The sequence below is a fragment of the Monodelphis domestica genome, chromosome 2 (genome assembly GCF_027887165.1).
Source record: "Monodelphis domestica isolate mMonDom1 chromosome 2, mMonDom1.pri, whole genome shotgun sequence".
Lineage (NCBI taxonomy): Eukaryota > Metazoa > Chordata > Mammalia > Didelphimorphia > Didelphidae > Monodelphis > Monodelphis domestica.
Genome location: NC_077228.1, coordinates 499480202 through 499552290, shown reverse-complemented (window position 1 = coordinate 499552290; position 72089 = coordinate 499480202). Strand labels below are relative to the sequence as shown.

Genomic DNA, 72089 nt, shown 5'->3' with positions numbered 1-72089 from the left:
AACCCTCCTGTCAAGGCATTCACACTTGTGTGGCTACTGTTTGTGCACCATAGCAGGCACCGTGGAGTGCTTAGAGCTTGGTTAGACATCAGAGTGGCCAAGGTTGTACACTGTATCCCGAACCATCACCAGACGTCTTGACTTTTGCCTTTCCACTACCCTTTGATGACTTGGGAGGAAAGAGTGAGGCCAACAAGTGTGCAGCTCTGCCTCACTTACATCCAATTTATGCATGAGTCAAAAGATATCCCCAGTGATATAATTTTGGTCCTTTTCAAGTATAACCAATGAGCTGCCAAAATGATATTCCGAAAGAACAAATTTAAATACGTAACTTTCTTTCTCAAGAAACATCGGTGGCTCCCTATTGCCTTTATAATATAGACTTTTCCAGACTGGTTCCAACCTCTCTCTTTTGAGACTGATGGCACATTGCTCCCTCTCTTATATTCTACTGTGCACCAAACTGACCTCTTTGTCATTTCTCAGACGCTTTCTTAATGGTTTTGTACAGGCTGTGATCCACATCCCACTGTGCCTTGACTGTTCTTCCTCCTTACAAACAATTTTTGTAATTTTCAGTCCGTTTCACAGCTTGATTCAAGTACCGTTTCTTCTGAGATGTCTTTCTCCCCTTCCCTACCTCAGTTGTTAGTGCAGAGGAGGACCGGGCAGATAGGTAGGAGGAGAAAGCAAAGAGGGGGATCATCAGTGTTAAAGGCTATAAAGAGGGTAGAGAGGTCAATAGAGAAAATGCCGATGGATCTGGCAACTAAGAGATCACTGGTAACACTGGAGTCTGGAGTTTGGGTGGAATGATTTGGACAAAAGGTCTGTCCCTGGTAGGAAATACATTGGTGAGGAATCAATACAAAATTCAATATTTATTAAGCAGCTACCGCATGTTAGGCACTATGCTAGCTGTGCTTGGAGATAAAAACATAAGGAGCACATATTCTGTCATAGGAAATAGAGCATATACTCACAGTCATATATAAAACAAAATAAATGAAAGGGAGACAGTAGCAGATTGAGGGGATCAGGGTGCTAGGGTGGAGCTTTAAAAGAAACTAGGTATTCTATGGGGTAGTGATGAGGAGAGGATTGTGATCCTGGCATAGGGCACAGCCTTTGCAAAGGTTCAGAGATGGGAGATGGCTATCACATATAAGGAATAAATGGTAAAGAGACTAGCAGGGCTGTAGCATAAGAGTGAGAAGGGGAATAACAGTATATAATAAGGTTGAAAGTGTAGGGGAGAACCAGGTTATGAAGGGCTTTAAATACTAGAGGAGTTTGTATTTGATCTTAGAAGTAATAGAGACTAATAAAGTGGTATTTTATTAAGTGAGGGGATGATGTGGTCAGACTTGTGCTTTAAGAGTATCACTTTAGGGGCAACTAAGTGGATAGAGAACCAGGACTGGAGATGGGAGGTGCTGGGTTCAAATTTGGCTTCAGACACTTCCTAGATGTGTGATCCTGGCCAAGTCACTTAACCCCCATTGCCTAGCCCTTACCTCTCTTCTGCCATGGGACCAATGCACAGTATTGATTTTAATACAGATAGTAAAGGTTTAAAAAAGAGTTGTCTCTTTAGAAGCTGTGGGCAGGGTGGATTGGAGAGAAGGAAACTCGAAGCAGGAAAACAACCAGCATCCCCCTGCAATAGTCCAGGTGAGAGATGGGGAAGTAGACAGACAAAAAGTTCTCGGTCGGGGATGGCAGGAAGCAATCAATGAACAAATGAATGAAAATGCTTCTTCTAATAAAGTGCTTATCATGTGCCCTTTGTTGTTACTGGTCAGTTGTTTTAGTCGTGTTCACCCCTTTGTGACTCCATTTGGGGTTTTCTCAGCAAAGATACTTGAGATTTACCATTTCCTCCTCCAGCTAGCTCATTTTACAGATGAGGAAATGGAAGCAAATGGGGTTAAGTGACTTGCCCAGGGTCACGCAGCTAGTAAATGTCTGAGGCTGGATTTGAACTCAGGTCACGTGACACCACACCTGGCACTCTGTCCATTGCACTTGCCCTACTATGTGCCAGGCACTGTGTGAAGTGCTGAGGAAACAAAGACAAAGGTGAGATTCTAATAGGGAAAGATAACACAGATAGGTGAATGGTGTTCAAGGAGGTGAGTTTTGGTTTTGGAAATCACAGGGCTAGTGGGTAAAGTCTTGGGGAAGTTGATTGACATGTTTTGTCCCGTGGCGATGGCAGCTGGAAACTGGAGAGAGGAGGACAGCAGGGTAAAGGGCAGAGCCTTCAATGGCGAGCAGAGCCACAATATATACATACAAATATGTATATACCTGCGTGCACACACATATACATGTATATGTAGGTAGACATACATATGCATACACATACATGTCCAATTTTGCATCCTGAGTCCACCTGTCAGGATTCCACTTCCATCAGTTCTACTGGATCATGGTTAGTTATTGATTAGAGTTTTAAAAAATTTAATTAAAAAAGAAAAACCCCTTTACCTTCCGCCTTTGTATCAATTCTAAGACAGAAGAATGGCAAGGGCTAGGCAATTGGAGTTAAGTGACTTGCCCAAGGTCTCACAGCTAGGAAGTGTCTGAGGTCAGATTTGAACCCAGTTCTTCCTGACTCCAGACCTGTTACCCTCGCCATTGTACTACTTAGCTGTCCCATTGATCAGAGTTCTTAAGTCTTTCAAAGTTGTTTGAGCGAGAGAGAAAACAAATATTATTGTCCCCATTTTACAGATGAGAAAACTGAGTTTCAGAGAGGGAAAGTGACTTATTCAATATTACCTAGCCTTGGAGGATCCATGTGAACACAGGTCATCTGATCCCCAAACCTCTGCTCTTTCTCACTATGCCATAATGCTTTTATTGAGATAATGGTTCCTGGGGAGTTATTGAAGTTTCTTAAGCAGTGGGTAGAGTGACATGATGAGAATGCTAAATGAGGAGGCGACTCTAGATGTCATGAGAATCCTGTCTCTTCCTTCTTCTCACTGTCCATCCCTAGCTGGCCTGTTTCTATTCCTTATGCCAGTTGGCTGCTCTCCCCAGAGATTCTCCTTAAAGAGATGCGTTAAGAGTGAGAAGGCAGACTTGTGGCCAACTTCCTAGCTTCTGGTTGCTGAGGATTACATCAGAGACAGGGCACAATGCCTGACTGATGGAGAGGCCAGCAGTTGCCGAAGGTCTTCCAGAAGGCAATAAACCCGCTAGAGCTATGAATGGATCGGAATAAAATTGCAGAGGGGCTGTGAATTTTTCTTCCTAGTTCTCCCATCTGAAAGCATTCAGAAACTTGAATAAGACCATCTCTGGGATTCATTTTCTCTCTGCCAAAAATATTATGAATTAGTTCTGTTCCTTCTTTCCCTTCTTTCTCCCCTCGGAGTATGGGGAAGGCAATGGTGGAATGACTAATCACTCAATTGTCATAATAAAATACAGAGAAATGAAAAAGCCCATTTTCCTCTAGGCTCCCTGTAATTTTAGTTCTTCACACCGGCAGGATTCCATAACATTCCATGTCAGATACCATGACGACAACACTAGGAGCAAGCCCACGTTCAAAAGATGGATGTTCAAAAGATGGAAGCTTAGGGCCATTGAAAGTACCGTGCTTCCCAGATGCCATGCACCTGCTCTCACCTTTGAGTTCAATTCTGTTGTCAACCAGTTTGTTGGCCATCATCATTGTCATTCCAAGAGCCAAGAGCCCATCCAGGTAAGGCAAATATGGGGAAGCTGCGACATATCATTGATGAAGAACTGTCCTGGCGAAACAGTGCCAAGAATGTCACGAGGAGGACATAGCACTGGAAAAGGAAGTGGGCCCCTCATTTATTGAGGGATAACCAATGGACAGCCCATGTGTTCCATCAGCACTTGCACCAGAGCAAGCTTGAGAAAGTCTGGCACCTTGCATGGAAGCTCCATGAGGTTTCCATGAGCAACAGAGGGAAGATAGAATAATTGATATCTTTGCCATCTGCTCTTACCTATTCACTATTCCTTGTATATGATATTCCCTCTCCCATGTCTGTGTCTTTGCATAGCTGTATGAAATGCCCTCCTTTCCTTTAAGGCCATGTCTAGTGATTCCTCCTAGATTGAATAGGGGAAGGGATAACTAATTATTTTTAAATTATTTTTGAATTTCTGGATCATACATGTATTATCATGCAAAACATACTTCCATATTATAAGAACACACTCATATAAAACCCAAACACTAAAATAAAACTGTAAACACATTAATGTGAAAGATGGTATGCTTTGATCTTCAAGGGATAGTTATTAAACCAAATACTAGACAAAACAAAACAATTTACCAATATTATCTCGGCAGCACTATGTACGGTATGAGGTATGTGATATCATTACCCCCATTTTCCAGTTGAGGAAATGGAGGCAGAAAGAAGTTAAATGACTTGCCTTGGGGTCAATCAATCAAAAACCATCTCTTAAATGCTTTCTCTGTGCCAGGCACTGTGTGCTAAGCATTGTGGCTACAAAAAAAAAATGGTAAAAGAACATCCCTGCCCTCAAAGAGCTCACAGTCTAATGGAGGAGACAACAGGCTATATACAGGATAAATATGAACTGATTAACAGAGGGAAGGCACAGGAATAAAGAGGGGTTGGAGAAGGCTTTCTGAAGGTGGACCTTAAAGGAAGCCAGGGAGATCAGTAATTAGAGTGGAGGAAGGAGAGCATTCTGGGACAGCCAGAGAGAAAGCCCACAGCCAAGAGATGGAGTATTGTGTTCATTGAGCCCAAGGTGGCTGAACTGAAGAGTACTTGGGGAGGAAGGTGTAGAAGACTCTAAAGAGAGGCAGGGGCTAAGCTAGGGAGGCCTTTGAATACCAAAAAGAGCATTTTAAATTTGTTCCTGGAGGAAATAGGGAGCCAAGGGTGTTTATTGAGTAGGGGGTTGGCATGGTCAGACTTGCTTCTTAGGAAAATCACTTTAGTCCATAAATGAAAGATAGATTGAAGGATGGAGAGAGGCTCGAGGTAGGCAGACCCACCAGTAGACTATTGTAATTGTCCAGGCATGAGTCAATGAGGGCTTTCACTATAGTGGTGGCAGTGTCAGAGGAGAAAAGGGGCATATTTGAGTGATGCTGCAAAGGTGAAATTAGCAGGCCTGGCAAAACTTTGGATTGTGAGGAGTATAGTATGACTCCTAGTTTTCAAGCCTGAGGGACTAGAAGGCTGGTGTTGCCCTCTTTGTAATAGAGAAGGTGAGTATGGATAATTTAGAGCAAAAGAGAATGAGTTCAGTTTTGTACATATTGAGTTTAAGATGACTACTGGACACCCAATTTGAGATGTTTGAAAGACAGTTGGAACTGAGGCAGGAAGGATAAATTTGAGAATCATCAACATAGAGATGATAATTAAATCCATGGGAGCTGATGAGATCACCAAGTGAATTGGTATAGAGGGAGAAGATTGACTAAGATAGGGCCCTGTGGAACACCTATGGTTATGGTGACCAGGAAGAGGATCCAAGAAAGGAGACCAAGAATTAGTCAAATAGGCAAAGGAAAACCAGGACAGAAGGATGCCTGGAAAATTGAGAGAAAATAGAGTATCAAAAAGGAGAGAGTGTCCAACAGTGTCCAAGGATGCAGAGAGATCAAGGAGAATGTGGACTTAGAAAAGGCCATTGGATATGGCAACTAAGAGAGCATTATGGAGACAGATAGGTGGCTCAGAGGATAGAAAGCCAGGTCTCTTGAGAACCAGGCCCAGAGATGGGAGGTCCTGGGTTCAAATCTGGCCTCAGACACTTCCTAGCTGTGTGACCCTGGGCAAGTCACTTGACCCCCACTGCCTAGCCCTTACCACTCTTCTGCCTTGGAGCCAATACACAGTATTGACTCCAAGATGGAAGGTAAGGGTTAAAAAAAAAAAGAAAAGAAAGCCAGGTCTCGAGAGGGGGAGATCCTGGGTTCAAATTTGACTTCAGATACCCCCCCCAGCTGTGTGACCCTAGGTGAGTCACTTGAAATCATTGCCTAGCCCTTATGGCTCTTCTGCCTTGGAACCAATGCAAAGTGCTGATTCTAAGATGGAAGGTAATGTCTTTAAAAAAGAGATAATTAATAACTGTTAACTTTTGTCTTGCCATTGGACTCTGATAATTGGACAAAGAGTGAAGCTGATGATTTTGAGGAACTCTGCCTCGCTTAAATTCATTTCATGCTTGAGTATAAAGACATTACCCATATCATTTTACCTTTTTAAATTTTACTACTTCATTATTGTATTCCTACTTTGAAGTCCTGTGGCACTGAGCAAGTGATGAAGCAGCAGGGAAAGATAGTAGTAGTAGTCACAACTCTACACACAGGTGGCCCAGAGTAGAGGGTCATCTTTTCCCTGGATTGAAGCAGCAGTGGGTCTTGGCAGTCCCCTGGGTGTCTGAGCAACTTTTTTAAGGACCACACTGCTCACCTCCTGGAGTGGAAAAGAGACTAGAAAAGGTGCCCTAAAATTGTCTGCTTCCCCTAACCTAACCCTGACCTGCTTACCAAAGCAGGTGCTAATCCTACCGTTAGGTCAAAACAACCAAAAAATGCATACTAACTCTCAGGAAGATGATTCCATTCACCATTGGTACATGGGATGTGTGCACCCTTGTGGACAATATGAAATCCAGTAAACCTGAAAGAGGTCTCTTGTTTTGAGAGAAGTCAGCAGATATTGCTGAGTGAAACAAAGCTGGCATATACAAGCTAGCCCATAGAAATCAGAGCTAGATATATGTTCCTCTGGAGTGCTGGCCATGATAAGGATAATAATGAAGAATGCCATGAAGGTGGCATAGGTTTCAAATCTAATCTAATTTAATCAAATCTAATCTAGCCCAAGCCTAAAGATGGGAGGTCCTAGATTCAAATGTGACCTCAGACACTTTCCAGCTGTGTGACCCTGGGCAAGTCACTTAACCCTCATTGCCTAGTCCTTACCACTCTTCTGCCTTGGAACCAATATACAGTATTGATTTCAAGATGGAAGTTAAGGGTTTTAAAAAAAATCTAATCTAGTCAGTAAGCTTGTATGCCTACCAAAAGGAGAGAACGACAGGCTCATGACAATGCAATTATTATTTATAGGAAAGTGCCATGCCATCATCATTAGCATGTACACTCCCACCATGATGAAGTCAAAAGAAAAAAATTTATGAAGACCTGGAGAACATCATCATCAGAGGACAAGCTTATAATTCTGGGTGACGTTAATGCCAAAGTAGGCTTTATGGGGCATCTCAGATGTGGCAGAGAGTCCTTGGGAGGAATGGAGTTGGAAACATCACTAGCAGCGGTTACTTATTACTGAAAGCTTGTGCATCTCATGACTTTCTCATCACCAACACTATCTTCCATTTGCCTAAATGGATTAAAATTTCGTGGATGTAAAATTGATATTTAATAGACTATGTCATTGTAAGGAGAAGAGATAGGATGTGAGAGTGAGGAAGGCATGTGTGGTGTAGAGTACTGGACTGATCACAGACTTATCCTCTCCAAGTTAAACATTCTCATTTAACAAAAGTGGTGGCTCCAAGGCAAGAACAACATATTATAGCTCTTATCCATGCTCAGTTTGTTGCTGACTTGGAGGGAAAGCTGAGCCAACATACACTTGGCAGCAGTGGAGCAGAAAAGGTGGGGGGGGGGTTCAGAGACTTAATGTACAACACCACATTTACTCATCAGGGCCAGAATACTTGCAAACATCAGGATTGATTTCAATGAAAATTATGGGAAAATTCAGAAGCTATTAAATGAAAAGAGAGATCTTTACAGGGTTTATTAGCAAGATAGTTTGTCTGTTTCTAAGAAGGCAACATTTAATGCCATCAAAAGTAAAAGGCAAACAAATCTTAGAGAGAGATGCAGGATTCTTGGCTCAATAAGAAGGCAGATGAAATCAGTTTAACACTGATAGTGACAACACAACATATTTTTATGATGCCCTGGAGGCTATTTATGAGCCCAAAACTGATAGGACATCTCAGTTACTTAGCACTGGTGGAACCGCATTGATCAGTGATAATGACATAATCCTGGAGAATGGGCTGAACACTTTCATAATGTTCTCAACAGACTGTTATTAATCAATAATGAAGTCACTGACCATACAACTCATGATTGTAGTCAATCTTTCTTTAGCCACAATTTCAACTGAAGAACAGTTTTTCACTGACATTAGACACCTCTCATGTGGCAAAGTGCCTGGAGCTGATTCCATTCAAGCAGGGATTTAGAAGGCAAGAGGCCCACTTCTCATACAAAAGCTGACAGGAATCTTTCAGGTTATATGGCAAGAGATTATCCACTACAAGTTCAAGAATGTCATTGATGTGCCAGATCCATGAAACTACCAAGAAACTTTTTTTTTTTACCAAGAAACTTTTTTACTGAATTATAAAAAAGTTCATTTGGAAGAACAAAAGATCAAGAATATCAAGGGAACTAATGGAAAAAATGTGATGGATGGGGGCCTACTAGCAACAGATCTTAAACTGTACTATAAAACAGTGGTCATCAAAACAGTATGGTATTGGCTAAGAGACAGAAGGGAGGATAATTGGAATAGACTTGGTGTAAATGACTTTAGCAAGATAGTGAATGATGAACCTAAAGATCCCAGATTTTGGGACAAAAACAAAAACCCACTATTTGACAAAAACTGCTTGGAAAATTGGAAAACAATATGAGAGAGATTAGGTTTAGATCAACATCTCACATGACTTAAATATAAAGAAGGAAACTATAAGTAAATTAGATGAATGTAGAATAGTATACCTGTCAGATCTATGGGAAAGAAAAGCATTTAAAACCAAGTAAGAGAGAGAATATTAGGGGCAGCTGGGTAGCTCAGTGGATTGAGAGCTAGGCCTAGAGATGGGAGGTCCTAGATTCAAATCTGGCCTCAGCCACTTCCCAGCTGTGTGACCCTGGGCAAGTCACTTGATCCCCATTGCCTAGCCCTTACCACTCTTCTGCCTTGGAGCCAATACACAGTATTGACTCCAAGACGGAAGGTAAGGGTTTAAAAAAAAAAGAGAGAGAATATTACAAAATGTAAAATGAATAATTTTGATTACATTAAATTAAAAAGGTTTTCTACAAACAAAACCAATGCACCCAGAATTAGAAGGGAAGAAACAAAATGGGAAAAAATCTTTATAGCAAAAATCTCTGACAAAGGTCTAATTTCTCAAATCTATAGGGAGCTAAATCAATTGTACAAAAACCAAACCATTCCCCAATTGATAAGTGAGCAAGGGACATGAATAGGCAGTTTTCAGATAAAGAAGTCAAAACTATCAATAAGCACATGAAAAAGTGTTCTAAATCTCTCATAATTAGAGAAATGCAAATCAAAACAACTCTGAGGTACCACCTCACACCTAACAGATTGGCCAATATGACAGCAAAGGAAAGTAATAAATATTGGAGGGGATGTGGCAAAATTGGGACACTAATGCATTGCAGGTGGAGTTGTGAGTTAATCCAACCATTCTGGAAGAAATTTTATAACTATGCCCAAAGGGCTTTAAAAAATGCCTGCCCTTTGATCCAGCCATACCACTGTTGGGTTTGTATCCCAAAGAGAAAATAAGGAAAAAGACTTGTTCAAAAATATTTATAGCTGCATTCTTTGTGGTGGCAAAAAATTGGAAAATGAGGGGGGGTGTCCATTGATTGGGGAATGACTGAACAAATTGTGGTATCTGTTGGTGATGGAATACTATTGTGCTCAAAGGAATAATTAACGGGAGTAATTCCATGTGAACTGGAAAAACCTCCAGGAAGTGATGCAGAGTGAAAGGAGTAGAACCAGGAGAACCTTGTCCACAGAGACTGATACATTATGGTACAGAGAAAGAACTGTGGGAGTAGAAAGCAGAAGATAAATGTATGATTGATCACATGGTTTGATGGGGATATGATTGGGGATTTGGACTTTAAATGATCACTCTATTACAAATAGTAATAATATGGAAATGGGTTTTGAACAGTGAAACATGTAAAACCCAGTGGAATTACTCCTTGGCTCTGGGAGGGGGTTGGGAGGAGGGGAGGGAAAGAGCATGAATCATGTGACCATGGAAAGATATTCTAAATAAATTAATTAAATAAATAAATTTATTCTGAAAGATGTATAATACTATGAAGTGACAATATTACTCTATGTGACAATATTACTCTCTAACATCGATCTTGATGTTCCCACCAATGACAAATATCACAACTCATTCACATGAATTAATTCTATAGGAATTTTGCCTGTGTCTTATAAAAACTTTGCCACTGAGGATTAATCTAAAAAAAAAAAACAATGTCATTGATCATTTATATAGATGAAAAGGAAATAGGTTGTCCTGTGACAAACATCGAGGGTGGAGGGGTCCTCTCTCTTGGTTATTGCTGACAAAATTTTTTGCCAGAGTCCTCTTTAATAGGTTGATCCATCACCTGAAAGATAGTAATCTACCTGAAAGCCAATATGGCTTTAGAACAGGCCAAGGAAAGGTTGATCTGGTGTTTGCTGCCCTGGGACTCTGGGAGAAATGCCAGGAGCAGAACAGAGATCTGCACACAATATTCGTTGATCTGATCAAAGCTTTTGATGCTGTCAGTTGTGAGGGCTTCTGGAAGATCAAAGCAAAATCTGGTTGCTTGGAGAAGTTTATTAGTATCATATATGAGCCCCATGGCAGTATACTTGACATGGATTCTCAATAATGGATGATGCTCTTATGTTTTCCCAGTCACCAGTGGAGTGAAGCAGGGCTGTGCGCATGCTCCTATGCTGTTAATTAACTAATTAGTTTAAAAAAGAAACCCTTATCTTCCGTCTTAGAATCAATACTGTATATTGGTTCCAAAGCAGACGGATTGGTAAGGGATAGGCAACAAAGGGTCTTGCTCAGGTTTACACAGCTTGGAAGTGTCTGAAGTCAAATTTGAACCCAGAACATCCTGTCTCTAGGTCTGGCTCTCAATTCACTGAGCTGTCTAGTTTCCCTCTCTTCCATGCTTGTAAGCAGGTTGTTTCTAGGGATGCTGTTGGATATCTTCAACAAGGATGGAAATACCATCAAGGTCAGCTATTGCATTGACAATAAATTATTTAACTTGAAAAGGCTTTAAGCCAAGACTAATGTGAAGGGCCAGTTGGTGCTTGACTTTTTGTTCACAGATAATTGTGCACTCAATGCAGCCTTTGGGGCTTAGATGCAACAGAATATCGATGGATTCTCTGCCACGTGTGCTAATTTTGGGCTGTCAATGAACACCAAGAAAACAGAGGTTCTCCACTAGCCAGCAGCATCCACACCAGCCATAGCACCACCCATATGTGGAACCATTGGTTATAGCAAATGGAGAATCTTTGAATGCTGTGGGTAAGTTCACTTACCATGGCAGCATATTTTCCAGGGAAGTATGCATAGATGCTGAGGCTGACCCATACATTGCCAGAGCTAACTCAGTGTTTGGGAGGTTCTGAAGGAAAGTGTGGGAGAGAAGAGGTATCAGGTTGCTTACAAAACTGAAGGTCTACAGCCATTGTGCTGACCTCATTGTTTGTATGTCCGTGAAACCTGGACAAGCCTGGAGGGACATGCCAGGAAATTGAATCACTTCCATTTGAACTATGGGTGGCCGCCTTGTGTGAATGCCAAAGGTACATTTACCCAAGAGACTATTTTATGGAGAATTTACACAAGGCAAATGCTCACCCAGAGGTCAGAAGAAGAGATACAAAGACACTCTCAAGGTCTCTCTGAAGAGCTTGAATATTGATTATGAGATATAGGAGACATTGACCCAAGACCATCCAGTATGGGACCCTCACATAAAAGAAGGCGCTGTGCTCTATGACCAAAGTAGAATTTCAGAATAGAATAGAGACACAAGATGCTCACATTTAGAGACATCTCCATCCCAAATGTTCATATAGTCTATTTGTGTCCAACATGTAGTAGAGCTTTCTAAGCTTGTATTGGTCTGATAAACCACAGTCACACAGATATGCTGTACCTTGACCTTGACATAATGATGTCATTTTGGTTCTCTTCAAGTATGAAGGACTCCAACCAGGAACTTTGTCTAGTCATTTCAGTTATGTCTGACTCTTTGTCACCCCATTTTGGTGGGTTTTCTTGACAGAAACACTAGAGTAGTTTGCCATTTCCCTCTACAGCTCTTTTGACAGATGAGGAAATTGAGGTAAACAGGATTGAATTCAGAGTCCCAGACCTAAAATCTGAGGCTGGATTTGATCTCAGAGCTTCCAGACTCCGGGCTTGAAGCTTTATCCACTGTGCTACCCAGCTGCCTTGGTAACTTTTGAGAGAGCAATTTTGGTGGATGTTTAAGATTTTTAAAAATAATAAATTTCCACATACGTTTTCTGAAGTTATATGATCCATATTGTCTCCCTCCTTTCTTCCCTCCCCCCTCCTGGAGTTGACAAGCAATTTAATCTAGGTTATCCATGTATTATCATACAAAAGACATTTCCATATTATTCAGTTTTATATATGAATAATTTTATAAAACCCAAATGCCAAACATAAAACCCAAACAAAACCTAAATAAACAAGTGATAAAAATATATAATTTCATCTGGATTTCTACTCCCACAGTTCTTTCTCTGAAGGTGGATAGCATTCTTTGTCATAAACCCCTCCGAATTATCCTGGATCGTTGTATTGCTGTTAGTAACTAAGTCCATCACATTTGATTGTTCCACAGTATTGCTGTTACTGTGTATAATGTGCCCTTGGTTCTGCTTATTTCATGCTGCATCTGTTCACATAGAGTTTTTCCAGCTCTTTCTGAAATCATCCCGTTTGTCATTCCTTATAGCACAATAGTATTCCCTCATCAGCATATACCACAATTTGTTTAGCCATTCCCCAATTGAGAGCCATGGATGGATAAGATTGAAAGCCAAAATGCAAGGGGTTAAGAAGACAGTGACAGGAGAGAAAGTAGAGGCATCTAATGTAGAAGTCCTTTTTGAAGAGTTGAACTACAAATTGAAGAAGAGATATAGGACTATAATTAGCAGTCATGGAAGGCATAAGTCACAGACAGGGGAAGCATGGACATGTTGTAGGCAGTAGGGAATGAGTCTGTAGACAGGGAGAAATTGAAAATAAGGGAAAGGGTACTCTGCTGGAAGAAACGAGCTGAAATGGGATTACCAGGACAAGTACAGGGGCTGGCTTTGATAAGGAGTAAGGCTACTTTATCACATGAGACAGAAGCAAAGGAGGAGAATGAGGCATGCTAGGAAATATCTTAGGCTGGATTTGAACTGAAGTCTTAACTCTAAGCACAATGTTCTATCAATTGTGCCACTTCTCTGCCCCTAGGAGGACTTTCTTGACCCTGGAGCTTGCCCCTCTTCCTCATTTATGTTTATATTCTATCTATGTTTATATTTTCTTCACTGTAAACACATTGTTATAATCCCCATAAGAATAGGTGCTCTCTAAGGGCAGGAGAGCAGTCGTTTGCCTTGGTTTTTGTAACCTCCAGGCCACTAGCAGTGCCTGGTACATAGCAGTCACATAATAAATGCTTGCTGAATGAATGGATGGAGCACATTCATCCATCAAGGTGTCAACAGCCCAATCACATTAACTTTGCTCTGGGTCGAGGAGGGAAGGAAGAAATACCCAACCCACCCACCTGGGACCCAAGAACTTTTCCACTAATTTATCTTCAGGACTAAGCGTGCCTCTTGTGTATTTTTATTCATTAAGAACATTTGCTTTATCACTACTAAATTCCTGGAGCTCTGATGACCACTTTGTTGCCCTTTTCCAGAGGTCAAACTTCTTGTTTATAGAAGAAAAGAAGGCTGTTTCCGTCATCCAGAGGGAGGATGTGTGCATGTGGAGGGACACGCATGCACTCACACAAACACATAAACATGCACACATTCAAACATAAACACGCATGCATACACACTTACAGATATACTAGATAGACTCATGTTGACCAATTTAGATTCAAATACATGTATGAGCTACACAGCACGTGACCACTCATTTGATCATTCACTAAATATTTATGAAGCACTTCCTATGTGCCTGGCACTGTGCTGAGCCCCGAGGACACAAAAAGAGGCAAAAAAGAAAGTTCTGAGCCTCAGGGAAATTTTATAATCTCATGGAGGAGACAAACAACTATGTATAAATGACCACATACAGGATAAATAGGAAATAACTAACAGAGAGAAGACAATAGGATTAAAGGGGGTTGGGACATAAGTTCATGCTGATACATACTTATGGATTTATTTATTTATTTTAGAACCTTCAGTTTCTGTCTTAGAATCAATGCTTTGTATTGGTTCTAAGGCAGAGGGGGCCAAGGGCTAGGCAAAGGGGGTTAAGTGACTTGCCCAGGGTCACACAGCTAGGAAGTATCTGAAGCCCCAGGACCTCCCATCTCTAGGATTGGTTCTCAATCCACTGAACCATCTAGTTGCCTCTCATGTATTTATTACATATGAATTAAGAGCTCACATTGAAACTACCAGCATAACCTTGGGCAAGTCACCCCCTGGACCTTGGTTTCTTCATCTGTAAAATTAGACTCAGTGAAAGGGTTCCTTTCAGCTCTAGGTCGGCAATATATGATCTATAATCCTATATATTAAACACATATACAATTGAAATATACATTCATACAAGTTTGCATTCAAATGCACACTTATATTTATTATACATGATCAAATGTTCACACTGATGATACCTGCGTGACTTTGGACAAGTCACTGCCCCCTTGGCCTCAGGCTGCACATCTATAAAAGGAAGGGGTTGGACTGGGTAGCCTCTGGGATAATTTCTAGCTTTAGAGTTATAGGTCTATGAACTAAATATAAACCTATACTCTACATATTTCCACAAGCTCACATTTGAATATTATTATTGCTGTTGATTAGTTATGTCTGACTAGGACCCCATTTAGGATTTTCTTGGCAAAGATTCTGGAATCATTTGCTATTTCCTTCTCCAACTCATTTGCCAGATGAGGAAACTGAGGCAACAGTTAAGCGACTTGCCCTGGGTTACACAGCTGATAAGTGCCTGAGGTCAAATTTGAACTCAAGATGATCTTCTGGGCTCCAGGCCCTATACTCTCTCCACTGTGCCACTTAGGTGCTCCTGACATTTGAATATGCACTTATCTTTATTACACATGGGACACCCAGATGGTACAGTGAATAAAGTCCCTGGCCTGGAGTCAGGGAGATTCATTTTGTGTTTAGATCTGATCTCAGAACACTTATTAGCTGTGTGAGCCGAGGCAAGTCACTTAACGCTGTTTGCCTCAGTTTCCTCATCTGTCAAATGAGCTGGAGAAGGAAATGGCAAACCACTCTTTGTTAATCTTTGCCAAGAAAACCCCAAATGGGGTCAAGAAGAGTCGGATACAACTGAAATGACTGAATGAATTATTCTATGTGTACTTAAACTCATGCTCTGATATATACAAATTACCCATACAGTCAATATGCAGTCTCACACTTATTAGACACATATGTCACACTTGAAATGTGTACTCTATGCAGTCAAACATCCAGCAGGCTGTACACACACGGCAACCCCGACACTCACTCATCCAACTATTTATACAAGACATGCTCACAATGACCCAAGCTGATACCCCTGCATGCATTCCCGGGTACACACATGGAGGCTGGAATGAGACTCACACCCGGTGGGCCCCATGACCATTGCCTTTTCCCTCTTTTGTTTTGCAGGCAATTGGCCTGCCCAGGTTTGTTTTTGAAGCTTACCAGGTCCTGGGGGACTATACGGAGCACAATAAAGCCAAGACAACGCCAGTTAGCATGTGGCCCCACTTCCTTTCCACATCAAGATAGTCTGGTATGGCTTGGATCTGGGGAAAATCTGTTCCTTTGCTTAAGAGGGTTCCTGCTTACAGGAAAATGTCTGGTTCCCTTCCAGTCCAAACAGGAAGCTCCAACCATTATAGGGAGGCCGGGGTATCCCAGCAATTTAGAAGGCATGTCATTTCTGCAGCTCGAAAAGCTGGCTCAAAATAAGCCAAGTTTCTGAGCTCTCTAGGAAGGTTTGAACAGCAAAATCCCATGCAAAGGCAGCAATGTAATAGAAACTCTTTGAAGGTTAGAGAAATTATTGACACAAAACCTCTTAATGTAAAGGTGGAAACAAACACCCAAGAAGGACAACTGACTTGACTGGGGCCACACAAAATATTCTTCATCTCTATCATCACTTTCTATCACCCACTCCCTTCCCTACTGCCTTTCTCCTCCTCTTTCTCCCTTCTCTCATGTCATTAACTCAGACTTGGAGATTTCCTAATCCTGTTTGTGAACCATAACCTCCTACTAATTTCAGGAAGGATGAGGTGATAAGTGGAAACTGCTCTGTTTCCCTCCCTCCACCACCACTTCCAGGGGGTGCCAGTTGCAGCCCTGGTCTGAGGATATATTCTCCAATTGCTTATGAATTTTGTATTCCGAGGGATAGTATATTCTTTCTTTCTTTTTTTTTCCTGCTTTGGTCTCAACCATTCTTGTGGCCCACCATGTCTGTTTCGGCTGGTGAGTGGACAAGGACATTTCCTCTAAGTGATCAGTTTGACATCTCAAGAGGCTCAGTGTTTATATCTTCTTTATTTAAATTGTAGGCTTCAAAGAACACGTCAAATACATCTCACTTTATCTGTTTGTATTCAATAATAATAGATGAAATTTATATCTCATTTGACCCTCCCAATCATGCTGTGAGGTAGTTGTGTATAGCTGTGAGGTTATTATGAGACCCATTTTACATTTGAGGAAACAGGCTGAGAGATATTAAGTGACTTGTGCAAAGTCACAGAGTGTTTTCAAAATTAAATCATAGATTTAGAGCTGGAAGGGTCTTTTGAAATCATCTAATCCAATCCATTTATTTTATAGATAGGAACTTGGGTCTAAATAGGTAAAGCAATTTGTCCAAGGTCATAACAGGTAGCAAGTTGCAGAGCAAGGATTTTCTTTCCTTCCTCCCCTCCTCCCTCCCTCCCTTCCTTCCTCCCTCCCTCCCTCCCTCCCTTCCTTCCTTCCTTCCTTCCTTCCTTCCTTCCTTCCTTCCTTCCTTCCTTCCTTCCTTCCTTCCTTCCTTCCTTCCTTCCTTCCTTCCTTCCTTCCTTCCTTCCTTCCTTCCTTCCTTCCTTCCTTTCCCTTCATCTTTCTCTCTCTTTCTCCCTTTCTCCTTTCTCTTTCTTTCCCTCTTTCTGTCTTCCTTCTTTCCTTCTTCCTTTCTCTCTCTCTGCTCCTTCCTTCTTTTCTTCCCTTACCTTCTGTCTGAGAACTAATCTGAAGTATCATTTCTAGGGCAGAAGAGCAGTAAGGCTTAGATAATTGGGGTTAAGTGATTTTTCCAGGGTCACACAGCTAGGAAGTGTCTGAGGCAGATTTGAATTCCAGAAGATGAATCTTTCTGTCTCCACTTATGGAACTCTATCCTCTACACTACTTATCTACTGTGGAATCAATACCTGGGTTCACATCTAGTTTCAGACACTTTCTAGCTGTGTGACCCTGGCTAAATCATCTAACCTTTGCTTGCCTCAGTTTCCTCATCTGTCATCTCACTGCCTTCTAATTCTTTCAATTTCTTTTCCTGCTTTTATTGCTATAGCTAGTGTTTCTGTTATAATATTAAAAAGTAGTAGTGATAATGGACATCCTTGCTTCATCCGGATTTTCTTTTTCCTCATCTGTCAAATGGCACCCACCTCACAGGGTTGTTGTGAGGTTCAAATAACATCTTTGTAAAGCATTTAGCATAGTACTTGGCATGAAGTGGCACAATAAATACTTACGTATTTCCTTTAATAGAGTTTTTTTTTTTGATCCAGAAACAAATGGAATAGATTTATGATGGACAGACAGGATCCTGGATTGAATAGAAGAAAGAAAGAGAGTGGGACAGACTGCTTTTGGGAAATTGTTCAGTGCTTTCAATGATCCCAAAGTTTTCCTTGAAACACACACACATAACTGTATATTTAAAAAATTAATATGGTTCTCAAGATACTTCATGGCTGTTTATGTCAGAATGTTATAATCCCTAAGGAGTCTAAATTTCCCATCCCACAAAGGGCAATGTAGAGACATCTGGTGAGCATAAATAAATAGGCTTGGCCATATCATAGACAAATTGGGTACAAAAAACATAGCATAAAATAGACCATCAAAGAATTATGTACCCCAAAAAGGAGAAAAAAGAAAGGAGTAACAGATGACTAGCACAGCCTGTTTCCATTGACATCCAAATATCATCAAAACACCCCAATATATCTCATTATTTCCCAGCTGTATGTATTTTGTTTGTTTCTTTGGCTTCTTCATCATGTTCCTGGTAAACTCATCTTGCAAGATCCAAACAGTCTTGGTTACTTGGTTATTCTCATCAGTACCCTCTGCCCCTCTGCTTGAGGGCTGGAACTATGAACTTTTCAACTTTCCTTTTTAAGGTGGAAGGAAGAGTGACACCTTAGATTTCTCATTTCCTACCCAGCTTCACTATTTTGGATTTTGGCTTGTACTATAGAATAGAGGGCACTTTCTGATGTCAGGATCCCTTTGCACACAACAGTTCATGAGGAATCTTCCAAAGAGCTTTCTGTGGGTATTTCTATGATGTTTATTGTATTGGAAATTAAATCGTCTTAAAATTTTTAAAAATCATTTTGGCATAGTGGCCTCCCAAGAATTTCCAACTACATTTGGAAAATTATTGGACTAAAAGAGTTCTGGACAGCCATTTAGAAGACCCCAATACTCTCCCCATTACTAGCTGTGTGACCTTGGGTAATCTCTATAAGCCTTGGTTTCCTTATCTGTAAAATGGCATTATTGCTACTTGCTTCAAGGATACAATGTACTAGAAAGTCCTTTGTAACCAGTGAAAGTACACAGATGCCTTCTATTGCCACTATTTAATCTTTTAATTTCTTTCCTCCTCTCTCAGGAAGCCTAATCCAAGATAGTATTAAGGCATTCATTTTCGTGGTCGGAATCCAACTGAGTCAGGGCATCAGTCTAAAAAGGGCTTGGAAAGGATCAGTTTCAGTTTCATTGTAATCGATTTTGCTTTCTTTTTTCCTGAAAGTGTAAACTACACACTCCCTAATTCTATAGAATCCTTACTGCAGAACTCTATAGGCAATTTCCTTTTTAGAGATTATTTCTAATTTAAAATATGGCGTTATTTAACTCGATTGTAGCTTATTGACTTTTTGGTGAAAATTAAGATCTACTCTCAAGGCTCGGGGTGCATTGTGAGTGTGCTGGGGCTGAGATGAGAGGCAATCATTTTGTCCATTCCTCCCTTTGTAGTGTTTTTTTTTTTCCTGGGGGCAGGTCCACGGGCTGGACCCACCCGGAGTGGTCATGGAACCCGGGATGTTACAAATACCTCCTTTTTTCCATGTGAGAACGCCCCCATGTGGCTCAACCTCTGTTATCTTCTTACTGCACACAGCGCGAGGGAGGGAAGGGAGGTCGTACCATTTCGGTATTAGGTGGAGAAATATTTTCTAATTATTGGTTGGGCAGGGCTACACTTTATCTCTCCACATTTTGTGACCCTTCGAGGGCTTAGATCAGAGAGAAAGAAGTGATGGTTATAAAGGAGGGAGCTGGTTCGTTCTGCTCTTCCCTCCCCTCGGAGAAGGCAATGTTGGTATGTCCCACCTCTCAGTTCCCTCTTCATTGTGGTACGGTCCGAGGCGGGGAGGGCCGCGCGGGCTGCTTCCGTGCTCCTGCTCCGGGAGGCTGGGTTCGGTCAGCGCGTGCCCCCTCTGACCGGGCCGGAGTGGTACGTGCCGCCGCGCCCTGATTGGCCGCTGGAGCCCCGCAGTCGGGCTCGGCCCGCCGCGCCGCCCTCAGTCTGGCTCTGGCCGCCGCGCCGCCTGGCTCTCTTCCTCTTCCTCGTTGTCCTCGGCGGGCTGTGGGGGCTCCGCGCCGCGGCCGTTAGTCATGTCGGGTAGGTGCGCCCTTGTGGCGAGCGGCGGCCGCGGCGGCGGCAGCGGCGGCGGCGGCGTGTGGGGGGCCGGCCCGGCCGGTGCTCGCCCCGCGCGGGCCTTCCGACAGGTCGGCTGAGACGGAGGCGGAGGCTGAGGCGGAGGGGGGGAGGGACCGGCCGCCGCCATGTTGAGCTGAGGGGGACGGACGGTCCCTAACGCTCTGGGCCCGAGGCAGGCCAGGCCTCCGGCCTTGGGCCAGGAATTGCTGGGGACTAGGCCCCAGCCGAGGAGGGGGGCGGCGATGGCCCCCAGCTACGCCATCGGGGGATGGGGGGGGCGCATCCGCGATCGGAGCGTCGGGGTCCTCCCTCCCGCTCCCCCTCCCCCAGCCATGGCCCAGCAAGGCCTCGAGCCGAAGCTTCGGGCCTCAGTTTCCCTCTCTCGATTCCCGCCTCTCTTTTGTGTGCTCGGCTCCCTGCGGAGAAAGTTGGTTTGTAAAAGCTCCTTGCCCCACCTATCTCAGAAATATCCTCTCCTGTTTTGGGGAGTTTTGGCGTTCCTGTCCCCCCACCCTCTACTATTTACCTGCTGCTGAAAGCGACACTTTTCTATTATTGATGGGTCTCGGAGGGGTGTGTGTGAGTGGCCTGGTGCTTAAAGCCCTTGGCCACGAAGGCGAAAGAAAGGCAGAGAAGGAATGCTAATGAAAGAAACCGACTAGTAAACCTTAGGAAAGCACCTACTGTGTGCTAGGCACAGTGCTAAGTTCCAGGAATACCAAAGAAAGGACAAAAAAAGAGAAAAAAGATCCATTAATCAGTGAACATTTAGGAAATGCCTATATGTACCAGGCACTATATTAAGCGATGGAAATATAAAAAGGGTAAAAAACAATTTTCCCCATCCTTAAGGAATGTAGAGAAAGAAGGGGGTGGGGAGCCAATCACTAAACATTTAGGAAATTTCTACAATATGCTAGGCAATTTACTAAGTTCTGGGCATATAATAAGGGCAAAAGGCAGCCCCTCTCTTCAGAGAGCTTAGAGAAAGAAAGAAATCCATCAGCATATATTAATGAGGCACCTACTGCGTGCCAACACAGTGCTAAATGCAGGAGATACAAAAAAGAAGACAAAAGGCAGTTCCTGACCTCAAGGAACTTAAAGAGAAAGAAAGGGGGCCAGTGGTCCAAGGCCAATCTTTCCAATTCCAAACGTTAAGGAGCAGAAGAACCCTCCCTCCCCCCAATCTGAAGCGCAGGGTTACCAAGAAACAGATTGGACAGATCTGACTGAGGGACCCCACATCCCTGTCCTATGTCTTGAAAAAAAAAGGGATAGCTTCCTTGTGCATCACACACACACACCCTCCTCTCCCTACCTAGGCTCACTGAGTTGAGCAGGTACAACATTTCAGTGAAATGAAACCATGTGGTTGGAAATCTTGCTTGGCGGCCAAAGTCTGCTAATTTTTTTTCCTGAAAGGGCGGTACCTGTTAGTAATTAAATGGTTGGAAAAAAAGGCAGTGTGACCTATTCTGTTGAGAGCGTAGGCAGAAATGAATGAATGAGCGCAGAAGGACAAAATCGGGGAAAGACACACATAATCATCCAATTTTTGTTAAGAATCCAGCTTGACTTTTTGCTACTGTTTTCTCTGTATTCTGAAGTCAGTGCCCAGTTTCTTTTCTGGCCCTACCTTTAAGAAGGCAATGGCATGATAGTTTTGATTGGGTATAACATTTAGTGGAGTTTGGGAATGCTGATAATCAAATTGCAGATAGATTTTTTGAGAAAGTGATCAGCCCAACAGTTTTGTGGTGAAGTTGCAGATACAAACTCTGTGATTTTGGGCAATTTACTTAATCTGCCTGCCTCAGTTTCCTCATCTGTGAAATGGGGATAACAATACTAGCACCTACCTCCCAGGATTGTTGTGAGGATCAAATGAGATATTTGTAGATAGATTAGGAAACCTTAAAGTGCTACATAAATCTTAGCTATTTGACTAGAAGTGAGATTTCCCTACCTGAGTTTAATCTGTCATGTTTCAAGGGAGGGAGATCTGTTATTATAATTTATTGGTGGGCACAGTTTCAATTTAAATGGGTTATTGAACATACAATAATTTTTAGACTAAACACTTGTGAGATTCATGGTTTCTTTGTAGAGATAGTAATAAGATTGTTTGGTTTATCCTGTGGTACTAGCTTTTACATTTCTAAGTCACAAGGGTCAGTTAGGTGGATTGGTGGATTGAGAGCCAGATCTAGAGGTGGGAAGTCCTGGGCTTAAATCCTAGCTGGGTGACCCTGGGCAAGTCACTTAACCCCATTGCCTAGTCCTTACTTGCTCTTCTGCCTTGCAACTAGTACACAGTATTGATTCTAAGATGGAAGGTGAGAGTTAAAAAAGTCCAAGTCACTCAATGTTTGGCAGTTAATTGTGAGATAATGCTTTGTGGCTTTTTTTTTTCACATTTAAAACTTTTTGAGTAATGGGGCTGCATGCAGTCAGTGGAAAGAGCACCTGACTTGGGAATCTGGATTTGCCAATAAAATAGCTGGTGACATTGGAAAAATTCACTTTCACTTAACCTCTTGGAACTACCTTAATTATCTGTAAAATGAGACTGTTATTACCCCACCCTCTCAGAGTTGTGAAAAAAAATCACCGTGTAAATTTTAAGGCCCATACAAGTAATAATACTAGCTAATGTTTGTATAGCTCTTTAAAGTTTACAACAGTACTGAGATAGGTGCTATTATCCCAATGTTACAGGGGAAACTGAGTCAGAGGCAGACTATATATCTATGGGTTTGGTTTTTAGGCCTTCCTGACTGGCACTATGCTAGGCCAGCTACCTTCCTCAAATGGAAGGTGCTATTGTTCTCTGTTGGCATTTCTATATGAAGTACCTATAATAACTTATTAAAAATGGTTATAATGTATATTAAAAGTAACAGTGAATATTCATTGTGCTAAACTATGTTTATAATATGTGGAAGTGACTGTTCTGGTCAACAAATTAATTCTAAACTAGTAGTAATTCTTATTGTTTAACCCACTTTCCTCCATTTTTAATAGGGGAACTGGCATGTATCTGCTTGTCATTTAGGATTCCCCCTCCCCCCACTCCTCATGTAATGAATTAAGTAACTATCTTGCCCTGAATGTGATGATATTATGTAAATGATATCTTCTACATATATACACCTGCCATATTCTGGAAAATAGCAGGTATTCTGACACATACATAGCTTAATGTCATTTTCGCATTTTGTAGTTTTTTCCCTTATTGAAGTTGTTTTGAAATGAATTGGAGTGAAGAAAAAGTATCATTGAGTTAACTTGATTTTTGGTGATTAATGGCAATAATCTGACCAAAACTAGTTTTTTAATTCAGCTAATTGGTTAATCTGCTATATGGAATTTAAACATAATGAGTTATATCATTACAGAAGTATGTCACACATGACAAATGAACTTTGAGAGTTTGTGGTATTTTGTATGGCCTTGGGCTATGGAAACAGTAAGGATTCAAGAGGTTGTGAATTGAAAATTCACTTATTTGAAGTCAGGTAAAGCATTTAGTTCAGATTTAGAGGTGTTTGTACATGATGCTTTGCTTCCTTTTATGCTATATTTACTCATACTTTACCTCTCCCGGTGGTAAATCATTCCTTTACTCACAAGGTAAACCCAGAATAGGACACGTGTACCCTTAAATGTTCTTCAGGGACACCTGAAGAATTGTCTGCAATGCTTTATTTTCCCTCAACTCTTATTGCAATTAATCCCTTAAAGAGGCTTCTGCTATTGCTGGCAATCACAGTGACCCACAGGAGGAAAATAAGATGTCTGTTCTTCAGGATTGCTTGGGAGTGGGAGGTGGGCAACATACCAGGGAGATGTGAGTTAAATACACAGATAAATTCAGAGTTCTCAATTGTAATTGGACATTGCATGTTGGTTAAAGGAAAATAGTATCTTGCTTTATATCTTGTCATAGTAGGTTACTGCCTTCCTTTTTTATGGATATACTTTTATCAGGAAAACATTTTTAGTGTTGATATTTTTCTGCAGATGTACCTATATTTTCACCTAACCCACCTTGTGCTCATTTGCACATGTGGAATAAAAAAGGGTTTATAGTTGAAATTAATAGAAAAACCCCCAAAAGTCATTTATATAGATTTCTGTGTTGATTTCTTTAAACTTTTGGCTTGTAACTTCTGCCAGCTATAGCCTAGAGTTTGTCTTCTAATAAGTCATACCTTCTCTATAAGATTTTAACATTATTTCTTTGTGTTTTAGATTCTGGAAGTTACGGTCAGTCTGGGGGCGATCAGCAAAGGTAAAGTATACATTTAATATATTGAGCGGAATTGAAACAGATGAATTCAGGTGGGATTTACTACTTGAGAGATGATTTCTGAATGTCTTAGGGGAGTTAAAAATTAGCTGTAAATATTCACAAGGGGAAGAAGGTTTGTTTTTGTAAACAAGAGATGTAGCAGAATCAGAAAATGGATTAAAATTAATAGGAATACATAGAATTCTTTACATGGAAATAGAAGAAAAATTTTCAAGTGGTACATTTTAACCATTGGCTTAAAAATTACCTAAAATCAAGCAACTTAAGCTTGTATTTTGGGGTATTTAAATAATGGATTTACTCTAGGATTTTGGCCAAGTGTTTCCTACCTGATGTCCAAGCATTCCTGTGAGATGCTCAGATCTCACAGGAATAAGTGGTGGAGTAATACACCCAGGCTCTTCCTAACACCATAGCATTTACAACTTTGGCCACTTTGGGAGAGTTCTTATAATGCCAGAGTAGGAAGATCACTATGTCCAGCACATGAGAACCTTATTGAAATTGATTAACATATTGTTGTTCTGTAAATGAGCATGTAGAATCTGCTTTTCTTGTCTACCAATCAGTTCTATGTCATTCATTCTAATCTAGTAATGGAAAATGGGTTGCAGCTCTGTGTACAAATATTTGGAGTAGGAATTCAAATGTGTGAGGAATCTCTATCAGCTAAAATAAGGGGAGGTGAATGGTTTATGGAGAATAATGTTTCATGTGTGTTTTTTAACTTTGAATTTTGAAAAAGGTTTGGGGTTAGTGGAAATGAAAAAGAGTTCAAGTTACAGTGTTGCACATTCATCCATAATATACAATTCAGTGCTTCTTTAAAGCTGTGTTCTTTGCTTGTTCTGGGAATTTCAAACTACTTTGCATGGGTGTGTCAAAATGTCAGGAAGACAGGAACTTGTCAAGTATGATAGTGAAATAGTTGGGATTGTTAATGTGAAGAATCAGCCTTATGCTGCCTAAGCCTTATGGCACCATTGTCAGTCTTTGGCATGGACCGTTTTCTAAGCATGATATTTTCTAGGATAACTGAAACTACATTTGGCTCATGAGAGATTTTATAAAGCAAAACCAATTCTTTAGTTTGTACTTGGCATTCACAATGTCTGTACTCAGAGTGGGGAGTCTTTAAGGATCAGATGAGATCGTATATGTGCAGTATGCAGTATTGTGCACATTGAAGTTAGGGCAATGGCGAGATGACTGCATTGACTCAGTAGTTACTGCTCACCAGTTTTCATTGTGCCCAAGTTCATGAGGCAGCTTGTAAGCAAACAAGACTGGGAGGATGCCTTGCTTCTAGTCTTGGCTTTATCACTAATACAGCATCATGCCTTGGGCATGTCATATTCCCTTTTCTGCAAAATGAGGGGTTTGGACAAGATGACCTTGAAGGTCCCTTTCACCATTTTGGGAATGCCTACTACTTCACCTTTCAGTGGTGTTTTCTGCCCAACATGCTGGTAGGAATGTTATCCCTACTTAGAGATGAGGAACACAGTGCAAGTTCAGTGACTTGCCCACTTGATTTGAGCCATGGTTTCTTGGATATAAACCCAGTAATGACTCCTCTACTACCTCATGTCATAGGTTTCTGATTTAACTCTTAATGAGTGATATCAGATTAAACTTCCTTTGGAAGCTTTGAGCTGAAATATTCAGGGTTCCTTATATAATGGTGGATGATGTAAGACTTAGTCTTGGCAATTTTTTTTTTTTAAGGAATTCAAATGTTTCTTTTACAGCTATTCCTCCTATGGCAATCAGAGCAACCAGAGCTATGGACAAGCACCACAAGTAGGTTGAAGTCCAAACTGTGATCCATTTAAACAGTTACTTTGTTTTCAGTAGGCAATGAAATGAGCATTTACCTAAATTTCAGGGTTATTCTGGCTATGGGCAAACGGCTGATTCCTCTTATGGACAGAACTATGGCGGCTACTCAAGTTATGGACAGAGTCAATCAGGTTGGACTGGTTTGTTAAATTTGCTCTTTTAGACATTTAAAAATTGGAATGCTTACTAAATGGCATATATACCCATCCAATCTTTAGGTTATTCACAGTCCTACGGTGGTTATGAAAATCAAAAGCAGAGCTCATATGGCCAGCAATCTTATAATAACCAGGGACAGCAAAACACGGACTCATCGGGAGGGTAAGGAAATAAAGTGAAAGCACTGAGCCAGTGTTGGACATTTGAAGATGGTTAATACTGTAGGTATTAAAACATGGATATCACCATGAAACTCCTGAAACTTCTGATAGAAATATCTTGCAGAGAAGTTCTTTGATAGCTACTGGTTTGATATTTTGTGAATGGAAAACATTGCGGGTATATGGTATCATCCCTTCATGTAGGAGTTGAAGATAAACCATGAATTTTGCTTCTTTGTGACTTTGTTGAAGTTTTCAAGAAGTCAGCTCATGCTTTTCCTGTAAACTGATCTAGCTTAATGGAAAATTTTGAAAGAAAATGAAATTTAGGCTTTAGTTCTGTATATGGAACCGTTTGTAGATTTAAGTGAAAACTTGCCCTTAAAATGTAGGGTGCCTTAAAACATGTTTTAAATTATTAGTATAGCTGGGTAGAATTTTATTAAGTTTAAAGGCTTGAAAACTTTGTAAGTTTTAAAGAGCTTTTATTTTATTATAGGGACTATAAAGAAAAATCTTTATAAATTATAAAAAATCACAAATGCAACTAAATAAAAACAGTGTATAGGATAGTACAGTGGAAGAGCCTAATTTTAAATCCAGTGGTTATTTTCCATATGAATGCATGAAAATCTGTACAAATGTAAAGCATTATTGTTAGCTAGAAGGAGGACTTGCGGTACAAGTGGCTACACTTCAAGCCCTTGTTAGAGGTTCATGAAAGTGGAGTATAAAGCACGTGAAGCATTTTTATAAGAAGATGAACTCTGGAGTATGTTAAGCAGTGAATTATAAACAAAGAGAAAGTGGCTTGACAGCTTTGAATGAGGGGCCAAAGATCTGATCCCTTTTATTCTTTTGTGCTAGAAGAGAGAAGAGTGGTGGTGCTACTTGTGGGAAGGGCTATGACAGCATTTCTGCAGTGGACTCTTTGGACAGAATTTGAAAAAGCTCTGAAGAGCAGCTAGTCCAAGTGCCATGTGCATGAGTCCCATCACTTGTCAGTAGTTCTCAACTTCTTTGGTATTGAGTGATCTATTGTCCCCCCAAATGAGATTTAAAGCAATACTTGCACACATACACACCATGCACCCCGCCTCCCCCCAAATACCAATAAAAAAACTTAGGCATCCAAGTGATTTGGGGATGTGTGTGTTATATACACCTAAGCCAATGGTAGTATGATGACTCAAAATATTTTGGGAATTTTTCTTTTAGAATTGACTTAAAAAAAAAATAGAATTGACTTCAGAGTCAATTTAGAGCCAACATGAGAGAAACATCAGTATCATATCCTTATAGATATATTCTAGTTGTTTTTTTTTTTAACCCTTACCTTGAGTCTTAGAATCAATACTGTGTATTGGTTCCAAGGCAGAAGAGCGGTAAGAGCTAGGCAATGGGGGGTTAAATAACTTGCCCAGGGTCACACAGCTGGGAAGTGTCTGAGGTAAAATTTGAACCCAGGACCTCCCATTTCTGGGCCTGGCTCTCAATCTACCAAGCCACCTAGCTGCCTTTTTTTTCCCCCAATAATCAGAAGTGGTGGTATGGCATTTAATCATTTATTCACTAGACTTAGTTATACCTGGCTCTTATCTATTTCCAAAAACCAAATCCTCCCTCAAGTGATGAGGATATCATCCACCATTGGAGATGTCCAAAACTGTGGTGCAGACTCTGAAGGCAGCTTCAAAAGAAGTTTCAGAAATACCTGATCAGTGCCAGCATTGTTGGAATAATTGTATAGCCCTTCCCCAGGGAAACTACTTACTTTGAAAATGGTGCACTCATTTGCATGTATTTATTCCAGAATCCTTGTTTTAAAATATAATTATACTTTACAATTAATTTATTCAAGAAGGTAATAACAGGAAGCCATTTCTGAATTCATTAGTGTTTCAAGGTGAGATACTTTTCCACGATTGGGTATTTATTTTTTCATGATTTGGCGTTTCATTGATTGTGCAAATACATTGGTGCAAAATTTCCTTGTAAATTAAAGGTCTTAATTTTAGAAATACTTTAGGAAGAAGAGTGAAAATCATGACCAGATACAATTTGAGTGTAAGCTCCTAATGAGTGTTATATCATTCATTGGGCTTGTATCCCCAGCACCCAGCACAGTGCTTGGCACAAAGGAGATGCTTAATAAATACTTGTTGATTGATGAATTGATACAGTTGAGATCTAGCCATTTAGCCCTTCTTTTTCAGAATAGGCCATCTCTGTTTAAAATAATCCTCCTGAGAACTCTCCTAAGTTCTTGATTCCTGTTTAGCCAAGGTGGAAGAGCGCCTTCATATGACCAGTCAGACTATGGTCAACAAGATTCATATGACCAACAGTCAGGCTATGACCAACACCAAGGTTCATATGACGAGCAGTCAAATTATGATCAGCAGCAAGACTCATATAATCAAAATCAGCAGTCCTATCATTCACAAAGGGAAAGTTACAGCCACCATACACAAGGTAAGCTACACTGACTGTAGAGTTCTAGTTTATTTTTGCAGCATCATTTTTTATAGCTACAGAATGACCATTGGCTTATAGTAGTGGGTTCTGTTTAAATGAATCAACCAAGATTTCAACTCTACAAAAAAGTCAAGTGGTCTTGAAACATCTCCCTTTAGTAGCTTGACATGCTTTTAAAACCAGTTTTTCCTGCCTTGGTGTACTAGCTGGGACCCTTGGATTATTGACTAAATGACCTTTGATTATGTTAGCAGTATTGTTTTAATTGTGACTGTGTCCTTCTAAGGCAGGACTTCCTAGTGTTTTTGTGTGAAGGACCCTTTTGGTAGTCTGGTGAAGCTTATAGACTCCTTCTTAGAATACATTTTTAAATCGAGGAAATTCTAAGTTTCATTTAAAAGTTAATAAAAAAATAAAGATATATATCTCTTAACCATCCTAGCTCATGGATTCCCAAAATCTGTCTACAGACCTCTTCCTTATTTGTGGACTCCCTATTCTAAGAACTTTGATTTGGGGATGCTGTGACCTCATTCATTGCCTTTTTTCTTATGAGTTATAGGTCTTCCTTGATTAATGGTTGGTTGATGATTCTCACATAATTCCCTTTTTTTGAGTCTTAAAAATTCTGTTCCATGAGCATATTTGGTGAATGATGAAGGCTGTGACTCTTGAGCAAATGTCTAGGATATTGGTGCCTTTTATTTTGACTTTGGTTTAGATTGTTGAGATAAAATAAATAGTAACTTTAAAGAGAACTATTATTTTATCTAACACATCAGAATCAGTGGATTGCTGGGGGAGCCTTTACCACAAACAATACTAAATCTTGGATGGTAGACTCAAAGAAAAACCAGTGATTTGCTGTTTGAGGTTAGTGAATTGTAGAGAGTATGGTTTAATGGGGAAAAAAAATAGATTTCCTATGTTTGAGTCCTGAAGCTGCCTCCACCAATACTAGCAATATGTGCAGATGACTTCATCTTTTGACCCATCTCATTGTCTGTTCTGTAGGGGATGTCTATAAAATTTTTACTTGTGCTAATAATAATCATAGTGTTTTACATTTTATGAAGCACTTCTTTTTTTTTTTTTTAGCACTTTTCAGTTATTAAATCTGAAGTTTATTTCTTCCCATCTTGTAGATGGGGAAATTGAGGTTTGGGTGAAGTGTGTGACTTTGTTTTAAGCCACACAACCAATAAATGTTAGAACTGGAATTCTATTGAATTTTAGAAAATTCATTGCTCTTTCTGTCACATTCACACTGCTACTAAGAGAAGTCTCACAAAATTGTTGTGAGGAAGGTACTTCACAATCCTTAAATCACTATGAAAGTGTTAGCTATTATTGAGTTTATAATGCTTGACTGTGACCGAAATTATTCTCAAATACAATAATGGCTGTGTCTTTTAAGAAGACTTGTATTGACTATTGCAGAAAAATGCCTCAAAAGACTTTAGAAAAATCACCTAAGAGCATAATGAGAGCATTTATCAGAAATGTGATTTTTTTTGTGCTTTTTTGCAGATGACCGTCGTGACATGAGTAGGTATGGAGAAGATAATAGAGGATATGGCGGGTCACAGGGAGGAGGTAGAGGGCGTGGGGGATATGACAAGGATGGAAGAGGTCCTATGACAGGATCAAGGTAAGTGTTTGCATCCAAATTCTAGAATTCTTTTTTGATTATGACTTAGCTGATTTGGTTTTAGCATCTAACCAAGTATTGGAACTTTGAAGAGTTTTAAGATATGGAATTATGTTCCCAGAAGGGGGTGGAGGACAATGCAAAGCTTCTTATATATTAAAATGGTTTTCAACCCCAAGATGCCAGATAAATTACTTAGGTTAGGCCATGATAGCATGATATAGAGTATATAGTAGTGTCTGTCAAACAGAGATAAAAGTCTGCCCCTATGGTTGTCAGACCATTTGATTTTTCCTGCCAGAGCTTAGATCTAGCTCCTTTTTAAAATGACTCTGGCAAATGCAATTTTTTTTGCATGTCAAAAGAAAAAAAGGTAAGTTAACTCAAAGGATAGAGGGGTTTTCTTATACTCATGAGTATCCTTGTGGGAAGGGGGTGTATACAAAAACAAAATGACAAATCAGGTCTTCTATTAGGGCTAGTACCTGGCTTCTATGAGAAAAAAAATAAATTGTGGTAGTTAAGCAGACTAAATAATTTTATCTTTTTTTTTCTTTTTTGGATAATTGAATTAATTAGTGTAGCATGATAAAACTATTAGCAAAACTATCTTTTGCCTAGAACTTGAAATCTGAAATCTTACTTAACTATTTAAGAAAGTTGTGGCTTTCTAATGTAGCTTTTTTTGACCTTTGCTAGGATTTTCAAGCTTTAAAATTAATTTTTAAAAATCTTATTATAGTTCGCTTAATTTAAGTATTATTTTAAAATGTACAACTTAAAAATGACCACTTTGGCCATTTAAGACCAAGCTAAAAAAGGTAGTTATTTTTGTTCCACAAGAAGAATTTTGTAAGTTGCCGTTTTATGGGTTTAAAATACATAGGCTAAAGCATAAATTATGTTGGTCAAGAAGTGAGACTGGCAGTGGTTTACAAACTGTCACTTAATAACTTATCACTTCCAGTTCACTCCTTTGCTGTAAAGGTCTTGACTTTGGGTCCCTAGAAATGAATTAGAAAACAAAACAGTTATATATGTTACTCTTCAAGTAAAATTGGCATTTGACCCTCTTGCCTTGGACCCTTTCTGTTCATCGTACAATGCTTTTGCTATTTTGGACAAAAACTAGCTAAACAAAATAAATAGTACCAAACCATGACTTGCTGACCTTAAACTTTGTGAGGACCTTGAATCAGACCATAATACACTCAGGTTACTGTATATAGTTAGTGGATTAAATATATCATGTTTTCTTTTGTCATCGAAGAAGACACTGTTCTCATCATGCCATCAGCAAAACATAAGTAAAGTGATCTTCAACACATGGTGACTTGGGCAACTTCCCCTACTTAAAATCTTAATAATTTCAACAAAACACTGAGCAAACCACTGGCAAACATCATGTTAGTAGGTTTAAGGGAATGTTTCCCTGATTGCCTTGGAATAATGTGGCAATAGTGAATAATCTTCATTCAAAGCTCTAGTTTTACATCATAGGTTTAATAATAATCATAAGGAAGTTGTAGTTTTGACCTTATCTGCAGTAATCTGTTATACTCTATAGGTGAGAGAATGGAATGATTTTCTGGGTGTCTTTAGAATAGGTTTGCATCTTTGGAAGGAAGCTTGAAGGCTAAAATGCCTCAGATTTTACCTAATATTAAAGCAAACATAGAAGAATATCATTTCTACTTCTAAAGCCCTTCTTTACAACGTCCCTTGATTCTTTAATGCATATATAGCTAGATGACATCTCAGCATCATTGCAGATTCTATGATTTGATGTTTAAATGCCCATAAAGTGTTTTCTTATTTGCATTAGAAGCCATCTTGAGTTCTAGACAGAAACTGACAATGAAGAAACTTGACCCCAGTTACTTTCCATAGTTTTCATTTGGGTTAAAACTTTAAATTAGAGATCCAGTCTTATAGAAATTCCCTAGATATATTTATTCATGAATAAGGGAAAAAAATAGGGTTCTTTAACATTTTACCTTGATCCAAAATGACATTTTCATGTGTTTTGAATCATTTCACTTAAAAACAGCAGGGTTGAAAATCTCACCTTTCTTGACTGCTTGAAGAATGTGTAAGCACTAGTGGGTTTTATACTTAAAAGTTTAAGGAGAGAGGGAGAGCAGAAGAGATGGCAATTACCATCCATTGTGAGTTCTACCTAGATGACAGAAGGAAAAATTCAATCCAGAAGAAGGCTTTCAGCTTTTCAGATTTCTAAAGAGGTAGAAAGATTATGGGAGATACCCTTTCATTTGAAAATTCTTCAGTTGCAAATTACATTGTTCACCACAAAAAAACCCAAAGTTAATTCCTAAGGAAAATTAGATTGAAATTTTTGGTGGCTAGATTAGCATTATCATCCAACTGGAATTGAAAATTCAACATTTTTGTAGTTTAGTACCAGAATAGTTGGTTATAACTTTTTCCTCTTTACCCCAAACTTTATAATTCTGATGGAGTCTTAGGTTGTCATTGATAACTTGCTATAGATTGTCCTAGATACTTAATTTGTTCTTCATTGTCTAGATTTAAGTAACTTGAAATTATATCAGTAGCACTGGTTTTAGAATTTTATGGATCAAGCCTAAAAGTTCTCTTTCTCCAGTAAGAGTGTTTGAATAATAGTTCAATTTTAAAAGGTACTCAAAGGTACTTTAAAAGGTACCCTGGATTTCTAGGTGTGATTGGGAAATGCTGCTGAATTCAGGAAGCTTTTGCCATATCCATTGGAGGAAAAAAAAATAAATATAAACTGCTATTTGAAAACTGTATTTAAATCTAGTGAATCATTTATGGTTGGAATAACTCTTGGTTCCCCCCCCAGCACCAATAAATAGTTGAAATCCATATTTTGGTTTCCTATTTTTATCAAAGATTGAATTTCCCCAGAACGCTAGAGTTTTGAAGTATCTGTTTTTGTTTTGTTTTGTTTTGTTTTGTTTTGTTGGCAGGTTTGAGCCTTAAGTGGTATTTACGTTTTCTTCACTGATCAATAGTGGGACTAATCTTTTGACATAGGCAAAGACCCCAGTTTATTCATTCTTTCTCTCCCACGGTTAAGGAATGGAGTGAGAACATTGTTCCTTACCCAGATCTGTCAGGGAAAAGTAGCCTTGCTAAATATCTAGTGTACTTGGAGAAAATCCTGCTCACCCAATTGTTTTTGAGTTTTAATTCAACAAAACAAAAAGATTTAACTTTTGCATAGATGGATTGAGAAATTTTGGAGATGTTTTTATGCTTTGGCAGCTATTTTATTCTTAATTCAGAATGTCCCTTTGTTAGAACATGTCTAGATTTGTTAAATTAGTCTTAGTGTTTAAATTGATATTTAACCTCATTGCAAAAGTTTGAAAGAAATATACTGTCACAAGTGACTATACCTTCTGTGATGGCATGGCTTACTGTATGGAAACAGGAAAAATGCTTCATATCTTGTGGGTAGCCATTGTGTTGAAATTTTCAACTACTTTAATATCAGTTTTAAAAAATACAGAAAAGATCACTTAGAGAGCTAAGGAGAGGTCACAAATGTTTTTAAATTTGACTTACTCTTATATGGCTATTCTCTTTATAGTAGTTTTCTTAATGCGATTTCAATGTTAAATTCCTAGAGAGCAATGGAAATTGAAACCAACAATACTAAATTGTTTCTTTTTTCTTTAGTTGCATCAACCCTTTGGTGCCCTATTGATTAAGGTGGTAATAGAGTAATTTAAGTGGAACCTTTGTATTTGCAAGTGCGATAGAAGCAATGTGTCATTTCCCCCAATTCCCTATTGAATAATTCCACCCTTTGTCTCTTGAGTAGGATTAAAGACTGGATATATTTCCTAACTTTTTTTCTCTTTGGAATTATGTTGGGAATTTAAAAAAGAAACTTGTACAAATGAAAATTACATCCTAGTGAAAGGAGTGTTACTTGTAATTTCCAGAGTTTCAATTGATAAGGTTTTCAGAGACCTAGGCTCAAGAAACCCCTTTGCCATGTAGTAATGTTTGGCTAAACAAAATAAAATTGAGGACTGGAAGGTGGCGTAGTTGTTTAGGGCATGTAAATAAGGGATGGGGGGAGGGCGAATGAATGTTTTTTTGAAACTGGAAACTTAGAGAAACAGGTGTGAGGCTTTGACTTATTAGAGGCTTGATTTTCACAAATGCCTCCTAATTTCTAGGCTTGCAGAAACCGAATTGAATACGTTTTTTAAGTTTAAAGATGTGCCTTTGCTTAGGAGTGCAAGGAAGAACTATCACAGTATAAAGTAGGAATAATTTAAAGTGAAACTATTCATAGTGTCTACTTTTTCTAGAAAGGCCTCTTAAAGGAAAAATCATTCATGTGATGACTTGCTTAATAGAATATTAGATGCTTCACCAGAAATTCTGGGTATTGCCTATCTTTCAGTTTACAGGGCAGGTATTTACATTTGTACTTAAATGCAATTGAAAACACCATCATGCTACTGCAGGGACTTTCAATCTAAATGCATTTGAAGTGCATTTCTTGCTGATTCAAGCAGAAAATTGTAGAATTCTTGCAAATAACTACCAAAGAGGATATTCAGAGGTATTGGGTATTTCCCAAATTAAGGAAAAGAATTATATTTCTATAATTATGGACAGCTATGATTTATTGTTTCATTACATTTGTAATGTGTTCTAAAGATCAGTGTTTAGAACATTTGACATAAACTAGTTTATATTTAGTAATTTATATAAGGCATCTAATTGTGTTACAATGGGGATGGAGAAGCATAATCTAAGTCCCTTCTTATTCTTAGAGCCCACTCTCAATATATTCACTTGTGTATTTTACATTCTAGATTTCAGAAAGAGTGAATGAAATATAACAGCCTTTCATACTGAATCTCACTATTCATATGCTTCTCCACCTTCTTAGCTTGTAATACCATCCATTTAATACCACCTTTCCCATCATGATGCCAAAATTTCACACTTGAATTTTGAGTATTATTTTAGTCTCATTCCTGTTAATTTTTTTTTTCTGTTTGGTAGAGTATTTCCCCTAGTTAAGCTTTCTTTACTGTTATGCCCCCTACTTTAAGGGGTTATGTAGCATCCATTTTGGCCTTGGGTTGGGGGAAGTTTTTAGGTCAGAGCATATGATGTGATACTTAGTTTTAATTTAGTGATTCTCTTGGAAGTAGATCCCTAGGAGAACACTTAGTTGGAAACAACCCCTGGAACCTATGAAATGAAACATATTAGAAAGTTAGAGGTGCTACTATTCCCCTAGGACGTAAACTCTCAACTTGTGATCAGTTAAGTGTAGATTGAGCCCAGGGCTCAGCACATTAGAGACTTAAGGAAGAAATCATTTCTTCAATTTTTCCTCTGCAGTGGTGGTGACCGCGGTGGCTTCAAAAATTTTGGTGGTAAGTGCTGAGTATCCCAAAATGTTTCAGTGGAAATGCTGTATAAATCTAAAAGCCACCACTATCTATCCCTCAGACGCAGTCTGAGCCTGTTCTTACTCGGTTGAGGCTGGTGTGTGTTGTGTGCTTTAAAAAAAAAAAAGCCAAAGTTGATCTCTTAACAGTCCAATGGGTTTCTACTTCTGTGGATTTGCATGAGAGAGTCTGTGGTGACCAATGAGACCTTCACCAGGTTTTGACAAAATGCTCTTTTATAAAGGTAGCTGAAACAGTGGTCTTAAATCAATAGGGCATTCCTGCTCCCTGATTTGACAAATAGTACTTAATATGAGCAATATAAGCATAATGCCAAAGTGGCAAATGCTGTATATGCAAGTTTAAGGAAATGTTCATACTCAATTTTGATCTGTTATCAAACTTTAAAAAGATATTTTAAAACCATTATATTTACTCTATAAATCTGTTATGGTTGAACTTTATAAGCTATAGAATTATTGTTGAGATTTTCTTGTTTTCATTGTCTAAGAAACAAAAACTTTCAAATGGATTTCCATAAATAGCTATTACTTGTTTTCTTTTCTCTTAGGTCACAGGGATTATGGACCGAAAACAGATGCTGGTAAGGCAAAGCAGTTTGTAGCTAATAACTTTTAATAATTAAAAATATATGTCTTAACTAGGGTTCTTTGAAGGAAGGGTTTTTTTTTTTTTACTGATAGTAAAAAACCTTATTCATAATTTCTGAAAGGAGGAAAAAGGAGTAGGGGTGATGAAAAACGTTTGATGGGTGAAATCTCTGGATCTGATTCATCTGTTCAATAGAGTTCTTATACCCTTGATGAGTGAGTGGAGCAATAGGAATAGGGAACATTGCTATATATGTTGAAAATTTGAATGATATCTCTGGGATTGGGAACATTGCTACATATGTTGAAAATTTGAATGATATCTCTGAGATTTTCTATTAAGACTATGAGTAGTAGACTATGAGAGATCTTTGCTCAAAGGGAAACTGATTCCATAAAATCTCAACAGGTATTCATTCTGCTTATTGTGGAGCCTTTGGAAATTAACAGCGATCCAGAGGTTAAAAATGGCACTGGATATGATGACCATAGATGACCTCAGAGTTTTATCTTGTCTAGGCTTCTTAACTTTTTTAGTGTTATAGACAGCTGTCAGTGTCAAAGGCAGCCTGGTACAAGTTATATACTGTAGCTTCTTCTTAGAATGCTTTAACAAAAAATTCATAATTGGAAGTAATGTTAAATTTCAGTTAAAGGTTAGTGAAAATAGTAGATGTAATTTTTTCCCATTTGAATTTGTGAACCCCCTGAAATTGTTAAGCAACCCTGTTCTAATACAGCCCCCCTCATTTTATAGAGGATGTGACTGAGGCTGAGAGGGCCTCAGGACCTTGTTGATGGTAAACCAGATAGAGAAATGGAAAAAGCCAATATTTGAACTCAGGACCCTTACTTTTAAATCCATCTCTTTGCTTTAGACATTTGAGAACAAAATATAAACTTAAAACTCAAAACTTTAATATTGCTATTTTATTAAAGGTCTTTTCCTTACTTCCAAATGTCTTCTGCCTATTTTCCCCCTCAAGGGATTGTAGCCTAACAGGTTTGAAAAGGGCATTGGGGGGCAGTGAAATGTCTTTCTTTAGGAAATTTTACTTCTAAAATTTCCTAGATTGGTGAAACTTTCTTAAAGATCTCCCACATCCTTATTTTTTCTATTTAGTAACCTGCATGGCTAGAGATTTCTTTACAACTATTTTTATTACCCTCTGCTGTTACTATAAGGCACTGGGTATGAATTCTAAGAACTCTTTAAGATCTCACTCTGATTGAGTGGCTCCTGTACACTTGTTCTCGCCATACTTGAAATTGGAATGACTGAATTGGCCAGTTCTGAAAGGGTTTCATTTGCACTGACTGTCATTTTTTCCCCCCTCCACTTGTAGAAATAGAAACAATTTAGTGCTAAAAAGTGTGTATCTGCTTAATGGGTATGCCAAAGAATTTCAGTCGGAAGGGATTTTGGTGACTATTTAGTCCAATTTATATTTCCTCTCCCCAAATCTCTTCCATAATATACCTGCTAAGTGGTTAGCCAGATTTAAAACCTGGGTAGGGAAAGAGGTAGAGGTCAGGTCCCACCATTTCTCAAGGCAACTGATCCTATTTCTGGATAGCTTTAATTGTTTGGCTTGATGTCAGAAAATGCCTCCTAATTGGTCTCTTTGCATCTTCCAATTGCTGCCTTTGGTTTTTACCCCTGGGACTAAATAGAACAAGTTAGATCCCTTTTCCACATGACAGCTTTTCATGTACTTGAGGTCTTGTCTCTCTTGAATCTTATCCAGACAAAACATTTCTATTTTCTTCAACTGATCTTTATATGGCATGTGCTCAGGGTCCTTCCCTATCCTGGTTTCTTTCTTCTGGACAGCTCCCACTTATCATTACTTTTCCTCAATCATGGTGCCCAAAATTGAGCTACAATACTCCATATGTGGTCTGACCACGGTAGAGGACAGGGGAATGGACTATCACCATTTTATTATACAACCCAAGATTGCCTTTCTTGTGTGCATCTGTATGCACACACGCCTGTTCATGCGTATGTGTGTGGCTATGCCATATTGTTAGTTTGCTGTGCTTCTGGTCTGCTTCTACTCCTAGATCTTGTTTAGACAAATGGCTGGTTAACTAGACCCCAAGTTTTATCTTACTGGGTTCAGTCAAAGGCACAAGCCTGTCTGTACTCAGATCCTGACTCAGCCTACCATGTAGGTAATTAGTCTTTCTAGCTCTATGTCATTTTCACATTTAATAAATGTGTCACTAACAGGATAGGGTCAAGAAGATTTTATGTAAATCAAACCAAGAAACAGATAATTTTAACCGTATATATTTTTTCCTTCTTTCTTAGACTCAGAGTCTGATAATTCAGACAATAACACAATCTTTGTCCAAGGACTTGGAGAAGGTGTATCAACTGACCAAGTTGGAGACTTCTTTAAACAAATAGGAATTATTAAGGTGAGTTCTCTGTGGAGAAAATCCTATGGTTTCTGGTGTTTAAAATGTCTGGATTCTTTGTTGAGGTCAGCTTCCCTATTCTCTGCCAGTTCTGCTATGCCATACCTCCTTCCTCTTGTTATATAGACTATGTCCCTGTCTGGTGGAATGTCTTGTCTTCTTTCTCTTTATATATATATATAGACTATCTTGTCCTTCATGAGTCAAATCAAAATGAGTATATCTCATATATATGTTTTTTTCCCCTTAACTTCTTTTGTAGTAAATGCCTGCCCTGTACAATTAGCACCTCATTATGTACTCTATTTATAGATTACACTGTATAATTTCTCATGTTGTTTTCACTTCATTTATGCATGTCTTATCTTCTCAGTTTGATGCCAAGATCCTTGTAGACTAGGGCCATGTTTGCTGCTGCTGCTGCTTTTTTTTTTTATTAGCACACTGCCAACACCCCTTTCTGTGTGTTGATGTTGAGCTACTCTTAAGTTATAGTCTTGGTTAAGCATCTTAGGTGTGATTTAAACATGAATTTAAGGAAAACGAATTTGATTTTTTTCCCCAGACAAATAAGAAGACCGGCAAACCCATGATAAATCTTTATACAGACAAGGACACAGGCAAGCCAAAAGGAGAGGCAACAGTGTCATTTGATGACCCTCCTTCAGCTAAAGCAGCAATTGACTGGTTTGATGGTAGGCATAATTTGGATGAATTTTTTGTAGTTTCTCACATATTAGTTGTTGAAAGAAGTACACTCTACAGATGATGAAAAGATTGGCTTCTCTGCTATATTTATGTATCCAAGCAGTTTTCAGCTCAATTCAACCATTTATTAAGTATTTATTTTACTAGGTGAGGTGCAAGGAATACAAAAACAAACTTGCCCTGAGGTTGGAATGGGATTAAAATTAATACATAGATGAATGAATATAGGATAAATACAAAACAGTTAACAAGCAACGAGGAGGACATTAACAAGTGGGGAAAATGTGAAAAGGGCTTGTAAGAGGTGAGAGGAGCTAAGGATTCTAAGAAGTGAAACAATGAGAAGCATACAAAGGGTATCCAGAGGTAGGAGTAGAATGTCATATATAGGGAAGAGCATTAGAGCCAGTTTTCTGGAGCATAGGATATGTGAAGAGTAGTGATGTGTTCTCAGTCTGTAAAGAAAAATAAGAGGACAGCTAGATGACTTAGTGAATAGAAAACCAGGCCTAGTGATCAGCAATCCTGAGTTCCAATGTGGCCTCAGTCATCCTAGCTATGTGATCCTGGGCAAGTCACTTAAACCTAATTGCCTAGTCTTTTCTGCTCTTCTGCCTTGGAACAGATACTTAGTATTGAGTCTAAGATGTAAGGTAAGAGTTTAAAAATGAAAAGAAAAATAGGAAAAGGTTATAAAAGATGTTGCTTAAAGAGTTTTGTTTTATTGTATAAGCAGTGGAAGCTATTGAAGCTTCTTGGAGAATGACAGTGATGCTGTCAGACTCTAGGGTCCAGTTTTAGGAATCCGTTTTAAGCTGTGTAGAGTATGAATTAGATGAGGAAGAGATCAGTTTCATGTAAGGAGATTGGTTAGGAGACTTGCAGTATTATAGGTTGGAGGTGGTAAAGGTATGAGCTAAGGTGCTTTTGGGGTTAGTGAAAAGAAAGAAGAGAATGAGAGCTGTTTACAAAAGTCAGGTTGATAAAGAGTTGACAGTTCTTGTTGATCAGTTATCAGAGCAAGTGAGATGACAGAGCTGAGGATTAGTCCCAGATAGCCACTCTGTGTGATGAGAAGAAAGTGACACCTGTAACAGAAATTAGGAACTTGGTTACATGGGGCAAATCACTTAATGTCTTGGAATCTCACTTTTCTGTAAATGGGTATATTAATACATGTGCTACTCGACTCATGGAGTTGTGAGAAAAGTGTTTTTGACAGAAAAGTGCTATGGAATTTTTGTATTCTTTCCACGTTCTATCTATACTCAATGACTATTGTAAACTGCCATCTGCCTGCACATATTTGGAGGAGATAGCTTTTTCTAACAGCCCCCACAATTTGAGCTCCCTAGCTTTTTTTTCCCCCTCTATTTCTTACAACACTGACTTTTTAGAGACTCCCTGTCTCAAGGTGTTCATCATACTTAGAAGCTGGAATCCCTGGATTTTTAAGGACTCAGTTGTCCCCAGAGTTCCCCATATTTCTGTAGTATTAAGTTAGATGAAAGAATCACTCCCAGAAAGCACAAATGACATGCTGTATGGAAAAGGACCTTTTAGAACTCCTGTCTTGAATCTTGTGAAGCCTCCATAATATTCCTTGTTTCTCTAAGACCAGTTTCACGGAGGGTGGTTACACATATCTTTGTTCTTAATTTCAACTGTTGTTAGAAACCACTTATTCTTTTCCAGGAAAAGAATTCCATGGTAACATCATCAAAGTGTCTTTTGCCACTAGAAGACCTGAGTTCCTAAGAGGAGGTGGAAGTGGAGGTGGGCGACGAGGTAAGATACTCATTGCTACTGGGCCGCAGTCTTCCAAAAGTTTGAGTTGGAATTTTGTTGTGGCTTCTCACCTTACTGCAGGGGCCTGGGATAGTTGATTTCTTTAGGTTTCTCTTATTAAAATGGTGGTTAGCATCGAGGGTATAGGATGGGTGAGGAGTCTGGTTGGAGGATTACCCACATAAATAGGGTTCATAGTACCTTAGAATTGACTGTTTAGGATCAGAAAAGGGGTTCATAACTACTCTTCTACATTTAATTCCTACAACCCCCATCCTTGAAGTGTCAAAGAACCTTGGGGATATAAAATGTTTCAAGTGTGAATTTTTAACAATGGTGACATTTCCTAAATGTGACTGGCTAGAGGACTTTTCTGAGAAATTGTTTGGAAAGGCATGTGGCAGATCTTTGCCTGGCTGGAAGGAAGGATGTAGCTGATAAAAAATAACAAGTCACATTGGGGACAGGTAGATGGCTTGATCAATTGAGTGAGGTCTAGAGACAGGAGCTCCTAGATACTTCCTAGCTGTAGGATCCTGGCCAAGTCACTTAACCCCCATTGCCTAGCCTTTAATTGTTCTGTCTTAGAACCAATATACAGTTAAAAAATAAAATAAAGTAAAATAGCAAGTCACATTGGGAATAGTTTAGGTTCATCTTGTGAACCAGCTTGTTTCTTTCTACAAAGGGAATGATTCTTTTCAGTTTGATCTATAAACCTCCTCAGCCTTTAGATTTACAGTGATCAGATTTGATTCATCTATATTAGTCAAATGTATATTGAGCACTGAAATTAAGAATTGAGGTAGTCAAATTACTTGATTTCTCAACACTTTTGGTATGCTTAGGGTTAATTTAAAAAAAAAACCCAACTCTTATTTTCTGTCTTAGAATCAATATGGGATATTGGTTCCAAGGTAGAAGAGAGACAAAGACCAGGCATTTGGGGTTAAGTGACTTACCCGGGTTTATACAGGTAGTGTCTGAGGCAAGATTTGTCTCTAGGCCTTGCTATCTAAACAATTGAGCTGCCTAACTGTCCCTTTAAGGTTGAATTTTAAAGTTGGACATTAAATGACATGGAATCCATTTTCATTAGTGATCTGTTTGAGTTTTAAAGTTTTATGCTTTATGTTAGATTCTACCCACATTCTAGAGTTGACTTTGGATTACTCCATTAACTATATGTGTTAAGGTCTAAGAGCAGAAATGGTATAGGAACAAGTTTTTCTGATGTCAAGTCAGTTTCTTTTCCTAGTTCTCTTCTCATTTTCTCTCCTAGGTTCACGTGGAGGGTATAGAGGACGTGGAGGCTTTCAGGGGAGAGGAGGAGACCCTAAAAGTGGTGACTGGGTTTGTCCTAATCCGTAAGTATCTCTTTTTTGTGGGCAGGGGCCCCCTCATCACTTGGAAACAGTCTAAAAGCACATCTTTCCTTCTCTCTGAGGTCATGTGGAAACATGAACTTTGCTCGGAGGAATTCCTGTAATCAGTGTAATGAACCCAGACCAGAGGACTCTCGTCCTTCAGGAGGAGGTGGGTCACCTTTTAACAGTATCACTATGGAGGTTCCCCTTTGACCAACACTGAGTGTGGCCTTCGTGACTTTCTCTCTTGGCTCATCAGTTTGCATTTCTATCTTTCAGATTTCCGGGGGAGAGGCTACGGTGGCGAGAGGGGCTACAGAGGCCGGGGTGGTAGAGGTGGAGACCGAGGAGGTGGTGGCTATGGAGGAGACCGGAGTGGCGGTGGCTATGGAGGAGACCGGAGTGGTGGTGGCTATGGAGGAGACCGGAGTGGCAGCGGCGGCTACGGGGGTGACCGGAGTGGCGGTGGCGGCTATGGGGGTGACCGAAGTGGCGGTGGTGGTGGCTATGGGGGTGACCGAAGTGGCGGTGGTGGCGGTTACGGAGGTGACCGAAGCGGTGGTGGTGGCTACGGAGGTGACCGAAGTGGCGGCTATGGTGGGGACCGAAGTGGCGGCGGCTATGGAGGGGACCGAAGTGGCGGTGGCTACGGGGGAGACCGAGGTGGTGGCTATGGCGGAGACCGAGGAGGTGGTTATGGTGGCAAAATGGGAGGCAGGTGAGTATTCGTGTTGTGTGTAGCTTGGAATCTCTAAGTTCTAGCACATTGTACTTCGGGGCAGCCCTAATCATTAGGAAGTTCTGCCCTTTCCTGAACTGAAATCTGCCCCTCAAAATTTCTTCCAGTTGGCCCTAGTTCTTTCCAGGGCCAAGTGTAGTAACATAATAACTAACATTTATATAATGCTTTTAAGGACTGCAAAATTATTATTGATCCCATTTGAGCATTGCATATTTACAGAAGAGGAAACTCAAACTTAGGGGAGGTTCAGTGACTTGTTTCTGATCACACTATATATCTAGTAAGTGCCAGGCTTTCCTGATACCAAGACCAGCATTCTCTCCAATAGGAACTATCTATAGCAAACCCACAGGCTTGCATTATAACACTTATTCATGATTCCACTTGGAGTGCTATATTTTTAAGAGGTTGGCTTTTTTTTTTTGAGGTTTACGTATAGTTCTACCCTTTTCAGTGGGAATTATTTTTCACTGACTTCTTTCATCAATTCCTCAATATAGGTCTTTCTTTATACTTGGAAGATCCCAAATGTAGTCTTGCTTTTTACTTTTCATTCCTAGAAATGACTACAGAAATGATCAGCGTAATCGACCATACTGAAGACCGTCTTGATTGTTCCTTTGCCTCTGACATGTTCGATAGTGAAGTTGCCAGAGTTCTGCCTGCTGCTTTCCTTGTGGCCTCTTCTCCAGTAGTGGAATTAAGTGACATTTGGATTTTTATTTTGGTGGGAGGGATGGGGGCAGTTTTTCTTTTAGAAATGTCCATTGAAATTTCCCCTTTTAATTTCCAACCTTCCCAGCCCTTAAACAGTCCGAGAAGCTGAATACGTTGTAAAATATTGCCAAAATGGAAAGTGTTTTGTAATACTGCAATAAAGGCTGCTTGTTTTTTTTGTGGACTCTTGTACCTCAGCGCCATTTTCTTACATATCAGTGGTCAGTGATAGAAATCTCAGACTTTAGTGAATTAAGTAATTAATCCAACTATATTCCAGGAACTTTTTAACTCAGAAAATAAAACATCAGCAATAATCATTGAGTTAGATATATGGGATGTTCCAGAAGTCTTAGAGTTATTTTAAAGTTTAATCCTAAATGGCATAAAACTGCTCCAAGACTTGGAACACACTGTATTATGTTCGCAATACTCTTCCATTAGTTAGTGATTCTGAGGTGTCTGACATGATCCTTTCCCTCTAGGACAGCGGTTCTCAACCTCTCAATTTGTAGCCATGAGAATGCATATCAGATATTTACATTCCGAATCATAACTGTAGCAAAATTACAGTTTTGAAGTAGCCACCAAAATAATTTTTTGTTTTGGGGTCACTGCAACATGAGGAACTGGATTGCAGGGTCACAGCATTAGAAAGGTTGAGAACCACTGCTCTGGAAGTTTATAATTTTGTTAGAATGGTTGCAGAAAAAAAGTACAAAGCTAAAAGTCATAGAAGTAAAGATTCTGAACTCTAGTACCCTAGAAAAAGGGAATAATTCCCAAGAGGTGGGTAGGATAGCAAAACACCTCAAAGAAGTGGGGAGACCCTTGAATTGGACCTTACAGGAAAGATGGGATTCAGATGGGGAAAGAGGGCATTCCAGATTGAGCTCCAGCATGTATCTGAGGCAAAGGAACAATGAGGAAATCACTTACTTGGAAGGTTTGTTGTAGAAAGCAATGGGAGAGAAAGGTGAAAAGGTAGATTTTTGTAAACTTGTGGAAGAACTTTGAATGCCAGACTAAGGAATTTATAATTTTTTTTGTAGTCACTCAAAAAATTATTGATTTAAAAACTATTACCAATTCTACCTCTCTCCCTTTAAAAGAAACCCTCCCTTGTAATAAAGAAATGTAGTTACATTAAACATCAATACATTGGTCTTGTCTGGCAACATGTACTTGCTGCATCGCATCCCCAGGCCACTATTTGGCTACCTAAAGGAAGGTAGACATGTGTTTCATATATGATCTTTTGCAGTTGGGCACTGGCATTGATTAAAGTTCTGATGTCTTTCAGTATTGCTGTCCTTTTCATTTCTGAGACAGTTATGTAAATTATCAGTTCTGTTCATTTCTTCAGTTCATACAATTTATGTATGACATGCATATCTTCACATATCTTCCCAAGTTTTTCTCAAACCTCAATATTTAACATTTCCATTGGCATAATCACATTCCATTCATATGCCACAATTTGGGTAGGCATTCCTCAATTTTTTACTCATTTCATTTCTAGTTTCATGCTACCATAAGAAATGCTCTACATATATTTTTCCATGAGAGACTTTTATTTCTTTTTTTTTTAACCTGGTTGGTGTGTAGTTCCAGTAGTTAAATCTGAGCCAAAATGAAGTTTCTAGTAGAATTACTATTTTCCAGACTAGTAGGCTAATTTATATCCCTACAAGCAGGGATGCTGGAAGCGCTTGCATTCCACAACTCTTTATAAACATCTAGCATTTTTGATTTTCCAATGAGTGTGAAGTTAAAACTTAAGAATTGTTTTAATTTGCTTTACTTTGATCCTTTAGAATGTTGTGTTTTATATGTCTTGGAAAAAAGACAACTTACCTTTGTATGACATCTTTATATATTTTCTAAATTCCTTATATAGTATATCAGACCTTTATCAGAGGTGTTTCATGTGAAAAATTTTCTTACTTCGTGGCTTCTCTGTTGCTTATATATGTTGATCTTATATGTTCAAAAATTTTTAGATTTGACCTGATTGTAATTCCCATTTTATATTTTATTGTCACTTTTATCCCCTGGCTTTTTCACAGGATTTAAAATTTTTTTTTTTGTTTAATTTATTTAGAATGTTTTTCCATAGTTACATGAATCGTGTTCTTTCCCTCCCCTACTCTTACCGCCCCTCCCATAGTCGACGCACAATTCCAGTGGGTTTTACACATGTCATTGATCAAGACCTATTTCCATATTATTTGCACTAAGGTGATCCTTTAGAGCCTACATCCCCAATCATATCCCCATCTACTCTTGTGATCAAGCAGTTGTTTTTCTTCTGTGTTTCTACTCCCACAGTTCTTTCTCTGGATGTGGATAGCGTTCTTTCTCCCAAGTTCCTCAGAATTGTCCAGATTGCATTGCTGCTAGTAGAGAAGTCCATTACATTCGATTGTACCACAGTGTATCAGTCTCTGTGTGTAATGTTTTCCTGGTTCTGCTCTTTTCACTCTGCATCAGTTCCTGGAGGTCGTTCCAGTTCACATTGAAATTCTTTCAGTTCATTATTCCTTTTAGCACAATAGTATTCCATCATCAACATATACCACAGTTTGTTCAGCCATTCCCCAATTGAAGGGCCGCCCCTCATTTTCTAATTTTTTGCCACCACAAAGTGTGGCTATGAATATTTTTGTGCAAGTCTTTATCTCTTTGGGATACAAACCCAGCAATGTTATGGCTGGATCTAAGGGCAGGCACTCTTTTAATACCCTTGTTATCCCTTGTTTTTTATCCCTTTCCTTAGTGATGATAATTGTAAAGAGTTATTCTCATTTCCTTTGCATCATTTTAAAAAATTTTAAAAATTAAAAATAATTTTATTTTAAGATATTTTTCCACATTTACATGATTCATTTTCTTTCCCTCTCCTCTTCCCTCCACCTCCCTGAATCATTTTTATTAAGTGACGTTTTGTATTTAGATCAGTTTTTCTTTTGGAGCTTATTGTGGTGTATGATGGTGTATGATTTAAACCTTATTTCTGCCAAATTGTTTTCCATTGTGGGGGGAATCTTGGGAGTTTTTTTTTTTAACTAGTGTAGATATAAAGGAATGTTTCAGGAAATCATTGATAGCCATTTGCTATCACTGGGCAGGAGAGATTCTTACAACTTAGGGTGAATCGATTCTCCAGTGTTACATTAAGGAGTGGACATGGGCAGCCAGTGAGTAAAAAAAAAAAATTTATGACCATTGATTTTTTGAGGCCATTGTTCCATGATGGATCTAAAAATCCCAAGTCCCTTTTAGATTTTCACTAACTTTTCTAGACCTGTTAATTGACAGTAAAATTGTTTTGGAAATTTCTCCACACTGAAGTGACAGATGCAGTTGGGATATTTTCTTTATGAAAGCACACTTTTGTGCCTCCCTTCTCCCCTTTCCCAACTAGTGGCACCTTGAATAGAATTATTCATACTATCCTCATAACTACCAACCTGCCCTTGTAACTATATCAAGGCTTTTATAGGCTGGTAAAGTTCTGGTCAAAGAAGAAAATAATGGTACTTGCTTATATGATGCTAAATAATGCTTATAGATTGATGGAGTCATTCAGAGAAGCAGAGCACTTGGTGAAAGAGGTCAAAGAGAGATTAGGGTTTGGTAGGGGGAGTGTTCCTGATTTGATAGGGCAGCAGAGTGGTACCATAGTACACAAAGCACTGGACCCAGAACTTCTGGCTAAGGAAACACCTTTTGCCAATGCAAGTCAACATGCCTCTGCAATGTTTGAGTTGCCTAGAATACTATTAGTTCAAATACCAGTTCTGATACTTCTGATTTATGCAGTCTGTTCCAAGTCAGATTTCCACTCCTTAGGTTGCCATATTGGTATCTGTCTCAGCCTTCTCTTTCAAAACTTCTGCATCAAATGGAAACCCTGGAGTAATCTTTCACACATGTTCACAAGTCCTAATAATTCCATCTCCAAGCCTTTTGCACAAGTGCCCTCCATTTGTGGAATGTTTTTCCTTTCTGCTTCTTGGAATCCCATGTCATGCAAGGCCTAGATTCCATACCACTTCCTGCATAAGGCCTATCCATATACCTCTGTTGGTTAGATCTCTTGCCTTTTCCCCTCCTCCCCCATTACTCTATATTTGGGATGCACTTTGTAGTGGAGTGTGAATCTTAAAACTGGTCAGACTCTACTTCAGAAGATTTGATTAAGCTATTCCCATTTTCTACAATGGAGGTACTTGGTCAGGAATGTATTGAGAACTTTAAAATTACTCCACCCTGCTCAGACAGTGCCTTAGGGGAAGATAAAGTTGTAAAATTCCTGATTGGACAATAAAAAGTCCCCAACTCATACTTATAGTGAAGCAAAAACCCTAAGCTAGGTGGTCTATTTTTAGATCTAATACAAAACCTAAGTACCTATAAAGGCTAAGTTAATCACTGAAAGGTCAAGCAACTTATAGAGAGCCAGACCTCAAGACAGACAACTTACAAAAAGCAAGCTTAACAAAAGAGGTGTGAAGTTTTTATCTAACCAGAGAAGGTGAGAACAAAAGAAGATAAGAACTAGGAATGGGCAGTCCTGGGAAAAGCATCTACTGTGATTGGTAGATGTGAAAATTTAGGGGAGGTGACACAAGAGAAAATTTCTTTAAGAAGAATTCAGTTTGTTTTTAGTTCCTTCCTTTTAGTTCAATTTGGAAGCTGAATTGGAGGAAGTCAGGAGTTCAGAGGAGGGTCTCTGAACTCAGTTCAGGAGTTGAGGATTTCAGTGAAGGACTGGAGCTTGCTTGGGACAATCTTGTGATGAGTGATAAAGACTGACTCGCTCTCCCTTAAGGCTCAGGCCTAGGCCATTTGGCCAAATGACCTAGGCTCTTCCTACTATTTTCTCTCTCTCTCTCTCTCTCTCTCTCTCTCTCTCTCTCTCTCTCTCTCTCTCTCTCTCTCTCTCTCCCTTTAATTCCTTCATTTGTATTAATTAAAATCTCCATAAAACCCAGCTGACTTGGGTATTTTCATATTTGGGAATTTTCTCATGGTGACCACTTATCTTTAATATAATCAAGACACTAAAAATTATCTTTAAGTTTGGCTGAAACCTTTACAGTTTTGGCAATTCACAGTCTTGGAAACCCACATTTTTGCGGTTACAGGAGTTCCTGTTTTTTCTCCCCCATCTTTTTATTTCTGGAGTAAAATATAGTACTTGACTTCCTTGGCCTTTGCTCCTTTGAGAGAAAAGTCCTTCTTCAAGGCTAGACAACCCTTTCATTTGGATTCTGCTTCCCTAGGCCTCCTACAGAATTCACCCCAGCCATTCCCTATGACCTGCTGTCTTGGAGCAAGTTATTTAATTGTGTTCAACACTTTATGACCCATGGACCCATGGACCATAGCCAGGCCCTTCTATCCTCCATTATTTCTCAAAAGTCCAAACTCATTCATTGCTTACAAGACACTATCCATCTCATCCTTGGCTATCTCCTTTTGCCATCAATCTTTCCCAACATCAGGAGCTTTTCCAATCATTCCTGTCTTCTCTCAAAGGTGGCCAATGTATTTAAGTGTCAGCTTCAGTATTTGACCTTCTAATGAGTAGTTTGAATTAATTTCAAGTACTGACCTGTTTGATGAATATCATCTATTTAGGTTTTCTGAGAGTTTGAACTACTATAACAGTATCAACTGAGAAAGTTACCAGGATGATTAAGAGCCAATAATTATAGTTCTATGGCCCTGCCCTTATTGCCGGGGGTTATTATTGCTTTTTGGAATTTTTTTTTTTATTGTAAACTTGGATTTGGTTAAGTGATCTCTATCTCAAGGACTCTTTCTAGTCCCCCCAAAAAGGTGTCTGATGGATCTATTATCCATGTTCTATAAATGAGCTGAGACCTAAAGGCATTCTGGAAACCACATCTCGGTACCTCCTACCTCGGCAAAGGAGTTGGGTGGTGATATCTTTCTCCTCACTGGGGCCATGCTTGTTCTTTGTAACCATGAACCATTTTTGGTTGCTTTATGATGGTTCTTTCCATTTACATTGTTGTAGTCATTGTGTGTATTATTTTCTTGGCTTGACTTTGTAATTCTTTCCACAATTTCTTGGCATTCATATTATTTCTAATGGCATAATAATATTCTATTACATTTATGTATGATAGTTTATTTAGCCATTAACATAATTGAGGGATGACCTACTATTTGCCAGTTTTTTGCTATAACAAAAGCTATTGCTACAAAATATTTTGCTGATCTCTTTGATCTATTAGCCTAGAAATGGAATTTCTGGGTGAAAAAAAAAAAGCTTATAGAAGTACTTAGATGTGCCAAGTACTATGCTAAAATCTCAGACAGAAATAGTAAAATTGTTAATCCTATAACAAAAAAGTTAAGCTACAGTACCTATGGAAAAACCAGAAAGTTCTAAGGGTTTAGTGGTAGGGAAGATGGCGCACAGGGTCTTTAGGTCACCAGGAGGATTAGAATTGTTGACTCTAATCTCATCCAAATCATAAAGCAGATTGGCACATCTGGGGATAAAAGCACAAAATGTTTACCATATAGGCTGAATTAGCATCAGGTGACCAACCTGGGCTATGCCTCACCGACAAACTCACAGGCTGTGTTGCTCATCAGTTCTTGGACATCTCAAGGGCTGGCCTTACTCTCTCCCCTGGGATATACATTTTTTGTGAGCTTGTGGAAGGTGGTTAACTTATTCCAAGTAAGATGCTTGAATCCTGCCACGTTTATCATGGGTCCTCCAGCACAGAGAGGAATGGTGAGATGTTGCTGTCTGCATTGCCACCTGGTGGTCATCACCATGCCTGAAGTGCCTGGATCACCTCCAACAGTTACAACCTCAGAAGTGAAACTGGGCTAGTGAAGGTCATAGTCCTAGAATTGGAAGGGAACTCAAAGGCTATCTGGTTCAACTCAATAAGCCCTTTTAGGTCACTATTGTCCAGAGAGAGCAATTATTCTGAAATTTTGAAGTAGTATGGAAAAAAAAAACCTCACCAAACTTTTTTTTTGGTGTAGAACTCTACCTTCTTTGAAGCTATAGGAAAAATAGAAATATACATAGCATTTTAAAGAAATTCTATTTAGGGGACCACTAGGTGTCTCAGTGGATAGAGAGCCAGACCTCAAGACAGCAGATTCTGTGTTCAAATCTGGCCTCAGACAATTCCTAGCTATATGACTTATGCGTAAGTCACTTAATTTCAATGGCTAAGCCCTTACCACTCTTTGGAAAGACTCTTTGTCTTTGGAACCAATACTTTAGTATTTAGCTGATTTAGTCTTTATAATTTTATATATATATATGTGTATATATGTATATATAAATACATAAAGTAGTCTCTATAATCTAATTTTGTATTAATCTAAGCCAGAAGGTAAAGGTTTAAAAAAATAAACCTCAATATACAAAGTCACATTGACTTTAGGAAACTAAATGGATTTTATCCATTTAGAAGTCAGTTTCCTCATTGAGTTTCTCCTCCTTTTTTAATTTTTAATTTTTTAATTAATTTGGTCAATTTCAAACATTATTCCCTGGTTACAAAAATCATTTTCTATTCCTCCTTCCCTTTCCCCCTCCTCTCCCCTTTGTGACAAGGAAATCACTTTAAAAGACTGATACATATTAATTTAAGGTCGCCAAGGAATTCAGCTATGTAATTCCTAAATGAAAACTCAAGTCAGCAGTCAACCTTTTATGGAGTTTAATTACAAACAGGAGGAAGAAAGGTATTAGAGATAGAGAGAGAGAGGGAGAGAGAAAGGGGAAGAGAAGGGAATAGGGCTTAAATACCCCTTCTGTTTAGGCTGGGCCAAAAGGCCCAAGCCCTTAGATAGCTGGGGCAAAGAAAGGAGATCAGTCCCTATTACTCACGTGACCAAAATGGAGAAACAGTCTCAGGGGCCTCCACCTCCAGCTTCCTTCAGAGCCGACCCTCAAAGCACCACCTCTCAGAGCCAAAACCTCTCCAACCAACCCCCTCCGTCCTCAGACCCCTCTATCTTTAAGGAAACCATCCAAGTTCCCTCCCCTCAGTTCTCACATCTACCAATCACTGTCCATGTCTTCCCTGTGCCAATGGTGGCTCTAGCTTAACCCAGGACCGCCCAGAGGTCTGTGGCTTTGCACATGTATGTTGAAGGTCATATTCTCAATAATTAAATCTTGATCCTTTGCTGCAGCCCTTCCTAAATCCTGTTAGGACTGAGTGGGGTGGAGATTGTATTTTCCAAGACCTGGTTCTGTCATTCCAAGTATCTCTATTGTATCAATTCTAAAATCAATCATGACTCAAAGAAATTCCTGTTCTATGCTTAAGCATAGGTCAAAGCCCTTTCCATTGTTCAGCAGAAGGTTTCTGTCCTAAAGTAATCTTAAGAAGGGAGGAGGAGGAACCTCCCATGCCAATGGGGTTCACATTCCAATAGAGTTCCCACTCTCAATAGGGAATTTTTCAAGTATGAAATTTCCCAATGGTGAAATTTCCAACATAAGTCTAAGAAATTTTAAGGTTTACACCTTCTGGAGCCGAGGCACAATTCCACTGGGTATTACATGTGTCTTTGATCAGAATTCATTTCCATATTGTTGGTATTTGCACTAGGATGTTCATTCACAGTCTACATCCCCAGCCAAATCCCCCTTGACCCATGCAATCAAGCAGTTGTTTTTCTTTGGTGTTTTTACTCCCACAGTTTTTCCTCTGAATGTGGATAGTGTTTTTTCTCATAGATCGCTCCAGGTTGTTTGGATTACTGCATTGCCACTAATGGAGAAGTCCATTAGGTTTGATTGTACCACAGTGTATCAGTCTCTGTGTACAATGTTCTCCTGGTTCTGCTCCTTTCGCTCTGCATCACTTCCTGGAGGTTGTTCCAGTCTCCATGGAATTCCTCCACTTTATTATTCCTTTTAGCACAATAGTATTCCATCACCAACATATACCACAGTTTGTTCAGCCATTCCCCAATTGAAGGGCATCCCCTCATTTTCCAATTTTTGGCCACCACAAAGAGCGCAGCTATGAATATTCTTGTACATGTCTTTTTCCTTATTATCTCTTTGGGGTACAAACCCAGCAGTGCTATGGCTGGATCAAAGGGCTCCCCTCCTTTTTTAAACCCTTAATGTCTTAGGATTAATACCATATATTTGGTATTGATATAATAGATATTTATATATAATATACAAATATATATATATACTTATAGATATACACTCATATACACACATGTGCACACATATACCCAAATATATATATATATATATATACATATAAAGTTAGCAGGAAAATATATATTAAAAATTTTTTTTCTGATAGCAGAGGTTCCCCAAAGTCCTTAAATCTCAAGCTTTTTCTTTTCCCCAAATTTTTTCCTTTTTTATTTTGTTCTCCCATGCTTTGGATTTGTAGAGGGAGTTTGGCAATAGAAAGGACACTGGCTTTGGAGTCAGGATTAGCTGTCAATTCAGTGATTTATAAGTGACTTAAAATGATTAAAAGAGAAGTGACTGATTTGTTTTGGGCTCCTTTTGGGGAATTCTTCCAAAGTTTTTTCTCCATTGGACTTTTAGTGGATATTTCTCCAGAAATTGGGGCAATAGCCACAAGACAGGGGAAATATACACTTGCCTAGGAGAGCCTGAGGCCCTGCTGCCTTGGGTGCTCTTTCCTGAGCATAGGCCAGTGACTATTTCAGCATCTATTCAAAAGTGGATATTTCAGCACTGGTGGTAACCTCTTAGGCAGAGCGTTCCTGTGATTTTGAGTTAGGTGTTGCCTACCCAGGGAGCAGATGGCTTTCTCCAGGATCAGTCTATAGCTGAAGGACTCGAGCCATGCCCTTATTTCCCAGAGATCTGGAGTTTTTGAAATGCTAACATACGTTGGGTGCTACTGAACAAAGGATCCCCCTACCATCTGATCTTCTGTGTACAAATAATTTACTGTAATACCTGGGGGTGGGAAAGTCCTCATCTTGTTCTTTTCCCAACCCTCCATGATGTGGATTTAGTCCTTCAGCTACAAGAGCCTCCAGAGCGACTTCTTTTTCTGAGAGTAGTCATTGTTTGGCAACATGGGTCATCTCTAATACTTGAGCCCTCAAACTTGGAAACTCTTACACTCTTACGCCCATGAGGCAACTCTCAAGGCAGGACATCCCCCTATTCAGACTGGAAAATTAGACTCCAGGATCATGTCATCTAGGGAAGTGAAATCCCCCTCACTTCTCTGCTTCCAGTTTAGAAGCATCCTCAGCTGGAAACTGCCCTCACTTGGGCTAGGAAAATCCATTCTCAGATTCTCTCCTCTCAGGTCAAGCATAAGCATGTCTACCTTCACCACATTCTTCTGCTCCAAGATAGACATTTCTAGTTCCTCTAGGAAGAAACTGCTTAAATACAGACTTCTTTCCCTCTAGGATCAGGCCTTCTCTGTTGCATGCTGATTTGTTTTTTTGAAAAGGGGAAAATGAAACCCATCCAAGGAATGGGCTGTTGCTTTCCTCTGGTAGGCAAATGGAAAAAGGTGGCTCCTATAAAAGCAATCTTTCCTCTTGAGTTCCATGTAGCCAGTCATCTTGGAGATAATCCTAGCCACTGGGAACCCACGAGGAGTTCTCTGTGCCCTCTCCAGGGAGTCAGTTAGCGTGGCCACAGTCTCCATGAGGGACACATAGACATTAAAATATTTATAGTGGCATTTTGTGGTGTCAAAGAACTGGAAACAAAGGAGCTATTCATTGGTTGGGTTTACATTGCTAAACAATTGTGTTTTGTGAATATAAAGGAATATTACTGTGTTCTAAGAAACAATAAAAATATGATGAATACAGAAAAACATGGAATACTTAGATGAACAAATGCAAAGTGAAGTAAACAGAGCTAGGAATATAGAAATGGCTTTAGGAAGAGGGAAGGGACAGAAGAGGTCCATTGAGTTAGCATTGAGAAAACAGAGCTAGGAATATAGAAATGGCTTTAGGGAGAGGGAAGGGACAGAAGAGGTCCATTGAGTTAGCATTGAGAAAACAGAGCTAGGAATATAGAAATGGCTTTAGGGAGAGGGAAGGGACAGAAGAGGTCCATTGAGTTAGCATTGAGAAAAGACCACCAAGGGATCTCTGGAGGGTCAGTATACTATTGAGACAGCCAATGGGGAATAAACACTATGAGGATATTGAGATTACAGTGGAAGGAGGAAGGGAGTTGATTTTGTGAGTCTAAGACTGAGATTGTGATCCATTTCTTCTACTCTTCTAAGTTTATTGTGGATGTGCCAGCAGCTACCTTAATTTTATTTGGACAAATCCTTTAAATTTAATTTAATAAAACTTATCCATTCTCACAATGTTCTCTCTCTCTTGTTTATTCAAAAATTCTTTTCCTATCCATAAATCTGATAGGCAATATGTTCTCTATTCTTCTAATTTGCTTATAATGTTTCCCTTTATGTCTAGGTCATGCATTCATTTTTATCTTATCTTAGTGAACGGTGTAAAATTTTGGTCTATGTCTGGTTTCTACCAAACTGCTTTCTGGTTATCTCAGCAATTTTTACTTAATGGTGAGTTCTTATTCCTAAAACTTAGATCTATACTTTTGTCAAATGTAAGGCTACTATGATCTTTCATTATTGTTTTTTGATTGTTCTGTTTCACTGATTTACCTTTCTGTTTCTTATCCAGTCCCAGATAGGTTTTTTATAATTATTGCCTTGTAATACAGTTTAAAATATGGTACTACTAGACTTCCTTCCTCTGCATTAAAAAAAAATCCTTTGATATTTTTGATCTTTTGTTTTCCCAAATGAATTTTGTCATTATTTCTTCTAGCTCATTTTTTGAGTAATTTAATTAAAATGGCATTGAATAAATAGACTAGTTTAGGCAGGATTGTCATTTTAATTTTATTATGAATGATTAATATTTCTCTAATTATTTAAATCTGACTTTATTTGTGTAAAAAAAAAGTTTTATAATTATATTTGTGTAATTCCCAAGTTTCTTTTGGCAGATATACACTCAGGTATTTTATTCTGGTTCTGTTGTTATTATAAATAGAATAACTTTCTATCTCTTTTTGTAGATCTTTTTAAATTTCCCATAAAACAGCACCTAGTTTTATTTCTTAGTTTGATGGTTTTATTCCTTTTAATTTTGTTAGTCTTTCCTTTGATTTTTGAGATTTCCAATTTGAAGTTTAATCGATGCTTTCTAATTTGTTATTCTAAATTCTGATTTCATAATTTGTTCTTTTTAGTTGCATGCCCAATTCATTATATAAATAACAATTTATTTCATTAATGTAAGCATTTAGAGATAGAAAATTTCCCCTAAGTATTGCTTTGACTATCTCATAAATATTGGTATCGTGTCTCACTGTTGTCATTCTCTTCAATGAAATGAATGATTATTTGATTCACTTTTATTTGATTAATTCTTTAGGATGAAATTACTTAATTTCCAATAATTTTTAATCTATCTTTCCATGGCTCTTTATTGAATATAATTTTTATTGCATTATCATCTGAAAAGGATGTATTCAGTATTCCCATTTTTCTGCTTTTGTTTGTGAAGTTTTTTTGCCCTAATTCATGATTAATTTTGTGTAGGTGCCATAAAACACTGAGAAAAAGATATATTTCTTTATATTTCCATTAGTTTTCTTTAGAGGTCTATCACATTTCACTTTCCTAAAATTCAGTTTACCTATTTCTTGTTTATTTTTTGTTTAGATTTATTTAGTTTTTGGAGGACAAAGTTGAGGTGTCTCACTAGTATAATTTTACTATTTCCTTTTATAATTTATTTAACTTTTCCTTTAACAATTTGGATGCTATGCTGCTTGGTGCATATATGTTTAGTATCTATATTACTTTATTGTCTATTATTCTTTTTTTTAAAAAGCCCATACTTTCAGTATTAGAATCAATACTAATTAGTGATTCTAAAATAGAAGTGTGGGAAAGGCTAGATAATTAGGAATAAGGGACTTGCCCAGGGTCATACAGCTAGGAAGTGTCTGAGACCAGATTTGAACCGTGGTTTTCTCCACTCCAGGCATGGCACTCTCTTCACTGTGCTATCTAACTGCCCCTGTCTATGGCTTTTTTGGTTTTTGTTTTAGTAAGATATAGTTTCCTTCCTTATCTTTTTAAATTATATCTAGTTTTGCTTTTGCTTTGTCTGAGATCATGATTACTACCCTGCTTTTGTTTTAAGTCAACTGAAGCATAATGGATTCTGCTCTAGCCCCTTACCTTTATTCTGTGCCTCCCTGCTTCAAATGCATTTCTTGAAAACAGTAGGATTCTGGTTTTTAATCCACTCTGCTATCCACTTCCATTTTATGGTTGAATTCTTCCCATTCACAAATCTCAGTTATGATTACTGTGTATTTCCCTCCATTCTATTTTTTCTCATTTATCTCTTTTACTATCCTTTTTTCCTGTCCATCTTCACAAATGTTTTGATTAAGATCATCAACTCCCCAATTTACCCTCCCTTCTCAAACCTCCTCTTTGGACTTATCCTCTTCCCTCCTACTTTCTTATAGGCCAAGATAGATTTCTCTACTCAGTTGAGTGTGGATGTTATTCCCTCTTTGAGCCATTTCCAATGAGATTAACTTTGAAATGTTGCCCGCCATTCCTCCTCTACTCTAATAGTACTTTCATGCCTCTTCATGTGAGATAATTTACTCCAGACTGCTTTGTCTTTCCCTTTTCTCAGTACAATCCTTTTTCATCCCGCAATTTTATTAAATTGGATACCATTCCATCATGGTTAACTTACTCACCTTGCCCTCTATGCATACTCCATCTAACTGCTCTAATAATAATAAAGGTTTTAAGAATTACAAGTACCATCTTCCCATATAGAAATGCAGTTTAACCTTATTGAATCTCTTATGTTTCCTTTTTCCTGATAAAACTTTTTATGTTTCTCTTGAGTCTCATATTTGAAAATCAGATTTTTCTGTTCAACTCTACTATTTTCATCAAGGATGCTTCAAAGCCCTCTATTTAATTAAATATCAATTTTTTTCTCCTAAAGTGTTGTTTTGTGTTTTTTTTTGTCTTGTTTTGTTGTTTTCATTTTGCTGGGCAGATGATTCTTGGTTGTAATCCTAGCTCCTTAGCCTTCTGAAATATATTCAAACTTCTCTGATCCTTTAACGTAGAGAGAAAGTGTAATCCTGACTGCAGCTCCATGATATTTGAATTGTTTCTTGCAATATTTTCTTTGTCCTAGAAAATCTAGAATTTGGCTATAATATCTCTAGGAGTTTCCATTTTGGAATTTCTTTCAGGAGGTGATTGGCGGATTCTTTCAATTTCTAATTTCTCCTCTTGTTCATGAATATCTTATAATATTATGTCTAGGCTCTTTAAAACAAAATCAAGACTTTTATCTAGTCTAATGGTTTTAATTTTTCTCTTTTGGCTCTATTTTCCAGGTCAGTTGTTTTTCCATTTCATATTTTCTTTTCTTTTTCCAGTCTTTTGATGTTTTATTGTTTGATATTGCATAGTCATTACCATCTACTTCCCCAATTCTAATTTTTTTTAAACCCTTATCTTCCATCTTGGAGTCAATACTGTGTCTTGGCTCCAAGGCAGAAGAGCGGTAAGGGCTAGGCAATGGGGGTCAAGTGACTTGCCCAGGGTCACACAGCTGGGAAGTGTCTGAGGCCAGATTTGAACCTAGGACCTCCCTCTCTAGGCCTAGCTCTCAATCCAATGAGCCACCCAGCTGCCCCCCCCCCCCCAATTTTAATTTTTAAGGAATTATTTTCTTTCATTGAGCTTTTGTATCTCCTTTTTCATTTGGCCAATTCTACTTTTCAAGGAGTAATTTTTTCTTTTTTTTAATTTAAACCCTAACTTTCTGTCTCAGAATCAATACTGTATATTGATTCTAAGACAGAAAAATAGTAAGGGCTAGGCAATGGAGATTAAGTGACTTGCCGGGGGTCACATAGCTAGGAAGTGTCTGAGGCTGAGTTGTTTCCTTCAGTGAATTTTTATATATCTTTTCCCATTTTTTTGTGCTTCCTTTACCAAGCTGTTGACTCTTTTTTTCATGGTTCGCTTGCATCTCTTTCATTTATTTCCCAATTTTTTCTTTCATATCTCTTATTTGATTTTTAAAATTCCTTTTTGCCCTTCTCAAGTTCTTTTTGGGCCTCACATCATTTCACATTTTTTCTTTGAGACTTTGTATGTAGTCTTTTTGACATTGTTGTCCTCTTCTGAGTTTGTGTTTTGATCTTCCCTTGTCACCATAGTAACTTTATTCAGTCAGGTTCCTTTTTGTTTTTTGGGGGGGGGGTTCATTTCCAGCCTATTTAGTGACATTTAACTTTATGTTAAAGTTGAGGTCTCCTCCTGGGCGGGGGGAAGGAGGTAACATCTCAAGGTTTTTTGTGCTGAGGTAGTGGGGCCTGTGCTTTGGCCTGCACTTCGGGGCTTGGATCTTTGCTGTTGACTTGCCTGGACACCATCTACACTGTACTGTATCCCCCTCTTATCCCAGCAAGACAGACCAAAATTTCTTGCCAACTGTCTAAGTTGTCTTGGGTTGTAAGATTGTTTCACCCCATACTTTTCTTGGTTCTGCTGCTCCAGAATTCATTTTTGAGACTTAAAAACAGTTGTTTGGAAGTAAATTTGGGAGTGTTCTGGGCATTCCTACTTTACTCTGACATCTTGGCTCCACCAAAATACTCCATCTCCCAGGTCCAGGTATTCTTTTTGGCTGTCCTTCATGCTCTTCTTCCTCTACTCTTACTACTTCCCTCCTTGGTTTCCTTTAAGCCCCAAATAAATCCTATTGGAAGCCTTATCTAGCCCTTCTCAATTCTAATGACTTCCCTCTTAATTATTTCCTATTTATCCTGTATATAATTTGTATATAATTGATTGCATATTGTCTCTCCAATTCATTTGTAAACTTCTTGAGGACAAAGACTCTTTTGCCTCTTTTTGTATGTGTGTAACTAATACATCATGGACACAAATTTAAATAAGATTATTATTCTGGAACAATTAACATTTATTATTTTTAATTCCCTTATGAGACAGAGACTTAGAAATCTGCTATTATGGAGAGAATGGAGTCAGTAGGACTAAAGGAGAGAACATAGGTGATGAGGAGAAGAACAAAGTTGATGTTGGAGGGGAATTGGTAGGACACGTTACATAATTCATTGGGCAGCAAGTTTCTTGAGGTGCTCCCTTATGACTGGGGTATCCCAGATTCCCTCAAGGTGGGGTGTACTCTTCTTTTTGACTGGGACACAGGGTGGGTAATCAGAAGCTAAAGCAAGGCCTTTGATAGGAACATTAAAGACCAAACATTCGCTATCTGTTGATATGGACTTTCTGGATTTAGGCTTCCTTTTAGGGATCACAGAGCCCAGATGTCCAAGCAGATTTGTTTGTTTTATCCGGAATTCCCTCCTGATCTTTCGATTCTTCAAAGCATCTTCCCTAGCCTTCTTCTTCTTGGCCTCTTCCTTTGTTAGAAGCTCCCAGTTCTTAAGCTTTGCCCGGACCCAGGGATCTTTCTTGGACAAGGCAATGAATAACTTTTCCACCTGTAAAAAAAAGATGATGAAACTCAAGAACTGACTTACTTCAGTCACAGACTTTCTGGTATGAAGTGGGGAGGAGAGAAAGCTCTGAGAATAGTATAGCCCATTTTCAGAAGACCAGGCCAAGGAGCCTTTACTACAGTTGAGGACTTTGCAGTCCTTATTCCAGAGCTCAAGTTCAATTGTGACATTATTGAGCAGGATAACTGGGCAAGTCTGTTTAGGCCTCAGTTTCCCTATATGTGAGTGAGGAGCTTGAACTAAAACTAAACTCTAACCAGGTTCATGATTTCAATAATAATAATAATAATAATATCTGTAGATCCATGACCTACACATGTAAACACAAAAGTATCAACATAAAATGATGGTAAGTACTCCCATACAGGGTATATAGTAGCACTACTTTAGAAGTTCAGAGGAGGAAGAGATCATTTCTGACTGGGGTGAGAAGAGGAGACTTCATGAAAGAAGCAACATTTGAGCTAGGCTTTTAAGTTCTTTTAATAGGAGATTAAGATTACTCTTAATGATTTTACCCTTAAATAAGAGAAGCAGGGAAGGAATTCTGTGGAGCATGAACCATAAGACAGGGGTAGGACTAACTGGAAGGTTGGAAAGGAGATAAATCTGACGTAAGTGAAAGAGCTGTAAAGAGAGGTCATGGAAAATTAAGATGGGGCAGTAGGTTGGGGGTCAGCCTCTTGAGTTTTGGATTTCATCTAGCAGGTTATGGGTGGGTGCTGAAGGATTTTGGAACAATGGGATCTGGTAGCAGTAGAGATGATGGGAGTAGGGCAGAGGCATAGGGAGCAGAAGCAGAGGGCAGGAGGAAGGGACTACTAACCTCTTTCTTCACTATTTCACTCGGGTCCATGTCCAACATGTCCATGAGTAAATAGAATATGTGTGAGCTGCCGACGCCCAGAACACCCTGGTGGGAGGCAAGAGTAAAAGATCCTGGGTATGCAGCCCTGAGACATGGTCCTCTTTTGTTGCTTTCCTTCCTGCTCCACCACTTCCTTGGGTTTTATGGGTTGATACAGAGGAAACCCACTGAAGTTTAAGGCTGAATTTCTTTCACCAAAACCTGCTAATCTCATGGCATGCCATTTTGGGACTGTGTAGCTAGTGCGTAGGTTGAGGGAGTCAAGGCTCCTTGACCTGCAGTCCTTTTACGACTCTTTGTCCTACTCAGAGTTATGTCACAGCCTAGTATCTGAGTAAACTCTTCCATACCTGAAAATGGGCAATCCCTCACTATATATTCTGAGCAGGGTTGTGCACTCTCCTGTTTTCCCTTTCCTTCCCCTTCTCCTTCCCTTCCCTGTCAAATTGCTGAGGATAGAGACAGAGGAACCAATACATAGTTGGTGTCTAATAAGTGCTGTTGAGTGATTGACAATGAAAATAGGAGACAGGAAATAGTTGATCTTACAAGGGACACGATGGCATGGCAACGGGTTACGACATCATCATCATTAAGCTGCCTGTGTAGAAGGGAAGACAGGAAGTGGTCATTGGAAGAGGAAAGGTAGAAGGAAGAGAATAAGAATTGATCCTTCATTAACCAGTGCTCCCTGCCTTGCCCAAGAAGTGATTGCAGTTTTAATTGTATGAATTATCAGGACTGGCACATACTGATCACTTAAAAAAAATGCCTGTTGGGTGACTGAATTTAGACTGAATTAGACTGAATATTGTCTACCTCTCAGGCCAAAGAGGAAAGGATGAGAAAATTACTGTGGGCTGAAGAACTCCAAGCTGTTCTCCTAAGAAAGGCCAAGACAGTGTCTGGAGTTTGAGATAACTACAGTCTGATCTATAGTGACTGCTCCAGAACTCTCACCTCTAGCCCTCTACTTCCCTTACCATTCTACCTTTATGCTTTGACTTCCTTCTGCCATACCATTCTCATCTATATCTCTATTATCTCAAATGATATATTAAATGATTTTTGACAATTGTTTTCTGATATTTTGTCATTCAGATCTCTCCCTCAAGACTGGTTTCTACTAAAAATATTCTCCCTCCTTGAGATGGTCAATGGTCTGATATAGGTTATACTAAATGCTTTCATACAATATGTATCAAATGAAATATTTGTAAAAAGCAACAGTATAATGCCTGACACAAAGTAGGCATCATTCCTTTTCTCCTTCTCTACCCAATTCTCACCATTTTCATTCTGTTCTCTAACTCATCCTACCCCTCATTCCATTTACCATGTATTCTCACCTTGCTCCATTCTCCCCATTCTACATCTATTCCATTCTTCAAACCTGCTCATATTTCCAACGTCATTCCATTTCTGCCTCATCTCAATGTCCTCACTACTCTTCTGATCCCCTTATCCCATCCTCCACCCTTCATCTCGATTTCTAGCTCAGCCCATTCCTCCCTGCTCATCTCTTCCCCCATGATACAGCTTTCATCCCATCCCCATTCTCCCTTTCCTTTCACATTCCTCATCTCATTGTCTATCTCATCACCCTACTACTTTCTTAATCCTTCTGCTCTATCTCTTATCCCTTTAATTCTCCTTTTCAAGCTAAAAGGGATCTTTGAGGCCATTGAATCCAACCTCACTTAAGAAGTGAGATCTAAAGAAGCTCTAAGTGGTTTTCCCAGAGTTATGCAGCTAATAAATAGCTGAGGAAGGATATGAACCCAAGTCTTCTTGGCCAGCTTTTGGATAGACACTCCTTTTGGATAGACACTCCTTTTGGATAGACACTCATGGGGACTCCCTTTTCCCCTTGGGATGGTGCCCTTCCAGTGTCTATCACTTCATTCTTCATTCCCCAATCTCCCACTTTTCTCACCACCTTTCTTATATTCTAGTCTTATTCTCAACCCCATCTAATACCATCTGCTCCAGTATCCCAGAAACCTCAAGTGATATCACTGAAACCAACCTCTTTTATTATCTACTGGGTCCATGAAAGGAAGAGATTAGCATCTGTTCCTACTAATGGTGCTCCCCACCTCCCAATAGTGGGCAGGGCTCCATTCCCTCTAGACCTGATAGTATTCACAGGCCCAATGAGGGCCCTTTATCCCCCCCACCCCCGTTTCTCCCAAGTTCCTCACGACTCCAGGATGTTCAGCATCAGAGGCTTCATATTTAGGTCATTCACAATTTCTGCCACAGCTTCTTTCACTTCCTGCATCTCAGGAGAGATGGGAGTAAAAAGGGAAATGGTGGCATGAGAGGAGAGACTGATAAAAAGAGAGAGGAGGAGAGAAAAGAGAGGAAGGGAACTCACTTGGCAAGGCTCCTCATGAATCTTTGACTTGAGTAGCTCAAAAATCTCATTCTCCATCCCCAAATTCTGAATCATTTCTAGCCCAAAAACCTTAAGCAGTTTGGCGGCTTCTATCCGGTGCTAAGGATGGGAGAGAAATGGAAGGAAATATGTAGGATGGCCATACTCCATGGCTTTGGGGTTTGCCAGTAGGGCTTGGGAAACTTCTTGGATAAGGAGAGGAAAAAGAAGAGTGGGATCCTAGCAGATTCTCTCTCCTCCCTTCCACCCCACCACCCTTGCCCTGCCTGGTTTCAAAGTGAGCACAGTGACTCTCAGAGACAACACTCACCTTGACCACAAAGGAGTACTGGAGCTGTTCCATGATAGCCCGGAGAATGGGCAGGGTCTGGATATTCATCAGCTTCACTAGCACCATCAATGCCTGTGTTAGTTAAAGGATTACAGTGGAAAATGGTGGAAGTGGGAGTGGGAAGCGTCTAAGAGGCTTGGAGGACTGAGGTGGAAAGGTATGGGAAGAAGAGTCTGGTGGACTTGGGTCAAGGTAGCTTGGGAATGGCAGACAAAACCGACAAGGTTTAGGGAGGCCAAAGTGGGGAGGGAGAAGGTGCAAATCATTGTGCAATTCAGAAGCAGAAGTGACCTCAGGAATTCTCTCAATTCAGCACCCCCTCCTCTGGTTTACCATCTTCAACGCGTACACAGTTCATGGATAAGAAAACAGACTAGGGAGGCAAAATGATGACTTGCCCAAGATCCTACAGAGAAGTAAGTACCAGGGCTGGAATTCAAAGCCAGCTTGTCTGACTCCAAATCCACATGTACTCTTCCCATCACATCAGTGATGCTGCCTTCACTGGAGGTGGAGCAAAATTGAGTGGTGAATCAGGGTGGGGTGGGATGGAAGGGAGAGAGGAGGAAGGGAGGGAGTAATGAGGACCCCTCCATCTCAGGGGCTTCTCAGTTGTGCACACACACATCCACACCCCAGTTACGCATACACTAGACACACATTCCTTGATGTTCCAACCAACCTCCCACAAAAGGGAAAACTAGGGCTCATTTATCTCCCTGGCCTGATCCCTCAGATCATTGTCTTCTCCTCCTCTTCCCTCCTCTTCCCCCTCCTTCTCCTCCTCTTCCTCCTCTTCACCCCTCCTCCTCCTCTTTTCCCCCCTCTTCTCCCCCCTCCTCTTCCTTCTCCTCCTCCTCCTCCTCTTCACCCCTCCTCCTCCTCTTTTCCCCCCTCTTCTCCCCCCTCCTCTTCCTTCTCCTCCTCCTCCTCCTCTTCTCCCCCCTCCTCTTCTTTCTCCTCCTCCTCCACCTCTTCTCCCCCTTCCTCTTCCTTCTCCTCCTCCTCCTTCTCCTCCCCCCCTCCTCCTCTTCTCCCCCTCCTCCTCCTCTTCCTTCTCTTCCTCCTCCTCCTCTTCTCCCCCCTCCTATTCCTTCTCCTCCTCCTCTTCTCCCCCCTCCTATTCCTTCTCCTCCTCCTCTTCTCCCCCCTCCTCTTCCTTCTTCTCCTCCTCCTCTCCCCCCCCCCCCCCCCCCCGCTCCTCTTCCCCTCCCCTCCTTCTCCTCTTCCTCCTCCTTCACTGTCTCCATTAAAATCGGAGCAACTAATCGGAGAGCAGGGACTGTCCCGTCTTTCTTTATCTCTTAGCACTTAGCGCAGTGCCAACACACAGTAGGGTGCTTAATAAACGTTTGTCGACCGACTGATTTCCCACTGGATGAGCCAGCCAGAAGGGAGCAAGTCGAGGTTGGCGTTCTTGGAGTAGGGAAGGCTATCTGTGGTGACGGAAGATTCCCCAGCCCAGCCCCTACCTTCATCTTTTTCTTCAGGTCTCCCTGGCTCAGGCACTGTAACAGAAACTCTCGGGCTACGGCACTTTCGGAGTCAAGTAGGCTTAGGCACAGAGCCGCTTCCAAGGCTATGTCATTCAGAGGGCTCTTCCCCCTCACCAGCATCTTCAGTACCCTCGACAGCAAGTTCCTGGCTCCTATAGGCTCCCGCTGAGGAGGAGCGGATGCATGTGAGCGGGAGAACGTGGACTGGGTTTCCTGCGCCCCTTCCCCCTCACTCCTGCGATTGGCTTCCTCACTCGGCAGGTTTCTCCACCCTACGGGGCTAGGCGTCCACGTGACACGCCGCTCACCTGCTCAGCCTGGGAACTACTTGAGAGCTAGAACTGTGCTTCTCTCGGGGCTGGGAGTTTCCGTCCACCAGACTCTCAGTAAGTCCTCCCTTTGTCTCCCCGTTTGCGGGGCGGGAGACGAAATACTTCGAGCTCCAGCTCTCTCTTCGAATTTCTGAACTAGTAAGAGTTGAGCTAGACGGTAGAGTGCTTATTTAGAGCGCTGGGCTGGGATTCAGGAAGATCGCAGTTCAAATCTAACCCGAGACAGTTACTGGCTATTCGGTGGCCCTGAGCGAGTCACTTAACATCTGCCTGCTTCAGTTTCTTCAACTGTAAACTTAAGGGAATACTAACATTTACCCTCGGAGTTGTGAGGATCAAATGCAATATTTGGGGGAAAAGCCCTTATTCAGTGCCTGGCACATAGTGGGAACTTCTTCAATGCGTCTTCCCTTTCTCTCTTCTATCTCTTTTGCATTCCTTCTTAGTAATTCTCCAGAAATGCTCGTTAATTTACTGATGAACAAGAAGCCACATTTTACCTGGATCTGATGCCTTCATTGTTTCCTAGGTCATATTCTCACTCCTTTCCCTGCTCCTTGTCCACCTCTACCCAGTGAATTTTGTCTCACCCTTCCCTTCCCCAATGACCTTGTTTTTGGAGACCGCAGCCCAGGCATTGAGGGCTATTTGAAGTCCCAAGAGGGTGTCCATCCTCCGACTAAGGGAGCATCCTTTTAGCTGTTCAACGAGGGACTGGATCACATGTTTATGGTAGCAGCCTAGGCAGGAGGCACTTAGGTAAGAGGCAGAGTCCAGGGGAATGTAGTCCACTGAGGCACAGCAGAGGTGACATCGTAGGTCCTTTCCCTTCCCACACAATGGAACCACATTGTTCCTCCAGCCCCCACTCCCCAACCTTAGGATAGAATCTCTAGGATTTAAGTTAGAAGAGACCTCAGAGGCCACCGAGTCTAATTCATGCCAATAAAAAATTGACAACCCTTGTGCTCCCTTCCAACATACCTGATAGGTCATTATCCAGCTGTTCCTGAAAGACCTATAGGGGTCCCCTAAATCCATTCCCCTGCTGCCCTTCATCCGAATGCCCAGCCAGCCAGTCCATTTCCCTTTTAGACAGTTTTAACTCTTAGAAGGCTTTTTTTAAATGACATTACCTACATTTGCCTTTTTCTAGCTTCCACCACATTATTCCTAGCTCTGTCCCCTGGAACATTTACATCTCTCTTCTATTTGACCTTTCAAATAATACTTGAAGTTAGCTATCATGTCCCCTTTGAGTTTTCTCTCCTCCCAGCTATTTCTCTCAATGTATCCTCATATGGTGTGGATTTGAGGTTCTTTACCATCGTGGTTGCTCACCTTCCCCTGGATGTTTTCTCATTTATTAATGTCCTTCCTAATTGTGCTCAGCAATGAGCATAATACTTTAGATATGGTCTGACCAGGGGAAGAATAAGGGCATTCACTAATCCCCTTATTCATGGAGAGTTTAAATGGAATCTAAGATCTCTCTTTCCCTCTCTCCCTCCCTCCCTCCCTCCCTCCCTCCCTCTCTCTCTCTCTCTCTCTCTCTCTCTCTCTCTCTCTCTCTCTCTCTCTCTCTCTCTCTCTCATTCTCTCTCTCTCTCTCTCTCTCTCTCTCTCTCTCTCTCTCTCTCTCTCTCTCTCTCTCTCTCTCTCTCCCTTCCCTTTCCCCCTCCTAATAATGATTAATGATGCCCAAACTCTATGGTCAACAAGATCCATCAGTATGAGCTTTGTTTATCTTTCTTACCCATCCAATCCCTTAACTGTGCCATCTCTTACCCAGCCCATTCATTATTACTTCCTCTTCCTATTTCTCTGTCCTTTTACCCTGAAAACTTCTCTCTCTCTGCCATCACTCTGTTCTCCTCATCCTCCTGCCTCACTGCTTTTCCCATTATCTGTTATTTTCTACCTATTTTCTCTTTTTTTCTTTCTCCTCACCCCCCTCCCCATTTTCCTCTTCCTCTACTCTTTCCCTCTTTGAGAGACCTGCCAGCACACCAGATAGCTCCAAATTTTAGCTTGATATGGCATTCATGGCCATTCTCTCCAACCTACCTGCATACCTTCCCTTTCTACATTTTTAGCATCTCAGAATATTAGAGTTGGAAGGGGCTTTAGAGAAACTTTATTTTAAACCCCCCCCCCCCCCCCATTTTACTAAGGCATAGAGAGGTATGGAGACTGGATCAAAGTCCCAGAGCTAGTCCAGTCAATAATGGTCAAAGTTGGGTCTCTTATACAGGTCAAGTATATATACAGGTCTAGTGTCTAGTATAATGGTACCTAGCACAGCATGTAGTTAGGTATGTTTAAAGAAATTGCTGAATCAAGGAAGTTAGGTGGCATAATGAATGGAGTGTTGGACTTGGAGCCAAGAAGACCCACGGAAAGTTAGTTAACTTCAATCTGCCTCAGTTTCCTTATTGGAATAATACTATGACCTTTCCAGGGTTGTTGATGAACAATATGTGCCAAGTGCTCTCATAGATTCATGTCAGTGTTGACTATTGTTACAACACAACACAATATGTAAATATATACAACACAATACAATATGTTGTACAATAAAATTCCAGCCTCTTCCCACCTTCCCCCATGGAGAAAAGATCTACTCACCTAGAAGAGCAAGGGTTTTGCTGGATTCATATCTCACTCTCTCCGGACCTACCTGGGCCTGTGAGGGAGTTGAGAGTCAGCAAGCTCCCTCACTTCTTTGTCCCCTAGGATTTCCATACCCACTGAAGAGAGTGAAGTAACAAGGACATGAACAAGACACTTGTTTATGTCTCTTCATGGTTCCATACTGTGGGGCTCCTGAGAGGGTGTTGCCAAGTCCTTACTTCATTCTACTTGAACTAAGGAGACTGAGATCCCTTCTCCCCCTGCCCTCCCTTCTCCACCCAGGGTGACCCATGCCTGTGGCCAGTTCCAAACTTGCCATTATCTCAGAAGGATCTAAATGAGCCCTTTCTCCACCCTGTTCTCCATGCTGATTTTGCCCTTCAACTCACCGCGGACCAGAGAGCTTCTATGATAAACTTTTTGCAGATTCTCAGTTTACCCAACGCCTGGAGGATCCATGGAAAAATTTGGGTCTCAGTTCTCACCAAGATGGGAATACTTCACCATGGTCTTGCATGACCCAAGAATAGATGGTGGCTGGGGGTGAAGGAGCGGAGGGGAAAGGCAAAGAAAGGAGGAAGGTGTCCTTGGGGATGAGAGGTTGGGTTAGGGAGAAGATTGACCCATGGTTATTATGGACATAGTTGGGATTTAAAATCTGAATTTCCCCCACCCTCAAATCTATAGACCTCTGTCATTGGGACCTCCATGTCCTCTTACCTGAGCTGCGTAGATCTGTTCCTCCTCCCTGGGAGAACTCAGACTCTGAGCAAGTTCCTGACCACCCAAGGAGAGAGGAAGGAATTCAGATGGTGAAGAGTGACATGAGGTCAGAGAGGCACATTCACAAGGCTGTTCTCCAGACCCAGAAGATGAACTGGGGAACGTGGCACTCCCTTGCAGCCCCTTCCCCTCTTGTCCTGTTTGCTACAGACCTTTTTTTAAAAACAAAAAGCAAAAAACTCTTCCCTTCCATCTTAGAATCAAGACTGAGTTTTGGTTCCAAGGCAGAAGGGCAGTAAGGGCTAGGTAATAGTTTTATCTCATTCATGGGGATTAAGACTTGCTCAGGCTCACACAAGTAGGATTCAAATTTGAACCCAGGACCTCCTGCCTCTAGTCTCAGCTCTCAATCCACTAAGCCATCTAGCTGCCCCCTTGATACTGACCTTTAGCCTCCGCCACTTCAGGGGATCCATAAAATGGTCCAGAAACACATGTAACTTTGGGATGGAACGTTTTGCTCTAACCGGTTTAATGGTACAGATCCTGGCCGGGCAAATGAAAACGGCAATCTTGTCTCCCTTTCTCCACCTCTCCCTGCTATTCCTATAGTCCAAAAATCATGGTCCCTCCCCAATGGCCTTATTCCAGGAGAGGCTAGGGAAGCAATCAGGGTGGGAAAGACTCAGAGGGAATTCTCTGATCTGAGAGTTAGAGAGAGCTGGTTGAACTTAGCCTGGGGTCTGACTCTCCCTTGACATTATTCATTAACCCAGTGGTTATTTCTGTCCATGGTAGGCTAGATGACTTTGGGTGACCATTTTCCCAGTTAGCCTCTTCTTCTACCCACATGATCTCCTCCTTCTTGCCCGTTTCTCCTTCCTGAGGTTGTGTGCAATTGTAGATTGGGGGGAAAGGTTGGATTAAATGACATAATTGGGTCCTTCCTGTCCCCCACTGCCTTGCCCAAACCCTCAATTAGGGATACCGTGTCTACTTCATCAATTGTTATCTCACTCCCAGTCCTTCTCTTGAATCTTCAAGTCTTGAATCCTGTACATATTCGGTATTTTCACTGCTTTTCGGGGATTCTTGATATATGTGGTGGTTTTTCCTCTCCAGATGTAGGGGGACGGTGGAAACTTTGCTGACACCGACTGGTGGACATATACATGATGATTATAACTCAATATGTAGCATTTATATAACACTTTGCAAAGGCACAGTACATATATTACCTCTTTTCAGTTCTATCCAATAAACATTTATAAAGTTCCTACTGTGTGCCAGGCACTATGCTCATAATAACACCTGGGAGGTAGATGCTATTATTACCCAAGATTTTGTTTTTATTTTTTAAAACTTTTACCTTCCATTTTAGAATCAATATTGTGTATTAGTTCCAAGGCAGAAGAACAGGAGGGGCTACACATTGGGGGTTAAGTGACTTGCTCAAGGTCACACAGCTAGGAAGTGTCTGAGGCCGGATTTAAACCCAGAACCTCCGGATTTGATTTCAATCCACTGAGTCACTCAGCTGCCACCCTACCCATGATTTTAGAATGAGGAAAGAAAGGGTGAGAAAGAGGTATCCAGGGTTACATAGATAATGTCTAAGGTAGGATTCAAACTCAGATCTTCCTGCCTCCAAGTCCAATACTCTTATCTATTGTACCTTCTTGAACAGAGAGGCAGATACTATAATATCATTAATTCCATTTTACAGATAGAGTCTAAGTGATTTGTTTAAGGACAATCAGAGTTAGAGATAGGACTCATATCTTTGCCCTTTGTTGTTGGTTTTTAATTTATTATTATATTTATTATATTAATATTAATATTTTATAATATAATATATATTTATTATATTGTATCTTATTTTTAACTCAATTACATGAAAATACAATTTTAAAACTTTATTTTCTTTAAGTTTGAGCCAAATTCCTACTTTCCCTCCTTCTTCCCCAAGATGGCAAGAAATCTGATACATATTTTATGTGTGTAATAGTGTAAAACATCTTGCCATATTAATCCTTTTGCAAGAGAGAACCTGAACAAATAAAAGAGAAGTGAAACAATGAAGTGAAATATAGTGTGTAGGATCTCTCCCCTTCATCAGCTAGCTACCTGCTAG

The 72089-nt window shown here is 39.9% G+C and overlaps 2 protein-coding genes across 2 annotated transcripts in view; one reads left to right on the top strand and one right to left on the bottom strand.

The window, feature by feature from the left end:
• The first annotated feature begins 19804 nt into the window (after positions 1–19804).
• TAF15 (TATA-box binding protein associated factor 15) lies at positions 19805–44703 on the top strand. Its single transcript, XM_016429225.2, has 16 exons — positions 19805–20079; positions 24376–24415; positions 26188–26239; positions 26325–26409; positions 26497–26599; positions 28880–29073; positions 30607–30727; positions 36110–36144; positions 36731–36763; positions 39088–39197; positions 39763–39892; positions 41601–41693; positions 42976–43060; positions 43141–43229; positions 43340–43778; positions 44363–44703. Exons 1-16 carry the CDS (start codon positions 20073–20075, stop codon positions 44400–44402), a joined length of 1656 nt encoding a protein of 551 aa, XP_016284711.2. The 5' UTR covers positions 19805–20072; the 3' UTR covers positions 44403–44703.
• A 15881-nt stretch (positions 44704–60584) lies between these two features.
• Positions 60585–72089, bottom strand: part of HEATR9 (HEAT repeat containing 9) — a 13490-nt gene continuing 1985 nt past the window's right edge. Inside the window, exons 3-15 of the mRNA XM_056819440.1 lie at positions 70973–71112; positions 70402–70501; positions 69953–70009; positions 69622–69678; positions 69227–69284; positions 67208–67338; positions 66243–66431; positions 64750–64842; positions 64419–64538; positions 64243–64316; positions 62588–62639; positions 61997–62083; positions 60585–61152 (exon numbers count right to left, since the gene is read on the bottom strand). Of these exons, the coding sequence (XP_056675418.1) occupies positions 60760–61152; positions 61997–62083; positions 62588–62639; positions 64243–64316; positions 64419–64538; positions 64750–64842; positions 66243–66431; positions 67208–67338; positions 69227–69284; positions 69622–69678; positions 69953–70009; positions 70402–70501; positions 70973–71112 (1551 nt within the window). The 3' untranslated portion in view covers positions 60585–60759. The remainder of the gene's footprint in view (positions 61153–61996; positions 62084–62587; positions 62640–64242; positions 64317–64418; positions 64539–64749; positions 64843–66242; positions 66432–67207; positions 67339–69226; positions 69285–69621; positions 69679–69952; positions 70010–70401; positions 70502–70972; positions 71113–72089) is intronic.

Coding starts and splice junctions, on each gene's coding strand:
- TAF15 (XM_016429225.2), top strand. Junction 36,764..39,087: donor TGGACCGAAAACAGATGCTG/GTAAGGCAAAGC, acceptor CTTCTTTCTTAG/ACTCAGAGTCTGATAATTCA. Junction 41,694..42,975: donor AAGTGGAGGTGGGCGACGAG/GTAAGATACTCA, acceptor TTTCTCTCCTAG/GTTCACGTGGAGGGTATAGA.